The sequence below is a fragment of the Bidens hawaiensis genome, unplaced genomic scaffold (assembly GCF_021521415.1).
Source record: "Bidens hawaiensis isolate Kalapana, Puna unplaced genomic scaffold, B.hawaiensis_p1.1 tig00020699_1, whole genome shotgun sequence".
In the NCBI taxonomy this organism is placed as follows: domain Eukaryota; kingdom Viridiplantae; phylum Streptophyta; class Magnoliopsida; order Asterales; family Asteraceae; genus Bidens; species Bidens hawaiensis.
The window spans coordinates 12,876-73,823 of NW_027493184.1; the positions used below are offsets into that span (position 1 = coordinate 12,876).

General features: G+C 38.1%; 2 protein-coding genes across 2 annotated transcripts; both read left to right on the forward strand.

The window, feature by feature from the left end:
- Positions 1-17,742: 17,742 nt before the first annotated feature.
- On the forward strand, positions 17,743-60,718 carry LOC143561545 (uncharacterized). The gene is made up of 9 exons (XM_077049600.1): positions 17,743-17,816; positions 17,967-18,078; positions 18,204-18,341; positions 18,665-18,727; positions 19,117-19,197; positions 59,560-59,938; positions 60,023-60,093; positions 60,256-60,330; positions 60,425-60,718. Exons 1-9 carry the CDS (start codon positions 17,743-17,745, stop codon positions 60,629-60,631), a joined length of 1,200 nt encoding a protein of 399 aa, XP_076905715.1. The 3' UTR covers positions 60,632-60,718.
- LOC143561554 (mediator of RNA polymerase II transcription subunit 15a-like) lies at positions 19,651-20,714 on the forward strand. The gene is made up of 4 exons (XM_077049607.1): positions 19,651-20,038; positions 20,138-20,199; positions 20,369-20,443; positions 20,532-20,714. Exons 1-4 carry the CDS (start codon positions 19,726-19,728, stop codon positions 20,712-20,714), a joined length of 633 nt encoding a protein of 210 aa, XP_076905722.1. The 5' UTR covers positions 19,651-19,725.
- Positions 60,719-60,948: the final 230 nt, after the last annotated feature.

Genomic DNA, 60,948 nt, shown 5'->3' on the forward strand with positions numbered 1-60,948 from the left:
CATTATTTGATATTTAATGGTCATTATCATTATTAATTATGATTATATGGTTATATAAACGGACCATATCTTGAGTTGAAAAACAACCGAAAATACACCAACATACACACTTCTTCCTCTTCCTCTTTGTTACAACAACATTGTTACGGTTTTCGTTTCGGGCAAGTGATCAAGTCCGGCAGTACTACGATTCTGCTTCGAACCGGAGTACCCTGGGAACAGACCGCGAATATGTTTAAGGGAATTGTGTCAAACACAAGCCCAGTTCACCGTTTATTGATTATTTCTTTTCTTATTTTTGGATTCTTTTATACAAGATTTCCAACAAACTTAAACAGATTCCATGAGATTGTTGCTACAATCTTAAAACCTTATTTATAAGGATTTTGGTTTCACGAAATGATTTGAAATAAAAATATTTAGATATTATAATTTTTATAAATATTTTCTTTTGGGAAATTATGTGCGTAGTACAACTTGGTGCGTTTGGATTTTAGAGATCATGATGCAATCTTAAATCCTATACCGTGTTACAAAATGTAAAATTTGATCAACCGTTGGTAAAATGATTTGTGTAATCGTTTGTATTCTAACTAAAGTGTTCGAACTGATCTTGGAAAACCATTGGGATTTTATTAGTTTTGGTTAACGATTTTTGCACTCGTTTGTGTCTAAAAATTGTGTTAGAAATGGTTTTGAGTAAACCATTCGTTTCTTGTAAACGTTAAATATCTAACATGCGTGTAAGATACGATTTATTTATAACGTTTTGTGTAAACGTTAATTTTCTAATGGATGTGTTAGAAAATTCAAGCTTTGCTACTTAAGTGTAGTAATTGTAACAAGTTGATGTTATTTGAACATATTTGTTCAAGAGTATGGTTTCAAAAGTGAAACGAATATATGAGGATATGTGTGCATGGATTTTTATTTGAGGGAGTACTTGTATACATAATATAAAATGATATCACTGAGATGATTATCCATATGGATTTGATGTGTAAATATCGTATGATTATACATATGGAGTTTTGAATAATATATGTTAATTATGTATTAACTCCATGGAAATTCACTAAGTGTGAATTGTAACATATGAATTAATATATGTTAATTACGTATTAACTCCATGGAAATTCACTAAGTGTGAATTGTAACATATGAATTAATATATGTTAATTACGTATTAACTTCATGGAAATTCACTAAGTGTGAATTGTAACATATAAATTAATATATGTTTATGACGTATTAACTCCTTGGAAATTCACTAAGTGTGAATTGTAACATATGAATTATTATATGTTAATGACGAATTGTAACATATGAATTATATGGTAATGAGATATTTAAATCCTTGGATATTCATCATTGAAAATTCACCATAATATGCTTACAATAGCGATGGGTATATAGATGTTTCTACCATCAAATGTGAGATAGATTCTATCTTAAAAATCATACGTGGGAACTAATGGATCTCCCTCAAGGGTGTAAACCACTAGGATATCGGTGGATCTTCAAGAAGAAGATGAAACCTGATGGCGCCATCGATAAGTATAAGGCAAGGTTGGTGAACAAAGGATATAAACAATGAGAAGGTTTAGATTACTTTGATACATATTCGCCGGTTACGCGAATAACATCTATAAGGTTGGTGCTTGCCATTGCCGCCAATAGAAACTTGGAAGTTCACCAAATGGATGTAAAAACGGCTTTCTTGAATGGAAATCTAGAGGAAGAGATTTACATGGAACAACCCGAAGGCTTCATAGCCGTTAGGCAAGAAAAGAAAGTGTGTAAACTTGTGAATGGATTGAAACAAGCTCCTAAACAATGACACCAAAAGTTTGATCATGTCATGCTTGATGCTGGGTTCAAAATCAATGAATGTGACAAATGTGTATACGTGAAGGACACATCCGATGGATATGTCATTTTGTGTCTATACGTAGATGATATGCTCATTGCTGGAAGTGATGACAAAATCATAACGTCCACTAAGAACATGTTAAAAGCAAGATTTGACATGAAGGACATGGGTTTTGCGGATGTGATTTTGGGAGTTAAAATCACACGAACCCAAAATGGACTTGTTTTAAGTCAATCCCATTACGTGAGCAAAATTCTTGAGAAATTTAATGCGAATGACTCTAATGTAGCTAGAACTCCCATTGACACGAGTCAACATCTAGCTAAGAATAGAGGTGAACCAGTTAACCAGTTGGAATACTCAAGAATTATTGGCAGCTTGATGTATCTTATGAGTTGCACTAGACCCGACTTAGCATATGCTGTGAGCAAGGTAAGTAGATACACAAGCAACCCAAGTTCAAGTAATTGGAACTGTGTGATTCGAATGTTTCGGTACCTAAGATACACTAGAGAATACGGGTTACATTATAACAGATATCCTGTAGTTGTCGAAGGACATTGTGATGCAAATTGGATATGTGACACGAATGATTCCAGAGCAACAAGTGGGTATGTATTCACACTTGGAGGTGCTGCTATAACATGGAAATCGTCTAAACAAACGGTTATAGCTAGATCCATGATGGAATAAGAATTCATCGCCCTAGATAAAGCGGGCGAAGAGGCAGAATGGTTACGTCAATTTGTTGAGGATATACCAAGATGGCCTAAGCCGGCATCGGCCATATGTATACATTGTGATAGCCAATCGGAAATTGGCAGAGCTCATAGCACAATGTATAATGGTAAGAATAGACATATTAGACGTAGACATAATACGGTACGACAACTAATATCTACTGGAATGATCGATGTTGACTACGTGAAGTCAAATGATAATATTGCGGATCAACTAACAAAAGGCCTAAGTAGAGAGTTAGTTCAGAAGTCGTCCATGGGAATGGGACTGAAGCCCTTGAAAAAAATTAAAATTCATGCGAAAGAAACCTAACTCAATAGACTGGAGATCCCAAGAGTTGAGTTCAATAGGAAAACCTACTTGTATGAATTAGTGCGGTCACTGTGGGGGGGATAACCCTACAATTTTAAGAGGGAGTTTACCACGTAGCAAGGTAACCTTCCTAGTCCATTCCTAAAAGTGACAAGTGTGAGGCTAAGCATATGGCTTTTAATGATTCGACCAAGGTAGTCATACATGGTGAATCACCTATGTGAGAGAGAAGTGGGGTCGCTTCGAATGGTGTTGTTGGGCACAATACTTAATAGCTCTTGCAGAACCAGGCGCATGTTCATGACCATAACGAACATAACTATGAGGACTTGACTTTGTCAGGGAGAGTCTTGTGTGAAGTGTATTGTCGTCTACACAAACGGCAGACGAGTTCAAAGACATCACCGTCTACTCAGAGCTAGTGGGCTAAGTATGCTTCATAAGCAAAGGTTCAAAGGATAACACCTACCTATTGTATGCAAGATTCAACTGCTGAAATCTAATCAAAATAATGTTGTTTCGACCTCCATTCATGTGGAGGATTGTTGGCAGTTTTAAGTAAAGTGTGTGAATGAAGTCTCAATTAAAACCCGGGCCCGCATGAGGAAAATTTTGAATTCGTTTGAGATTCGAATTCGTTTGAGATTCATTTCATAAACTGAAATTGTTGGTCAATTTTATTAATAATCATTATGATGATAATGATTATTTTCGGTTTCAACTCTACACTAATGACCATTATTATAATAATAATCATTACGATAATGGTTATTAATTTCGGTTTTGTAATGCACTAATGGCCATTATTTGATATTTAATGGTCATTATCATTATTGATTATGATTCTATGGTTATATAAACGGACCATATCTTGAGTTGAAAAACAACCGAAAATACACCAACATACACACTTCTTCCTCTTCCTCTTTGTTACAACAACATTGTTACGGTTTTCGTTTCGGGCAAGTGATCAAGTCCGACAGTACTACGCTTCTGCTTCGAACCGGAGTACCCTGGGAACAGACCGCGAATCTGTTTAAGGGAATTGTGTCAAACACAAGCCCAGTTCACCGTTTCTTGATTATTTCTTTTCTTATTTTTGGATTCTTTCATACAAGATTTCCAACATGTTATACTCACTGGAATCTTATCAGGATAAAAATAAGCTAGAATCCTCAAAGCCGATTGTAATTCATAAAACTCGTAATCTTCTAATTTAAATTAGGCAAAAAAAAATAATAATTGAATATGTGTTACAACAAAAATGAAATAATTAAAAGTGCTAGAATCAGGGATGGACGGTGGGCTTGATAAGAAGCATTTTCGCCAACCATCTATTGTCGAGATGTTGGTTCAGGCCCCAAGTTAAACACACCTAACACAAGTATGTATGTATGTGTATAATATATACAGAGATAATATATGTTGTAAAACAATAATAAAGAAAGAATAAAGAAAGATGGAAAAGTGCAGTGGAAAGTACTTGCAAACACACACTATTATTCAATAAATTAAGTGGCTATAAATAGCCTTACATGGACTCCAAATCAACTAACGTACACCATAAAAAGTGGAGTCAAAAGAAACACTCAACAACCTAAACTAACCCCACTTTCTCCTAGTTGACCGGTTAAAGCTAACAACCATGTGACCCAACTACTTTAATAATAACTAAACAAATAAATAAAACCAAGACTCTTTCAAAACAGATTCTAAACGTGGGTTAATGAAAACCCTTTATTCTAGCTTGACTCAACTTCACTTGACCACTCTTGACTGACTTGACCAGTACTCGACTAGACCCGAACCGACCCGAAACATCCAGATTATATCCAACAATCACCCCCTTAATCTTGATGTTTCAATTCGTTATTATCTTCACAATAATGCAGACGCATCATCATCATCTTGGGCTAAATTGAGAGCTTCTTCCCTCGGTTCATTCTTCGGACACTCCCACGCATAATGCCTATACTCTTGACAATTGTAACATTTAATATGCTTTTTATCTCGACTCGTACCTTGTTCCTTTCGATCTTCATTAGGTTGGAACCGGCCACCTCGACCTCTACCAACACCTCCCCGACCTCTACCTTGACAGCGACCTCGTCCTTGTCTATCAAAATCACCACGCCTTGTTCTCTCTTCCCATTCCTCTTTTGTCAGCAACAACTTTCCTTGATCATCATTTTCATTATCATGAACTTTAATCCTCTCTTCATAGGCCTTCAACCTACCCACAGCTTCTTCAAGGGACATGTTTTCTAACTCCGAATATTGCTCAATCGAAGCAACAATCTACCAAAAAATTTTAGGAACAGAAGTTAACAACTTTCTTACCACAACCTCATCCTCCAAGTTAGACCCAAGACTCTTAAACTTTGTGGCAATCTCACTTAGTTTGCCCGAAAACTCATCAACTGTCTCATTTTCTTTCATCTTCAACAACTCTAGCTCGGTTCTAAGAGTATGAAGCCTTGCCTTCTAACTCTGTCGGCTCCCAAATACCGAACACGAAGCGCCCCCCCCACACGTCTTTTGCGTTTTTGTGCTTCGAAACTTGGAGTAACACATCTTGGGGTAAAGTTTGAAACACAAACGCTCTTGTCATCAAGTTCTTCTTATCGTCAACGGACGCTCCTGTTACGAGGTCAATCGTTTCCCACAACCCGTATGCTTGTAGGATCGATTCCACCATGATTGACCAACTCGTATAGTTGGTTGCCGATAGCTTCGGACATTGCAACGGAATGCTACTCTGGCTACTCGCAGGAACGATCGCACTTGAACCACCCTTTTCTGTCATCTTGTTCCGAATCTTCAAAAACTTAGTCTTTCTTTATGGCTTCAAAGGACCCACTCTTTAAAACCAATTACACCTTCTTTCACCCGTACCTTCTTTCTCACTTGTTAGTTTTGATTGGATCACACAAATGACAAACCCAAGTCAAAACTTGCTGATCACACAGATCGTGATTTTTTTTCTCGTTGACTTCAAGGAATCACACAGATTCTTTCTTCACTTATGTTCACACGGAACTTTTTTCACTCAACTTCACGCACATACAGCTCTTTCGACTCACACGGGTCGTATTAGTTCGAATCACACAGATTCACTCACCCTTTATCACACAAATTAGGGTAGTGTTCTTGTCTCCTCCAGTTCGCTCGATCACATAGATCGATTCTTTCCCTTATTCGGTTCACAAAGAACAGATCGTCTTCTCCGCAAGTCTCTCCGTCTTCACACGACCCCTAGGCTCTGATACCAAATGTTGGTTCAGGCCCCAAGTTAAACACACCCAACACAAGTATGTATGTATGTGTATAATATATACAGAGAGAATATATGTTGTAAAACAATAATAAAGAAAGAAGAAAGAAAGATGGAAAAGTGCTGTGGAAAGTACTTGCAAACACACACTATTATTCAATAAATTAAGTGGCTATAAATAGCCTTACATGGACTCCAAATCAACTAACGTACACCATAAAAAGTGGAGTTGATGGTCCGTTAATTTGTATATGTTTTAGTTCGTTTATTATTTAGTTTTAACTGTTTATTCTAGAACTATCGATACTTCATACGTGTATTATTGGATTTCAGGTCACAGGCGATAAAGTACTCATTATGGACCTGTTGTGACACGGAATGAAGACCAGGAATGTCCAGCACGCGAAACGATAAACATTTAGTGAAGTTGGCTGTGTCAGAACCCATCGCAGTACGCGATGGGTGTGTTGAGGATCCCATCGCGTACCGCGATGGGAGATAAAATGAGGTTTGACTTTGGGTCAATTGCGGTACGCGATGGGCCCTAGAAGACCCCGTCGCGTACCGCGACGGGTGTGCAGACGGGATTTTGAGTTTATAACTTCTTTTTCATCAATAGAAAACCCTAACTTCATTTTTGACGACCAAGAGGCGATTTCCAGCAGTCCTATAGGCGATTTTCACTATCCTAGCTCGTGTCAAGATCCTACATATGATTTCTATCATCCATATCGAAGAATCGATGATGTCGCGGCTCGGCTAATCTCCTAGAATTGCACCCGGGATGTATAGTTTGTAACCATTTGCAGTTTTTCTCATATGATTAAGAATACTTATGTTTTGTTATTGAAGATTGATATATGATTATTGATGTTTAGTATTTCTGTGTGTTCGGTCGGTTTAGGTTTACGTTGGTCTGAACGATCTGTTACCAGTTACTAGATAATTAGTCATATAACTGTTTGGTTAGATTGAATACGATAAAACGTACAATTACCCTTAACTGAGTCACATTGACAAGGACTGATTGATAACCAGTGCCGTGTGTAAAGTAATTGTTGACGTCTAAGGTTTTGTCTGGTTGATCAGTTTTCAGTTAATCGTTAATACTCAGTCTGTTAGGTTGCATGAGATACTGTTTGGTTGCTTACTTGAATTCCCGGGTGTGGTTTGCTTTGTTAACTGTTTAATACTTGTTTACTTGTTCGTTGCTTAGTTCTCTTAATTTAAACTATTGCTTGTGTGATCAGCACTAAAACCATTTACTTCATAATATTAAATCTGTTACACGAATTGCGTTGACCACATACTCCTAAAATAATTAGGTTTTTGATTGACTCAAACGACGGTCATCAGGAGTCAAAACAAACACTCAACAACCTAAACTAACCCCACTTACTCCTAGTTGATCGGTTAAAGCTAACAACCATGTGACCCAACTACTTTAATAATAACTAAACAAATAAATAAAACCAAGACTCTTTCAAAACAGATTCTAAACGTGGGTTAATGAAAACACTTTATTCTAACTTGACTCAACTTCACTTGACCATGACTCTTGACTGACTTGACCAGTACTCGACCAGACCCGAACCGACCCGAAACATCCATATTATATCCAACACGAGATCCTGCCCCGCTGAGACATACCTTCCATTACTTATGGCACTGTATAGCTTAAAACATATGTCAGTCTCTGCATATAAGCATCAACATATTATTAGGTTTAGCAAAGTGATGATAGTTAAACATGCTTCAAACTAGTGAAATGAGTCTCTGAATTAAACTAAAGTAGTAAATAGGTAACAATATTAACCTACGCTCGGATAATCGGTTTTAGCTTTGTTGCAACTAGTACGAAACCGGTTATCCATAACCGATTTAGCCGCAATATTATTATATTTGTGGTTGGATAATGCACATCTTCATAAATAATCAATACCTTTCTTTGACTAGGATAAAATGGTTTATTTCCAATCAGCCCATTTCACAGCATCTGTGGAAATCTTCCTGTTAGGGCCAGAACTGTTTGGAGAATCATGACACACCATTTCCATCTACCAATCTACCATAAACAAAGATGTCAATCAGCCAAAGTATGTCATGCATGAAAACATTTCCAAAGGGGGTCAAAATGAGTATGTCACTCGAGTCCGGGTCGGATAACAGGTTTGAGTCAAAAACAAGTTGATTGACATACCTCACCAATGATGATTGATGACTGTATCACCTTCCTTCACACCACTTCTAATTAACGGAAATTTTTTCGAAAAATGGCATAAAACATTTGAGTGAAATGGTTTCCGGGAGAAAAAAATTAAAGGTTTTTAGGAGATCCGTCATTTCAAATGGCGGATCCTAGAATGATAGCAAAACGTGTCAGCCTTTTGTGTCGGCTGAGCTGGACGATTATCGGGACTTCCGTCATTTGAAATGGAGTAAGTAGAACAATTTTCTTGTGTTCCGCCATTTCAAATGACGACTCAATAAGAACTAGCATGCCCCTATAATTTTGACGGACTTCCGCCATTTCAAATGGCAATAGTGAACTAATGCCTATCCTGACAAATTTGACGGGTCTTTTCACATTTTTGACCACACTATTCAAGAGTTAAGTTATGAATTTTTTTTAAGTTTTAGTTTCTTTTTTTAATAAAATGTATTAATTTTTTTTTATTTTAGATTGTTAAAAAATACATGTATTTTTTGAAGAAGACTAATCTGAAAAATACATGTTTTATTAATATTTTTCAAATGTGGTACGTGAACCCAAAAACTCCCCCTCTTTTTAAATTGAAGTCTTTGGGGGTTGACACTTCGACTACTTGACTTAGGGATCATTAATTTGTAGTAGCAATTAAAAAACTATGATGTTTTGAAATAAAAATATATTTTATAACTAGCATAATGCAATATGAAAAGTTTTTCCATGAACAACGTGAATTTTAAAAAATTTCATAATTGCTTGTTTTTTTTTCTCTTTACATTTTTCATGTATCCCATCATTTGGATAGACAGCAATAGTCATTGAATAGACTAATGCGAGAGCTATAATAAATGAATAGAGGACTTAGTCAAACGGGTTATTCGAGTTTACCCGAAACCCATTAAAAAGTACTTGGTCCTCGCCTCGTATTAGTTCGGGTTGTACTTAGGTATGTTAGATTTAGATTCCGGTTTCATGAGTACGAGTACGGGTTAATAGTTATTCGGGCCGAGTTTCGGGTTGTGGATAAAAATGACAACCCTAGTTTGTTTAAGTTTGAATAGGGTCTAACTCGAACTATTGACTTAAACATCACATCTGAACCAGATCCCGGTGGAAAAACAAGAGGAGAAGATGAGTGGATCTGAACTGAGATGGTGGCCGATTGGTCAGAAGAAAAACACAAGTGTGTGTAAACATAAGGAGATGGTGGTAGACTGGTGAATGTGAGGAAGGAAGATATGGGTTACGGCCTGCACAAATGAGGGTGTTTGGTTTTATTCTACATGATTGAATAATAACACAGGTGTGTAAGCGTAAGTCCAGAGTAGCACCGAGTTGACGGAGTCTTGACCGAGTTTGACCGTGGCCGAGTACAGTGACCGAGTTGGAAAAATTCATCAAGGTGATGGTCCGTGGAACGAGTAATAGCCAATTCCAAAGCCTTGAAATCCGACTTTTACAACACTGTTTGACACTAACTCAAGAGGACATAACTAACGGAGTTAGTAAATTAGACGTAAATGACTACTTTTAGAAAGTATGAGTATGAAAGTAGCAAAAAAAAAAAATCTTTTCGGACGGAATTAATAAAAGTGACAAAACCACATGAAAGGAAATGACAGTTTACTTAAAAATAAAAAAAGAAATATTTTTGAACGGAAATAACATAAATAACAAAGTTTGAGGTTTTTTTTTTCTAGATAATTTGTTTATTTTTATATATAACACAAATTATAAAAAACTTGAAGTTATTTGAAAATAAAAAACTTTTTGAACGGGAATAGCAAAAAAATGAACAGAAACACAGCATGTATACTTAAAAAATTGTTTTGAAAAAGTTGTTGGTATTAGATGAATAATAATCAAGGTTAAACACAGAATTGAGGAAGGCTATCAATATTGATTTGATTAAAATTGAATTGATTACATAGAATAAAAACAAGACTCCCTTATAAAGAGAGTTTAACAACGTATCTAACCATAAAACTAGGACTTCAACAACTAACCCTGACCAGGATATTTATTTAAAAAACAAAACAGACTTCTAACGATAATATCTTGATAGCCTTCAATTGATCACATGCCATAAATGTGCATGACTCACACTTCAATACCCTCCCTTGATTCATGCTCCATTACACCAAGCCAGTAACGAAAATAAACAAATTTCTCTCTTGAGAGGGCTTTTGTTAACACATCTGCCAGTTGCTCATTAGTATTGCAATGCACTAACTTAACTTGTTCTTGAGAGACCATTTCACGAATAAAGTGATGTTTTAACTCTATGTGCTTGGACCTGCTATGCATAACTGAATTCTTGCTTAAGTTTATAGTGGACTGATTATCACAATACATCAGTGTAGCTCCCTTTTGTGCAAAACCAAGATCAATAAGGATTCTCCTCAGCCATATAGCCTGGCAAGTAGCTGCAGTGGAAGCAATATATTCAGCTTCCGTGCTTGATAGAGCAACAGTCGCCTGCTTCTTTGAGCTCCAGGATACTGCAGCAGTTCCAAGAGTAAACACATTGGCTGAGACACTCTTCCTATCATCCGAACAGCTAGCCCAATCACTGTCTGTGTACCCAATTAACTCCACCTTTGTTCCTTTAGCATACCACAATCCATATTTAGTGGTACCTGAAATGTATTTGAGAATTCTTCTTGCAGCACCATAATGAATCTTTGAAGGTGACTGCATGAATCGTGCAACCATACTCACAGCATAGGCGAGATCAGGCCTAGTGTGAGTTAGATACATCAGACCACCCACAAGACTTCTGTATTTTCGAGCATTAGTCTTGTCAGCTTCATCATTTGACTTTAGTTTATCACATGTATTCATTGGAGTGTCTTCTTTCTTTCCACTCTTCACCCCAAACTTTATAAGCAGGTCCGTGGCATATTTCTCTTGATTTAAGAACAATCCATGTTTACATTGCCTTACCTCTAACCCCAGGAAGAACTTCAACAGCCCCATGTCTGTCATTTCAAACATCCTTTTCATACCATCTTTGAAATCTGCAATAAGACTAAGACAACGGCTGTTGCATATTATGTCATCCACATACAAACACACATACATTACCTGTTGATTATCAAAGTGTTTGACATAAAGAGTAGGTTCACTATCACTTCTTTTGTAACCACTATTGACAAAGTAGCTATCAATCTTAGCATACCATGCTCTCGGGGCCTGCTTAAGGCCATATAGAGCTTTACTAAGTTTGTACAGATATTCTTCTTTCCCTTGCACCACATACCCTTCAGGCTGCTCAACATAGATCTCTTCAGTTAGGTTCCCATTCAAAAAGGCAGATTTGACATCAAGTTGGTGTATCTTCCAACCCATCTGTGCTGCAACACTCATCATGACTCATATGGTTTCAAATCTTGCAACAGGGGCAAATGTTTCCTGATAGTCAATACCATGTTGTTGGGAGTATCCTTAGCCACTAGTCTTGCTTTGTGCTTAAGGATATTCCCATCTGGACCAATCTTAGTTTTAAACAACCATTTCAAACCAACAAGATTCTTACCATGAGGAAGCCTTACCAATTCCCAAGTATGGTTTCTTTCAATAGCATCTAGTTCAGCAGCCATTGCTTCTTGCCATTCTTTCTTGCTAGCAGCTTCTTCAAAGTTTGTTGGGTCTGCAACATTTAATGCAAACTGACATGTGCGGAAATCATATTCTTCATAAGAAACATCAACCTCTCTAGATTGAGCATAAACATCATCAAGATCTTTTAGTTTAGGTGGTGGAGATGGAGAGTAGGTAGTGGATTGGTTTGAGGTTGATGCAATTGGAGTGGTAGGGGTGAGAGTATTGGTTTGGCTTTGAGTTTGAGTATTAGAAGAGGTTTGGCTTGGTGTTTGTGGAGTAGAGTTGTTGTGGTTTGCTGTTTGTTGTGAGCTAGTGTAGCTAGGAGTTTGAATTTCTGGTTCTGGTTCGGGAATAGGAAAAGGATCAATATAGGCTTGTGGTTGTTGTGTTTGATTAGGATACCACTGCCACTTTTCTTTTTCAATGAATGTTACATCTCTTCGTGTGGTAAACTTCTTAGTAACAGGATTGTAAAGTCTGTAGCCTTTGCTTTGTGTGGAGTACCCAATAAACACACATTTCTCGGCCCTGTCATACAACTTTCTTCTAAATTTTGAGGGTATTAGCCCATAAGCCACACACCCAAACACCTTTAAGTGGTGCACAGATGGCCTTTTGTTGAACCAAGCTTGATAAGGCGTTTGATCTCTAACAGCTTTAGTGGTTGCAATGTTGATCAAATAGACTGAGGTGGCAACTGCCTCAGCCCAAAAACAATTCGGCACAACCATTTGTTTTAACATAGATCTGGCCATGCCCATAATTGTTCTATTTTTTCTTTCAACCACCCCATTGTGTTCAGGAGTGTAAGGGACTGTTAGTTCTCTTTTTATGCCATATTCATCACAAAACTTATTAAATTCTGAGGAAGTAAACTCACCACCTTTGTCATATCTCATAACTTTGATTGTGGCATCTCCTTCCTTTTCAACCATCGCTTTAAAGGTCTTGAACTTGGCAAAAACTTCAGATTTATTAGCAACAAAGTATACCCAACACATTCTAGTATAATCATCAATAAACAATAAGTAGTAACGACTACCTCCCAAACTAGGAACCTGCATTGCTCCACACACATCAGTGTGTATAAGTTCAAGCCTTTTGGTTGCTCTCCAGGACTTGTAGGAAAATGGTTCTCTAGCTTTCTTGCCAACTACACATCCTTGAACTTTATCAGCATGTTGTATACTAGGTAGACCATACACCATTCTCTTGTCATGCAATATTTTCAAGCTCAGAAAATGGTAATGGCCATATCTCTTATGCCAGAGAAAAGAGACTTCGTCAACTTGCGTATTAGCGACTTTATTATGGTTGTTACTGGATACACATGTCATTGAGGCATCAAGAAGAAACATGTTGTTGTTTTGAACAGGTACTTTCATTAACATTTGACCCGTGGATTTACTCTTGATAATACACTGATCATCATCGAATAAGAGTGAGTATCCTTTTCTCATTAGTTTTCCCACACTTAACAAATTATAACCTAAATGGGGAGCAAAATACACATCATCAAGGAATCTGATATTACCCGTTGGCGTTACAATCTTGACAGTGCCCTTGCCTTGGACAGCCAATTCCTTTTTATCTCCAAGTCTCACATTCAGTTTGAAGCTTTCGTCAAGTTGTGTAAAGCTCTCCTTACACCCTGTCATATGATTGGAAGCACCAGAATCCAAAAACCATAAATAGGTGGGGTTACCATTTTAAGCAGCTTTGTTGATAAGTAAGAATTGATCATCTGTGATGGCCATAAACAATCGATCCTCTTCTTCTTCATTGACTTCACTCTCTTTTGCTACATTAGCAGAGGATTCATCATTGTACCAGCAATCTCGTTTGAAGTGACCAAACTTGTTACAATGAGTACACTGAGGTATCTTGGACTTCTGTTGTGGTCTGTCATGACCCCTTCCTCTGCCTCTCCCTCTAAACGAGAGACGACCTCTACCTCTTGAGGAATTATTTCTTGAATGGTCTTGCATAGCTTGTAGGGCATGTTCATCATTGGTGATTTGTTTTTCTGGGGTCCTGCTATTAATGCGTTCTTCTTGTGATTGGAGACACCCCATAAGCTTGACTTGACTGGGGTTAGGTTTGATAGATCGTAGGCAACTTCAATAGAGGGCACAACAAAATCGAATTTAGGTGTTAGGCTTCTTAAGATCTTCTCAACTATTGTTTGATCGCCAATAGTTTCGCCATAGGCTCTTTTCTGACTTACAAGAGCCATAACACGACCAAAATACTCACCAATAGGCTCTCCTTCTTTCATTGAGAGATTTCAAAATCTCTCCTTAGACCTTGCAATTTCACAGCCTTAACCTGTGAATCTCCTTCATACTCCATTTTGAGTATCTCCCACGTTTCTTTAGCCGTGGAAGCAGCTGCAATTCTTGAAAATAATTGATCATGCACGGCCTGTTGTATAATGGCCATGGCATGAGCATCCCTCTTTAGAATATTTCTGAGTTTAGACTCATCTTTCTTTGTAGCATCAACACCATCTCAAACGAGGTCCCAGAGATCACGAGATCGTAGGATTGTCTTCATGCGTATGCTCCAATACTCATACCCCTCTCCTTTGAATACAGGAATCGGAGTAGGGGCAGTCGGAAGCGTACTGGTGTAGTCGGCCATAGGTAGGGTTTTGAGGGTTTGGGCATACGGGGGTTGATGAATCAGAGAGTGTTGGCTTCTGATACCAAATCTGTTGGTATTAGATGAATAATAATCAAGGTTAAACACAGAATTGAGGAAGGCTATCAATATTGATTTGATTAAAATTGAATTGATTACATAGAATAAAAACAAGACTCCCTTATAAAGAGAGTTTAACAACGTATCTAACCATAAAACTAGGACTTCAACAACTAACCCTGACCAGGATATTTATTTAAAAAACAAAACAGACTTCTAACGATAATATCTTGATAGCCTTCAATTGATCACATGCCATAAATGTGCATGACTCACACTTCAATAAAAGTCATAGCTCACACATTAAAAAAATGAAGTTTGAAGTTATTTGTGTTGGAAGTAACTTCAAACTCCAAGTCACAAGTCGGTGAACTTGAAGGACCAATATTGACAAGTAGGTCATAGTGGTTATATTTCCTAATTGTATTGTAATTATAATAGGTAATGTCTTGCCTAACAAGTTAGGCTGGTCCTATATAAACCAATATATGGTTTAACATTATAGAGTGGGGTGTGAGATGCAACCGAGTTAGGGTTCATCTAGAGACACACACGAGATGTAACCGAGTTAGGGTTCATCTAGGGTGGAGTTGGTGTAACCGAGGTAGGGTTCATCAAGAGTCAAACCGAGTTAGGGTTTGAGGGTTTGTAATCAGTTTTTAGAGTGATATTTTCTGATTAATATAAACGAGAGTTATTCGTTTAATATTCATGTGTTGATTATCGATACGGTACTTGAATTGGTATCAGAGTCAAGTTCAAGAAATCGATAATCGGTCGGTGTGAGTGGTGGCTTGAGGAGGAGCTATCACCGGCTCGTATCGAAACCAAGTTAGGTTTCCAAATCGGAGTTTCTTTGATCGGAGACGAGGCGGATCAACTGCACAGAAGATCCGCGGTGGGGAAGAAGCACCTATGGTTGGTGGCGATACGATTAATCTAGAAGCTCGGAAGAGTTAGGTACGATTAGTTTTTAGTTGTTTAGTGATAAGTGGTTAAGGGTGGTCACAAAAGTCAGCTTTTTGGACACTGGTTACGGAAAGGAGTAGTAACAAAAAATAACAAAAGAAAAAAACCTACGGAATTACTTTTGGTGACACTATAATTCAAAGAAAACTGAAATTCTAAAAGCATAAGGAAATAAACCAAGGGGTAGTTTATTTTTGTTGCTGACGAGAATTGTTTGATTCAAAGTTCGTATTTTATTGGGTTAAACGAGTTAGGTTTAAATCAAGGGTTGATTTATTTATTTTACGAGCAAACGTGTTTGGTTCTGAAAAGAGGTTCAGGACGGATTGGTTTGTATTTGTTTCAACGAAGTGGAGCAAAGGGGGTTGTGCGAGGCAACTACGGGACATCAATCTGAGCGATTCAGATTGCGTGAAAAATTGATCACCTGTGAGAGGTGTGAAATTTACCTGAGCAATTCGGGGTGGTATAGTGTGATACCGGTGTTTACCTGAGTGACTCGGGTGGTGTGTTGTGATACCGGTGAAGAAAAAATTGTCAATCTGTGACAGATTGATCAGAAATTGAGTCGGTTGCGTGAAGCAATCAAGTTTGTAAGATTTTGATTTGAACAATGTGCTTGTGTTTTGATTCGGGAACAAAATATGACCAAGGAAGATTGTTGTTCGCTCGATTATATGACCGGGATTGCAACCAAAGGAGTGGTTATGTGATTTCATACGACCGAGGGAATGGTTGGGGACAGGGTCATAGAGGTAGTCAAGTTCGGGGGAGCCGAAGAACATATCTATGGATCAAGAAAAGTTCCGGGGAGATCGAGGCCAAGATGGTTGGGAAAGCCGAGAAGGCCAAGATCGTGTGTCGAGTCAGGCATGTCAAAGGAGACAAGTTTAAATCAAAAAGACCACTTATTTCGAGTCAAAAATTAGGGGGTGATTGTTGGAAGTAATTTCAGACTCCAAGTCACAAGTCGGTGAACTTGAAGGACCAATATTAACAAGTAGGTTATAGTGGTTATGTTTCCTAATTGTATTGTAATTATAATAGGTAATGTCTTGCCTAACAAGTTAGGTTGGTCCTATATAAACCAATATATGGTTTGACATTATAGAGTGGGGTGTGAGATGCAACCGAGTTAGGGTTCATCTAGAGACACACACGAGATGTAACCGAGTTAGGGTTCATCTAGGGTGGAGTTGGTGTAACCGAGGTAGGGTTCATCAAGAGTCAAACCGAGTTAGGGTTTGAGGGTTTGTAATCAGTTTTTAGAGTGATATTTTCTGATTAATATAAACGAGAGTTATTCGTTTAATATTCGTGTGTTGATTATCGATACTGGACTTGAATTTGAAAGAGAATGAAACTGATGAATTGTTAAAAAAGCAATAAATATATTTATATACTTTTTGTGGGTTTGTGAGGGACGGAGACTACTACGTTGTATCGCTTCGTGCACCAAAACCCAGCATTTGCATCTGGTATGTATTCATAAAGATACTTGCAATCATACTCATTGTTTTACAAGTACCAATTTACTGTTTTGAATTTTGATCGTCTACTCTTTAATTCATTTCGATGGTGACTTGTTTTTTCAAGCTCTGGTTTGACTTGTTTACTATCCATTAAATATTTCATATACTCTTTTATATTTTTTGAGAAAACATTAAACGAGCCGCTCGAGCTCGGTTGTGTAGTCCAAAAGAGGTAAACCAAAAAATACACAAGGCTCGTTTGCACCCCTATGGGTGAGAATTAGATTAGATGGTAGGAAATGAGGCAGATCAAATATCTATCGAAACACTAATTACTTGGAGCATTAATTACAACACTCTTAAGATGTCCAATGTATTGAAATTTGTATATATTTTTTGGTGTTGGAAGCCTTTGAATACTTGACACTTGAATTCAAACTGATAAAAAGAGTACTTCATATTGATAAATATTAGTACCATGCGAGTAAAGTTTGTCGTTTTAAAGCTATGTTGTAGGAATTTTATGTGTTAAGATCCTGCATTGCTAATATGTTTTAAAATCGATCATCAAACAGGTAATTGAATGCCTACTCAGGGTGCAATGGAATCTGGTGATTGGAGGGCTCAACTGCAACGACAAAGGATCGTGAATGAGATGTATGCGTTTATATGGTTTTTTTTAATAATTTCTTATTTGTTTGTCCTAAAAAAGTTATGGTTATGCTGAACTGCTTCAGTGTCAATTATTTGGTGTGACTTATTCTCTACACTTGCATGTTGTATTTGCTAAATGTTTATTATGTGTAGAATGGATACCTTGAAGAGGCATCTTGCATTCACCGAATATGAGAGACTACAAGAACTCAAGAAAATAGCTGAGAGGGTCGAGGAGGAGATTTATATTGCTGCCACAAGCGAGGTATGTCTTGTTCTTTATATTATTTAATGGTTTTGTAGATTTTGGTTATTGCCTTTTTGGGCAGGTGATATCATGCTTGTCATACACAATGGGGTCTAAAATCATGTAATTGATTTGGTTTGCAGTCTGAATATGCACGGAAGAAATGCTTCATGATGCTGAGTATCGATACCAGATTACATAATTCTATGCCTCCAAACTCTGGTGCTTTATATAATTCGTCAGCAAATGGCGGAGATTGGCAGGTGGAAGTGTATCAAAAGGTGCTGTATATTATCTCACACTTTTCTTAAAGCACCTGGGATTTGCGCATTTCTTTTAACTTGAACAAAACCATCAAAAGGTGGGATGTAAGTTTATTGTGTGTGATCCTGCTTGTGTTGCCACCCTTATTTTTATACATAGATATTTTTTTGCAATTAATACTGCTGCATTTGAATACTATTGAATTTATGAATTCAAATGATAAACAACTAGATGAGAATCACATATTTTACTAATGTTTTTCATGATTTGTGAGTGGGAATATCAATCTTTTTCCAATTATAGGCACTATAACCTTGTTTTTTTTCTCTTTCGATTACAGATAAAAACTATGAAGGACATGTATCTATATGGTGAAGATTGGCAAGAGGGAGTGTACCTAAAGGTGTCGCGTGTTATTGTTATCTTACATTTTTTTTGAAGCAGTGAAAGCACCTAACATCTCTATTTGCTTTTGGTTTGACCAAAATTAAACACCGTTATTCTAAACCAAACATTGCTTTTGTTTCTTCTTTTTCCCGCTCGAATTATTAAAATAATATCTATGTGAGTACCGAAAAATGGTACTGAAAATATCATTCAAATATCAAGAGTTTAGAGTGTATACAAGTTTTTTGGTTGTAATCAATAATCATGCTTGTGTTTCCATGCTCGTGTATACTAGGTTTTTGCAGTCATTGTTGTTCCATTTGAATAGCATTATGCGACTAAAGTGGAAAAATGTATTATTACACATCTTTTGAATGACATGGATTTTTTTTATACTGATTACAGATAAAAGCTATGAAGGACTTGTATCTTCAAGATTTGAACGACATGTGCCAGGAAATTCTTTCCAAATTACATGGTCATGAGGTAATTAAGTTAGTGTCTCATTTAGATATTGGTGCAAACAAGCCAAGCCCAAGCTCGTCTTGTCTCTAGCTCGGCGCATTTCAAGCTCCTTTCCTAATACATATAAACTTTAATTATTTTTATATATATTTTAGAAAAATGAGCCTAAGTTCGGCTCGAGCTTGGTTATGCAAAGTGAAACTAATACATACAAATTCAAAAGAGTTAGAACTTAAAAATACACAAGACTTGTTAAGGCCCTGCGAGCCTAAACCATCTTCCCATATAAGGCTCGGGCTCGGCTCATTTTAAGTCTTTTATCTATCCGATATCGAGTAACTTGCTTACGACTCGGCTCGTTTGCACCCCTAATCAGAATTGGAATTATTTTATGTGTTAAAGTATGTAGAATCATTTAAAGATAATATGGCATACAACAAGGGCCTTTGATGAAATTGTTTTGTTGTCCAGTACGATTCTCTTCCTCAGCGACAAAAACACGAGCAACTTGAGAATTTGAAAGTATATAAACATATCTTGGAGCGTTATATGCAATTCTTACAAATCCCTAAGCATGAAATACTAGTTAACTATAAAGACAGACTACCTGCTTATGAGAGGGAGATTATTAATGTCATCAATTCAAATAAGCGGAAACCAGCGCCACCTCAGCAACAAGCAAAAGCACTTCCTCCACCACATATGCAATCTTTGCAGCAGTCACAACAACTAATTTTTCAATTGACACAAAGGGATATGCAACAAAGGCTTGTAACAGCAGGTGGTTTTCAGAACCAAAATACGATAGATATGCAGAAACCGCTATGTCCACTAAAGAGAGCTAGGCCAGAGGCTTCATCAAGTAGTGATTTTTATATTTATTATATTTGTTATTTTTGAATATTTAACTATGTTGAGTGAGCTAACACATGAAACTTCTACTCTTGTGTAGCATCATTAGATTTGACAGGTCAGACCAGCAATCAAAACAGTGGGGATTGGCAAGAGGAAGCGTACCAAAAGGTGCGGTATATCATTACTGATATAATATCAATCAAATGTCATTGAGTGTATACAAGAATTTTGTTTGTAATCATCCCTATGTTGCTATTCTCTTGTTTATACTTTATACCATGTTCCATTTGCTTATAATTGTCACCAATATCATCTAAATATTTTTTTCTGATTACAGATAAAAGCTATGAAGGAGCTGTATCTACTAGATTTGAATTACATCCACCAGAAAGTTCTTTCCAAATTGCAGCAGGTAAGTTATTGCCAAATCATTTATAGAAAATGCATGCAAGCAAAGGCGATCTTTTATTTCTTTTTAATGAAAATCTCTTGGTGTCTAGCACGATTCTCTTCCACAGCAACCAAAAAACGAGCAAATTGAGAAGATGAAAGTATTTAAAAATATGTTGGAGCGTTTCATGCAATTTTTACAAATCCCTAAGCATGGAATATTAGATAATTTTAAAGACAAGCTGCGTAGTTATGAAAAGCAGATTGTCGATCGATGTCATCAGTTTAAATAGGCGGAATCAAGCGGCCGCTCAGCAGTAACCACAAGCTTGGCCAAGGTACATAGCTGTGTAAACTAATTTCATATTGTATAGATTTCATCTTCCCTGGTTTTACATTGGCATGTTTTAACCAAATCTTATTTCAACCTTCATATTGTATGATGTCTTGGGTTCAAAGCATATTCGGCTCAAAACGTTTATCTGTTAACTTTGATTTGATGCATTTATTTACTAATTGGACAGTTTATCAAATGAATACATGATAATCTAAACCCACTTTTAATGGGCACCGTGAGTTGTGTAGAGTATGTGTACACTAGCTAGATGTTACTTGAGAATTGAGATACGTTGTCATCTAAACGTAACAATATTCTTTTCTTAAAGCTTAGCTCTCCATAGTCTAAACTATAACATAATTTGAACAAGCACTATCAACGACCATAGCAAGTAAGTAAAATATTTTAAGTACTCCAAACTATTATTGATCATGAATAAAATTTCACATTAATAGCCAAAGATGAGTTAACATCCTAGTAGCTTGTTAAAGCTTTGATTACGACCACTAATTGAATTAAATTGTGAAATGGTGACCAATAAGGGGGGACAGGGTGGTCCGTTATGGACAACCCATCACGCGTGATGGGGGTGCGGCCGTGATGGCCATCACGTGGTGAGCCCCGAGATTTTTGACCGTTGGCCTTGTGTGCATGCTCCATTTCTGAAATTTGAAGCAATTGAGTGTATTGAAGAAGTGGGTTTGTGTGTATGTTGCTGGAATCGAAGTAATGTGTGTGAATTTGGTGTGAAAATGGAGGATTTTAGGAGATGGATTTACAGAGTGAGAAAAGGAGAAGATGAAGATGAAGATGGGATCTCGTGATGTATTTATTGTATTATGTAAATTATTATTATTATTTATTAATATTATTGTTAGGCCACGATTTTTATACTGAGGATCCTTTATCCTTGACTGTCTTATGGATAGTTTATCCTTGAAATATATATCAGGATATAAAGGATCGACGATCCTCGGTATTGTTTGTTTACTAATAATTGCGTTTAGTATGGTGATGTGTTAGACAGGTATATCGATTTCAAGACGAACTTGCATCAATTATCCTCATGGGACATTCTGTAGCTGGAACATGGATCTAGGATCCTAAATTCCTAATTCAACATAGCTGATTATGGACGAACTCTCTAGAAGATTGACGTTTAAATAACAACAACGGTATCTAGACCTGGTCTACCGCTTTATTCGCTAGTGAGTGGCTATCAGCACGTGGTCAAAGAGCACGTTGGGGAAGAATGGAAGACTAGCGGATTTATAGGATGAAGTCGTTAAGTTTGTTAATTACTTTTTCCTTATATATTTCAGTATGATCGATAGGAATAGACACATGTACTTACACACACACTAGAGCAGAAGCAATTATTCTCTCTATACACTAGCTTTCATTGTAATCTCGATCATATACTCCACAAATATTTGTAATCACCTTTTGTTCATTAATAAACTCAATGGTGATAGTTTTCACCGTCTGGGGGTTTTTTGTGTCGGAGACCACGATAACCATATACTCATCGACCAAAGGTTACCTTGTTGATCATTGACTAAAGTACTTCGACCAAAGATTATCCTATTAATCTTCGACCGGAGCTATTTTACCAACGATTGCCTCTATAAGTTTTGACCGAAGTAAGACTATCGTGATTAAGGGCTTTTTCCTTCGTGATCAAACCATTGTGTTCACCGATATCACGCTAATAAATTTGTTATTATCGAATTAGCACCTTACCTCACATAACAGATTTGGATACTTGATCCTTAGCTGATTTTTGTCCAAAACAATTTGGCGCCCACCGTGGGGCAATTGGTGCTATAACCCATATTATTCTCAATCCACTTTCAATTGGTGCTATAACCCATATCAACCTTCATTTTTCATACCCATATCACTTTCAATGGCCTCTCAATCCACCTCTGCATCATCAACTATGCCGTCTTCGGTTTCTCTCTCCTCAAGGACCTTGCCGCCGATGCCTCCGCCAATCACGGGAGCACCAAAGGCTGCTACTTCTGGGAGCAAGACGCAAATAACAATCTTCCAGAGCTCGAGAACAACCGCTGCTACTTCGGCAGTAAACTCTAACAATGACGTTTACTCTATGTTTTCGCAGGTAAAAGCATATATGGAGCAGCAGATCAAGACTAACCAGAGGATCCTTCGTGAGATAGAAGATCTCAGGAAGAATAAGAGGCCAGCAGAAGATTTCACTCCCCTGGTGCCCAGGATGCTGGATTTCACCAGTCCAGGATCCATGGCTCAGCTTTAGCAAGGATCTTCACTCTTTCAGTCAGGATCACATATCCTTCAACAAGGGTCCATAGGTCAACCGGTTCAAGGATCCTCAATGTTTCAGCCAGGATCCTCTATCCTGCAACCAGGGTTCATGGGCCAGCAAACTCAAGGATCCTCAGTCTTTCAGCCAGGATCATTCATCCTTCAACAAGGATCCATGGGTCCTCAAGTTCAAGGATACTCGGATATCCAGCAAGGACCATCTAGCTTCAACCATGGGTCAATAGGTCAACCAATGCAGAGTTCCTCGATGTTCCAAAGGGGATCAGGGGTGCTTCCGCCAGGGTCCTCCGGGATTCCTTATCAAGGATCCCTCTTTCAGGATCAGGGATCCTTTGGATCCCAACATCAACGATCTTCCGAAGTCCATGATGGGGACATAATCCCCATGCAAACCATAGCTTTTGGAGGACCCACTCCGATTGCTGACTCCTCTTATCCCAGATACTCGTCTGGAATACCAAACTCAACCCAACAGAGAGGTAACTGGTACGATCCTATATCTTTATATACTAACCATGTTCCCATACAGGATTTAGGTATCAACCAGGCCATGGCCAAAGAGTTACAGAAGCTAAAGGATATGATATCCAGTGTCCCGGGAGTAATACGTCCAATTCCTAAGATACCGGAGGGAAGTCACAAATTATCCAGATTCGCTCCGCCCATATGTGATGCTGAAATCCCGAAGCGGTTCCAGACTCACAACATGAAGACGTATGATGGAACTACCGATCCGGAGGAACATGTTGCACAGTATAGGGAGAGGATGAAAATTAATCCCGTTCCTGAAAGACGCAAGGAGGCTTGCCTTTGTAAAGGATTTGGAGCCACACTAACAGGAGCTGCACTAAAATGGCTGCTAAGTCTCCCTCCTTTCTCGGTTACATCTTTCTCTCATTTAGTTAATTTATTTAACAATCAATTTTCCTGTAGTCGGAAATTTGAGAGGTTAACCAGTGATTTATATCGTGTTGTTCAACCTAGTGATGAATCCCTTAGGGATTTCGTTACCAGGTTCGGCAAGGAAGCTCTAGAAATTCCAAACCTTGATATGACTACTATTGTTGAAGTATTCAAGATGGGAATTCAAAAGAGCTCCCCCTTTTATGATGATTTAGTGATGACTCCATGCAGGACATTAGATGAAGTCAGAAATAGGGCGTTAAGATACATCCGGTTAGAGGAAGATAAGAAGATCCAGGATCGTCTCGGGGGACAAACAAAACAAGAAACTCCCAAAAAGAATAAAGGATCCTGGAATAGGAACAACAACTCAAAGCCATACGCCAAGTTCAACAATCAAAACATACGGGCAGTTGAAGAAGGAGATGACGATGAAGACTATCCTTGCATCTCCAACTATTGTTTCTCTGTGGATACTCATGGCCTGATCTGTGCCATGAAGGATCTGGGAGAAAAAGCAAGGTGGCCCCGAAAGAATGAGAAGGTTGTGGGCTTCAAGGGCAAATCTAAGTGGTGTGCCTTCCACGAAGATTTTGGCCACGCGACAGACGAGTGCATCGGCTTAAGGAAGGAGATTGGATACCTCCTGAGCAAGGGTCACTTTAAAGAACTCTTGGGAAGGAAGAAATCCAAGATCCAAGATCCTGAAGACCTTCCACAAAAAGCAACACCACCACCACCAGATGCTCATGTGATCAACTTTGTCTCTAGAGACTACGAACTGTTTAGAGATTCTTGTACCATAGAAGAAAGTCCCATAGAAGAATTCGAGTTGGATAATGAGAGAAGACCACTCATTCCCACCACTCGAGTAACTGATCAGAGAATCTTTTTCAATTCAAGGATCCCGGATCCTCAACAGGACAAGCTGGGTGTGCAAGCAATCAATTTCATCTCCGGAGGTTCAGACATCTGTGGAACTTCTTTCTCTGCAGCAAAAAGATTCGCCAAGGAGATCAAGATGGATAACGGGGATCATCCGATAGTGTCAACCACATTAACAACATACAAGAGAATCTTCTTCGACGAAGAAGACAAGTTGAACATTCAGGATCCTCATCATGACAGTTTGATTATTACTTTATTTATCTCTAACCATTATGTACGCAGGATCCTAGTGGACGGTGGCAGCTCAGTCAACATTATCCAACATGATGTACTCAAGAAGATGAACATCCCGGATTCAGAAATCATTCCTAGAACATCGGTGCTAGTCGGTTTCAGTGGTGAAAGCAAGAAAACATTGGGGGACATCAACCTCAATTTATATTAAGGGTTAAACTCATATCAAAAATTTTGTGTAATAGATAACCTTTCCTGTTGTAATGTTATTTTAGGTAGGCCTTGGCTCCATGGGATGAAAGCTGTAGCTTCAACTTATCACCAATGCATCAAGTTACCTACTCCTTGGGGAGTTGTGAAGATAGTGGGTGACCAAGCGGAGGACAAGAACTATTATCCATCATCAATGAAGCCAACAACCAAACCAACTATAGCATAGCAACTACAGCAACATCCTAGGGACGTGCTGGAAGCTCGGGAGAAAGACCTTAAAGAAGTATCATTGGACCCCGAAGATCCAGAAATAAAGGTGTTCCTAGGATCCAATATCCCCAGTAAGATCGAGGAGGATATAATATCCTTCTTAGGGCGAAGAAGATCTACTTTTGCCTTCAAACACTCAGACATGACAGGTATTTCAAAAGAGGTAATCACTTATAAGCTCGGCCTTGATTTAACTGTGAAACCCGTCCATCAGAAGAGAAGGAAATTCGCTCCTGAGAGGAACAAGATCATACAAGAAGAAGTTGAAAAACTTCTTAAGGCCGGTATGATCAGAGAGGTTCAATATCCTCGATGGCTAGCTAATGTGGTCGTTGTTTCAAAAAAGAATGGAAAGTGGAGGGTGTGTGTCGATTTTACGGACTTAAACAAGGCATGCCCCAAGGATCCTTTCCCATTACCACATATAGATGCCATGGTGGACGCGACGGCTGGACATGAAATGCTCACCTTCATGGATGCTTCCTCTGGATTTCAACAAATTCAAATGGAACCATCTGATCAGGAGGATACATCATTCATGACTCCAACCGGCATATATTGTTATACTGCCATGCCGTTTGGAGTAAGAAATGCAGGGGCGACGTGCCAAAGACTAGTCAACATGATGTTCAAGGACCAATTGGGAGAGACTATGGAGGTAGGTATACATAGATGATATGGTGGTAAAGTCGAAGAAAGCATAGGATCACCTCAGAGACCTTGAGGAAGCATTCAATATCCTTGATCACTATAACATGAAATTAAATCCATCCAAATGCCACTTTGGCGTTAAGGCTGGAAAGTTTCTGGGATACATGGTCACAAAGAGGGGAATTGAAGCAAGCCCGAAACAGATCGAAGCCATCATCAATCTCAAGTCTCCTACAAATGTAAAAGATGTCCAGAGACTCACCGGAAGAATAGCGGCTTTGAATAGATTCATTTCAAGATCCTCCGAGAAGTGCAAAGACTTCTATGATATCCTAAGAAAGAACAAGAAATTTGAGTGGACTGAGAGACATGAGGCTGCACTCAAGGCTTTGAAGGATTACTTATCCTCGGCACCAGCCTTGATGAAGCCTGTAGATGAAGAACCCTTGTTTCTATATCTCGCAGTATCAGGCAATGCAATAAGTGCTGTCTTGGTAAAGGACCACGATGGTGAACAACACCCTGTGTATTATGTAAGTAAGAGTCTTTTAGATGCAGAATCCAGGTACTCCCATTTAGAGAAATTAATTCTTGCACTTATTATGGCTTCAACTAAACCGAGACATTATTTTGAAACTCACCCTATTATTTTGAGAACTAACTATCCTGTAAAGAATGTTCTTAGAAAACCAGAGTTATCAGGTAGAATGGCTAAGTGGGCTGTAAAGTTAAGTGCATATGATATCCAATACGAGCCGAGAACAACAATCAAGTCTCAAGCACTAGCGGACTTTGTGGCTGATTTCACTAGTGATCTACAAAGAGAAGCTGACTTGGAAGTCCAACAACTGGAAAAGACCAAGGATCCTTGGATACTCTTCACAGATGGAGCGTCCAACGTGAGAGGAACAGGATTGGGGATCCTACTGAAATTGCCACAGGGGGACATATTACCCCAATCTATAGCTTGTGAGTTCCAAGCAAAAAACAATGAAGCAGAGTACGAGGCTTTAATCGCAGGTTTGCAATTAGCCAAAAGCATGAGGATCAGGTATCTTCAAGTTTATGTAGATTCTTTATTGATAACTAACCACTTTAACGGCTCGTATGCTGTTAAAGGTGAGAAACTAATGAAATATTTAGATGTTGTGAAGAAATTGTCGAAATTTTTCGAAGTATTTACTATTACACAGGTACCGAGGGAAGAAAACGCTGGGGCGGATTCCTTAGCAAACTTAGCCTCATCTCTGAAGATTCCTGAAGATTTGAAAATCCCGATAATCCACATTCTCTTGCCAGCAATAGGAGAACAGGAAGTTGGAGACCTAACAAATGATAAGGAAATCGTACTCTGGGATCCTTCATCCTCAAATAACAAAGGATCATGGATCCATCCTATCAAGAACTATATTCAGACTGGAGAAATTCCAGCCACAGAAAATCCCAAGTCCTTCAAACTCAAGGTATCCCAATATATTTTATTAGATAATATGGTATATAGAAAATCTCTTGCAGGTCCATATCTGAGATGCATCGAAGATCCTGAGATCCAAGAAGTACTTAAGGATTTTCACGAAGGAGATTGCGGCAATCACACAAGTGGAAGAGCATTATTTTCCAGGATACTCAGAACTGGATACTTCTGGCCAACAATTAAGAAGGATGCAATGGAGTATTCAAAAAAGTGTGATGCTTGTCAAAGACACGCGAACATCCTTCATCAACCAGCGGAGCCTCTATATCCTATATCCTCCTCATGGCCTTTCATGAAATGGGGTATGGATATTGTAGGCAAACTGCCAAAAGCACCAGGTGGAAAAGTCTTCATGCTTGCTATGACTGACTACTTCTCCAAATGGATTGAGGCAGAAGCATTTGTACAAGTCCAAGAAAGGGAAGTAATATCTTTTATTAAACGAAATATTATAACTAGATTTGGTATTCCAGCTGAAATTATTTGTGACAATGGTTCCCAGTTTATCGGGAAGAGAACCGCTAACTTTTGTGACAGTTGGGGCATCAAAATGATTACTTCAACTCTGGTTCATACTCAAGCCAATGGCCAAGCAGAGTCTAGCAACAAGATCATCATCAACAATCTAAAGTAAAAGCTAGGATCCAAGAAGGGAAAATGGGCTGAAGAACTTCCTTATGTTCTTTGGGCAAACAGAATTACACCCAAAAATGCAACAGGCCAGACACCCTTCTCTTTGGTGTTTGGATTAGAAGCAGTAATTCCCACAGAAATGGTGGTTCCTACTGCGAGAACCAACATCCGTGATCCTGGAGTCAATAAAGAAGTCCTTCTTGAAGACTTGGATACTATAGAAGAACTCAGAGATCTAGCAAAAATCAGAATGGCAGCTTATCAACAAATGGTAGCTGGGACATATAACAAAAATATCATAATCAGAAGATTTCAAGAAGGAGATCTGGTGTTAAGGAAAGCCTTTCAAAACACAACAAATCCGGCTGATGGGAAGCTAGCGCCCAAATGGGAAGGACCTTATCAAATTGAGTCAGATGCAGGAAAGGGGGCATATCATTTGCTCACAATGGAAGGCAACAGGTTACCGAGAGCATGGAATGCCATCCACCTCAAGAAATATTTTTTCTGATCAGGATCCACTATCCTGAGAGTATATATTATCCAAAAAAAAGAACTAGGATCCTTAAATCGGTAACATCTTTCTGATCAGGTATTCTTTTTGAATTATTACTGTTAATTTAAGGATAATGTATTCTTAACACTATATCTTTTCCAAGTTTTGAATAACCATGCAGGATTACAATAATTCAGTTGATGTTCAAGAGGTTGGCCACCTCTCCTTTACGTTTGAGGTACTATCTTATTTCCCTTGGCCTAGCCCACGATTGGATATGACCCCCGATGGTCATATCCCCTACGGTTTAAAGGTTTTCACCTTTCTCACGATCGCCAGTTGCGCACGCTATCCGACGTATAGTTCGGGGTAGCGGGACCAGTACACGCTTAGTAGCTGACAATTTCGTTGTCTCCGGCTATATGGAGGATCCTACGAATTATGGTAGACGTACCATACCTCCGGTTTATAACGTTTTCACGTTATCTCACATTTGGGCTAAATCCCGGTTTGGGCGAGTCCCCAGTTTACATCCGAATCTTTGGCCCAGTCCCTAGTTTGGGCTTGTCCCCAGTTTGTTGGGCTTGTCCCTAGGTTATTTTATGGGCTCGTCCCCAGTTTATTTTATGGGCTTGTCCCCAGTTGCACGGGCTTGTCCCCAGATTACACGGGCTTGTCCCCAGTTGCACGGGCTTGTCCCCATATTACACGGGCTTGTCCCCAGTTGCACGGGCTTGTCCCCAGATTATTTATTGGGCTTGTCCCCAGTTTAATGGGTTCGATCCCAGTTGATAATATGAATTCTTTGCAGCGGATTTTCTAAGTTTTTTCTGAAGATCAAGAAACTAAGGATCCCGGATCCTAATGCTACTCTTGTAAGGATCATTAAGAGTTCGATACTCCTAGTAACTTAGGTCTATCTAGACCTTCTGGTATGTTCTCTATTAGTTAACTTATGTGTATTATTTGTTGCAATTATTTTGGGAATTTCAGTTTGAGAAGCTATTCTCTTAAAGTAATTTGATTACTAAAATCTTTAGCCATTTTAAGGATACGTTATCCTAAAACTTGCTCTGCAAGGAAATTCTCTTTTATAAATGTTATCAACTATTAAAAATGTTTTATCCTAAGATTTACGATTTAAGGATATTCTATTCTAAACGATTTTTAAAGATCTTTTATCCCAGAAATCTTTTACTCAAAATTATTTTCAAACTATTAACAACGCCAAACTTATATTTAACAAGTTTTTGAAAATAAATGACAAGTAAATAGTCAAAAGATTTATATATTGATTAAAATAAGCCCCAAGGACTTATCCAAAATCCTTAACCCGGACTTCACCATACGAAAAGATGGACCATCCATCCGGGTTAAGTGAAAGTTACTAATAGTTCATAAAGTGCAGGGAAATTAAAAATAGGGGCAACAAAGGCTTCATCCCCACAAACAGAGGATCCCTCCACCTTTGTCACCCCCACAGATTGTCTTAAGGATCATGGATCCTTTACCCTAAATAACTATTGTTTATTACAGACCATAGAAATTGTTCATAAAAACATCAACACCAAATAAAAAAGTGGGCTCGGGCCTTGTCTTTAATATCCTTCATCGCCCACTTAAGCTGCATCTTCAACCGCAGCATCACCTTCCCCCTTGCCAGCTTCAACCGCCTCCTTAACGCCACTGGTCCCAGCCTCGGTGTTCTCAACCATCTCTTCATCATCCTCACCACCAAGGTCATCAAGAGCAGCCTTCCATTTCTCCACTTCCCAGGCCGACTTGTCAAAAGCAGGATCACCGGCTTCCTGCGCCATCTTGATCCGCGCCTGGAATACCGACCTGGCAGCCCACACCTTGGCTTCATTAGTCGCCTGCTCCACTGCCTCTTGACGTTGGGTTTCGGCTGAGGATATCTGATCCTCCAATTGTTTCTTGAGTTGGATCATAGCTTTATCCTTAGCAACCGCAGTTTTCCCTAACCCGGACATTTTCTCGCTCATCTGGAGGATAGTCTTTTCATAATGGTCCCTCATAGAAATCACAGCCTACCGATAAATTTCGTATCAAAATTGGGACAATACTGGATCCTAAATCACTAAAGGGAAAAATACGGTACACTTACAGAGCAGACAATGTCACAGTGAGTCTCGAGATCAGAGGATTTTTTCCTCTTGGAAGCTGCGGATTTAGCCCTGGTAGTGGCGGTCTTGGGCTCGGAGCTTATGCCAGCCTTTGAAGCCTCCTTCTTGACAGCAGGAGAAGTAACCATACAGTCGATGTCGTCAAGGGAGAACTTAAGAGCGGACTTTCCAGATTTCTTGGTGCCTGTAGAGGAGAAATCAACAGATAACTATTCTATTCTATTTTATTTTATTTTATTTACTTTAAAATGATTAACTTACTTGACATGTTTGAACTTGAGGAGATGTCACAAAAACCTTCAACAAACCGAGCTTGAAAGGTCCTAACTTCGGTATCCAGTGCTAGGAACCGTTTTGCCTTTTTCTTCTGTTCTAGGTAGCTTGCTCAATGAAGCAAAGTTCTCAACTGTAGACAATAGAAAAGAATAAGTCTTAAAACCAAAGAATAAAGGATCCTGCTATTCCTTAAGGATCCAGGCTCCTACCCTTCGTGACCCACGTTAAAGGAAGATCAGTCCCCCCTGGTATCGAGTTGCGTTTAACAAAGAAAAATTGATTCCTCCACACGGAATCATTTAGCGTGGCTTTGGAGATCGGATGGGGCTGTCGGGGCTTGGATTTGAAGATAAAACGGGCAGAACCGAAAGTAGTAAGGGTATACAGATATGACAACTCCGGAAGGCCAAAATTGATTTTTTCCTCCTTGATGATTCTTTCGATAGTGCTAAGAACCCTCCAGATCATCGGCATGGCTTGTATGTAAGATATGCCGGTAGAATCGAAAAAACTTTGGGTAAAAGGCGGAAAGAGGTATTTATAGCCGATAAGAAAGGGAGTTGCCGGAAAGCAGACCCAAACCTTGAAGTAAATATCGTATCTAATGCTGGATTCGTAGGGTCAGAACAGGGTTTCTAGAGGAAATAATGTATGAAAACTGTTGACCTCGGGATCCGTGAGCTTACAAATTTCGGAAGATGGGTTGGAAAGCAGACCTTGAGGTTCCATTTCGACTAGTTCGGAACCACCGGATGAATGTTCAGAAGGTTTAGAAGGGGCCGGAGAAGAAGAAGAAGAAGCGCCAACATGATTAAAGAAAATAAGATACAGAGGCTAGAAGAATACCTGATGCGTCGGATGAAGGTGTATATAATCCAAGATATAGGGCGGCATATATCGAAGGTTATAATTAACCTTGGGGGCTAAATGGTAAATTTTCTGGCAAAACCGTCCCATCATTCAGTTTTTGCAGGATTTTGAATTTCAAAATGACAGTTGTGCTCCACTGTCACCCGCCATTTTGGGGGCAATTGTTAGGTCACGATTTTTATACTAAGGATCCTTTATCCTTGACAGTCTTATGGATAGTTTATCCTTGAAATATATATCAGGATGTAAAGGATCGACGATCCTCGGTATTGTTTGTTTACTAATAATTGCGTTTAGTATGGTGATGTGTTAGACAGGTATATCGACTTCAAGACGAACTTGCATCAATTATCCTCATGGGACATCCTGTAGCTGGAACATGGATCTAGGATCCTAAATTCCTAATTCAACATAGCTGATTATGGACGAACTCTCTAGAAGATTGACGTTTAAATAACAACAACGGTATCTTAGACCTGGTCTACCGCTTTATTCGCTAGTGAGTGGCTATCAGCACGTGGTCAAAGAGCACGTTGGTGAAGAATGGAAGACTAGCGGATTTATAGGATGAAGTCGTTAAGTTTGTTAATTACTTTTTCCTTATATATTTCAGTATGATCGATAGGAATAGACACATGTACTTACACACACACTAGAGCAGAAGCAATTATTCTCTCTATACACTAGCTTTCATTGTAATCTCGATCATATACTCACAAATATTTGTAATCACCTTTTGTTCATTAATAAACTCAATGGTGATAGTTTTCACCGTCCGGGGGTTTTTTGTGTCGGAGATCACGATAACCATATACTCATCGACCAAAGGTTACCTTGTTGATCATTGACTAAAGTACTTCGACCAAAGATTATCCTATTAATCTTCGACCGGAGCTATTTTACCAACGATTGCCTCGATAAGTTTTGACCGAAGTAAGACTATCGTGATTAAGGGCTTTTTCCCTCGTGATCAAACCATTGTGTTCACCGATATCACGCTAATAAATTTGTTATTATCGAATTAGCACCTTACCTCACATAACAGATTTGGATACTTGATCCTTAGCTGATTTTTGTTCAAAACAATTATCATTGTTGTTATTATTATTAGGGGACTCGGGTGGTTCGTGATGTATTTTTTTGTTGGTTTTTTTATTTTATTTATCTTTGTAACATTTATTTAGTCTTGTTTTATTTTTTTATTTAATTTAACCTTGTTTTAGTATTTATTTAACATTGTTTTATTTTTTATTAAAATTTAAAAAAAAAGCCATCACACCACCACCCCACTAAAATTCCATAACTAGTGATGGGATGAGGTGGCACACCACCATTGTGTGTCGTAAGTTATGGGGTGGAACCACACCCAGTTCTATTTCAGCTTAGACCAAGTCTATTTTCTTATTTAAATACCCTTTCCAATATAAATTACATAAACAGCCCCTTAACTATTAGACTATATTATTAGATTATTCAAATAATTTCAATGTGTAAAATGACTAAAATGCCCCCTCTAGTCAACATAATTATTTAACCAATTAAAAACCTGCAGTTATGTGAAAAGGGTATTGTTTTGGATAAAAATCAGCTAAGGATCAAGTATCCAAATCTGTAAAGTGAGGTATAGTGCTATGTTGATAATAACGAATATGTAATCAAAATCTTGATGTACACAATGATTTGATCACGAGGGAAAAAGCCCTTAAACAAGATAGTCTTACTTCGATCAAAACTTATCAAGGTAATCGTTGGTAAAATAACTCCGGTAAAGGATTAATAAGATAATCTTTGGTCGAAGCACTTTAGTCAATGATCAACAAGGTAACCTTTGGTCGATGAGTATATGGTTATCGTGGTCTCCGGCACAAAAAACCCTCGGACGGTGAAAACTATCACCGTCGATTATATTGATAAATAAAAGGTGATTACAAGTGTTTGTGGAGTATATGATCGAGATTACAAAGAAAGCTAGTGTGTAGAGAGAGTATTTGCTTCTGCTCTAGTGTGTGTGTAAGTACATGTGTTTTAACTAGCTGATCATATCTTCATTATATACAAGAAAAGAATAACAAATATCCCTAATTTAAGCCGCCAATCAAGCCATTCCTTAATTGTGATTGTTTCCTTCATTATCCACGCGGTATATTAATTAGATTGCGAGATTATAGCTTTGACTTGGTCATTAGCCGTTATACCTGCCAAAAATATCAACATAATAAAGGAAAATCGTTAATAAGCAATAAGTAATGAGGATCACTGATCCTGACGTAGCTCTGGAACTCTTCAGAAGGATAATTGATCCAGACACGTCAATATCTTCTTGACTGCAAGTTAGTGGATAGACTGAGTCTTCTAACCGTTATACCTACTAAATATAAGACAACACATGAGAACAACCGTTAATAAATAATAAGTATTGTGGATCCTTGATCCTGACGGGATCTGGAACACACGCTAAGGAAAACTGATCAAAAACATATGACAGGATAACATATCCACAGTGTCAAATTTCGGTGCACTAATAATTGCCCCCAAAATGGCGGTTGTGATAAGATCACAGCTGTCATTTTGCCTTTGAATTCAAACTTTCTGCAAAAACATATGAGATTTGAAAAGCTGGATATAATTGTCACATATCAATAGAGTTTCCATGGAAACTTCACTTCCGGCTGTATATCCTTCTCCCATAAGTAATGATCCTTTTGCAATCCTTATAAAACTGAATTAAAGGATTTTGAATCCATAAGTATTGATCCTTCGGTGATCCTCATAATCTAATTTATGATACCTGATGCAAATAATTTATGATATTTTCTGGGATTAAACCCAATAAACCGGGGACAAGCCCATAAAATAAACTGGGGGCAAGCCCGTGCAACTGGGGACAAGCCCGTGTAATCTGGGGACAAGCCCGTGAACGAGTGTTAAACTGAGGACAAGCTCAAAAACTGGGGACAAGCCCAAACTGGGGACTGGCCCAAGGATACAGATGTTAAATGGGGACTCGCCCAAACCGGGATTTAGCCCAAACGTGAGATAACGTGAAAACGTTATAAACCTTAGCTAACATGAAAATGTTAGAAACCTTTGTCTTGAGATAACGTGAAAACGTTATAACCCGGTGGTATGGTACGTCTACCATAAATCGTAGGATCCTCCATATAGCCGAACACAACGAATTTGTTAGCCACTAAGCGTGTACTGGTTCCGCTGCCCCGGACTATACGTTGGATAGCGTGCGCTCCAGGCGAGAGTGTAGAAACTCTAATTTATAAGAAAGGTGAAAACCTTTAAACCTTGGGAGATATGACCGTCGGGGGTCATATCCAATCATGGGCTAGGCCAAGGAAAATAGTAAAGTACCTTAAATGTAAAGGAGAGGTGACCAACTTCTTAGACATTGAACCTCTTGTTTGAAATCTGCATTGTTATTTAAAACTTGGAAAAAGACAAACGTTAAAAATATATTATCCTTAAATTAATAAGAATCTGAAATGAATAAGTGATCGGATAGATATTACCAATTTCAGGATCCCTGATCCTTCTGAGGATACTTGATCATGATTAGAAAAAGTATTTCTTGAGATGAATAGCATTCCATGCTCTAGGTAACCTGTTGTCTTCCATAGTCAACAGGTGATATGCCCCCTTTCCGGCTTCTGATTTGATCAAGTAGGGACCTTCCCACTTAGGCGCTCGCTTTCCATCTACTGGATTAGTTGTGTGTTGGAAGGCTTTCCTCAAAACTAGATCTCATTCTTGAAATCTTTGAATCCTGATATTTTTGTTGTATGCCCCAGCTACCCTTTGTTGATATGCTGCCATTCTGATTTTAGATAGGTCTCTGATGACCGTCGTTTAAGTCATTCAAAAACCCAATTAAACTAAATAGTTAGAGTAAGTAGGGTATCGTATCCACCAGGAGTATGTGGTCAATGCAATTCGTGTAAACACTTTTAATATTATTAAGTAACAAGTTTTAGTGTTGATCACACAAGCAATGGTTTAAATTAAGAGAACTAAGCAACGAACAAGTAAACGAGTATTAAGCAGTTAACAAAGCAAATCACACCCGGGAATTCAAGTAAGCAACCAAACAGTATCTCATGCAACCTAACAGATTTATTATTAATGATTAACTGAAAACTGATCAACCAGACAAAACCTTAGACGTCAACAATTACTTTACACACGGCACTGGTTATCAAACGGTCCTTGCCAGTGTGAATCAGTTAAGGGTAATTGTACGTTTTATCGTATTAATTCTAACCAAAAAGTTATATGACTAATTATCTAGCAACTGGTAACAGATCGTTCAGACCAACGTAAACCTAAACCGACCGAACACACAGAAATACTAAACATCAATAATCATATATCAATCATAAATAACAATATACAAGTGTTCTTAATCACATGAGAAAAACTGTAAAGATTACAAACTATACATCCCGGGTGCGATTCTAGGAGACTAGCCGAGCCGAGACATCATCATATCTTCAATACGGGTGATATAGATCATGCGGGGGATATTGACACGAGCTAGGATAGTGGAAATCGCCTTCTTGGACTGCTGGAATCGCCTATGGTTCGTCAAAACCGAGTTAGGGTTTTCCATGATGAAAAAGATGATATTAAACATAATTTCCCGTCTGCACTCCCGTCGCGGTACGCGACGGGTTCTTCTATGGCCCATCGCGTACCGCGAATGACCAAAAGTCAACGTCTCATTTAAGTCCCATCGCGGTACGCGATGGGACCCTAAGCATACCCATCGCGTACCGCGATGGGTTCTGCTACAGCCAATCTTCATTCTCTTCCTCGTTTTGCGTGCTGGACATCCCGGGTCTTCATTCCGTGTCACAACAGGTCCATAATGAGTACTTTAATGCCTGTGACCTGAAATCCAATAATATACGTATGAAGTATCGATAGTTCTAGAATAAACAGTTAAAACTAAATAATAAACGAACTAAGACAAATATAAATTAACCAACCATCAGTCTCTGAGCTCATCAATAGTATCCAGGTCTTAGAGAAGGATTTAATTGTTGGCTTGAGGATCACGGATGCTTGTTCTGGCAGTAGGAACCACCATCTCCGTAGGGATTACAGCTTCTGAGCCAAACACCAATGACAAGGGTGTTTGACCTGTTGCATTCTTTGGTGTTGTTCTATCAGCCCAAAGAACATATGGTAGCTCTTCGGCCCACTTGCCTTTCTTGGATCCTAGTTTCTTCTTCAAGTTATTGATAATAATCTTGTTACTTGATTCTGCTTGACCATTAGCTTGAGGATGAATTGGTGTGGAGGTAATCATCTTAATGCCCCAACTGTCACAAAAGTTAGTGGTTCTTTTCCCGATAAACTGGGAACCATTGTCACAAATAATTTCTGAAGGGATACCAAATCTAGTAATAATATTTCTTTTAATGAAGGATATCACCTCTTTTTCACGGACTTGAACGAAAGCTTCTGCTTCTATCCACTTTGAAAAGTAATCAGTCATTGCAAGCGTGAATACTTTTCCTCCTGGCGCTTTAGGTAGCTTACCCATGATATCCATGCCCCACTTCATGAAAGGCCATGATGAGGATATAGGATACATAGGCTCTGCTGGCTGATGCAGAATATTGCCATGTCTTTGACATGAATCACACTTCTTTGAGTACTCCATGGCGTCTCTCTTCATGGTAGGCCAGAAGTATCCTGTTCTCAGAATTCTTGAGAATAGGGCTCTTCCTCCAGTGTGATTACCGCAATCTCCTTCGTGAAAGTCTTTGAGCACCTCTTGAATTTCAGGATCTTCGATACATCTCAAGTATGGGCCTGCAAGAGATTTCCTATACAGAATATTATTCAATAAAATGTATTGTGATACCTTAAGTTTGAAGGACTTAGGATTTTCTGTGGCTGGAATCTCTCCATTTTGAATGAACTTCTTGATCGGGATGATCCAAGATCCTTGATTACTTGAGGATAATAGATCCAAAGACACAATATTTTTGTTAGTTGTTATCTCCACAACTTCTTATTCTCCTATTGCTGGTGAGAGTACATGGATGATTGGGATCTTCATATCTTCTAGAATCTTCAATGATGAAGCTAAATTTGCTAAAGCATCTACCCCAGCATTCTCTTCTCTTGGTACCTGTATAATACTAAAAGAATCGAAGAACTTTGATAGTTCCTTGACAACATCTAGATACTTGATTAGTCTTTTACCTTTAACAGCATATGAGCCATTAAAGTGGTTAGTCATCAATAATGAATCTACATATACTTGAAGATACCTGATCCTCATGTGTTTAGCTAATTTCAAACCTGCGATTAGAGCTTCGTATTCCGCTTCATTATTGGTGGCTTAGAATGCACATGAAATGGGCTGGGGTATTATATCCCCCTGTGGCGATTTTAGTAGTATGCCCAAACTTGTTCCTCTTACATTGGACGCTCCATCTGTGAAGAGGATCCAAGGATCCTTGGTTTTTTCAAGTTGTTGGACCTCTAGATTAGCTTCATTTTGCATGTCACTACTGAAATCAGCCACAAAGTCTGCAAGCGCTTGTGATTTAATGGTTGTTCTAGGCTCATACTGAATATCATATGCACTCAGCTTCACAGCCCACTTGGCCATTCGACCTGATAATTCTGGCTTTCTAAGAACATTCTTAACAGGATAGTTAGTTCTCAAAATAATAGTATGTGTTTCAAAGTAATGTCTCAATTTAGTAGAAGTCATAATAAGTGCTAGAATTAATTTTTCTAAATGAGAATACCTGGCTTCTGCATTTAAAAGACTTTTACTTACATAATAAACGGGATGTTGTTCACCTTCATGATCCTTTACAAGGATAGCACTTACAGCGTTTCTTGAGACAGCTAGGTACAGGTATAAGGATTCTCCATCCACAGGCTTCATCAGAGCTGGAGCTGAGGATAAGTAATCCTTCAAGGCTTTGAGTGCAGCCTCATGCTTTTCCGTCCACTAGAACTTCTTATTCTTTCTCAGAATGTCATAGAAGTCTTTGCACTTCTCGCAGGATCTTGAGATGAACCTGTTGAGAGCGGCTATTCTTCCCGTGAGCCTTTGGACATCCTTGGCATTTGCAGGAGATTTCAAGTTGATGATGGCTTCAATCTGCTCGGGGCTTGCTTCAATTCCTCTTTTAGTCACCATATATCCCAGAAACTTTCCAGCCTTAACACCAAAGTGGCATTTTGACGGATTCAATTTCATGTTATATTGGTCGAGGATATTGAATTCTTCTTCTAGTCTTTAAGGTGATCCTCAGCTTTCTTTGACTTTACCACCATATCATCGATGTATACTTCCATAGTCTTGCCCAACTGATCCTTGAACATCATGTTGACTAGTCTTTGGTATGTTGCCCCTGCATTTCTTAGTCCAAAAGGCATAGCAGTATAACAGTATATGCCGGTAGGAGTCATGAATGTTGTATCCTCTTGATCAGATGGTTCCATCTGAATTTGTTGAAATCTAGAGGAAGCATCCATAAAGGTAAGCATTTCATGTCCTGCCGTTGCATCCACCATGGAATCTATATGTGGTAACGGGAAAGGATCCTTGGGGCATGCCTTGTTTAAATCAATAAAATCGACACACACCCTCCACTTTCCATTCTTTTTAGAAACAACAACCACATTAGCTAACCATCGAGGATACTTAACCTTTCTGATCATACCGGCCTTAAGAAGTTTTTCAACTTCTTCTTGTATGATCTTGTTCCTTTCAAGAGAGAAATTCCTTCGCTTCTGATGGACAGGTTTAATAGAATAATCAAGGCCCAACTTATGAGTAATTACCTCCTTAGAAATACCTGTCATGTCTGAATGTCTGAAGGCAAATGTGGATTTTTGTCGCTCTAGGAAGGATACTATATCCTCCTCGATCTCGTCAGGGATACAGGATCCTAGGAACACCTTCATGTCTGGATCTTCAGGATCTAAAGATACTTCTTTTACATCTCGCTCCTGAGCTTCCAGTACGTCCCTAGGATGTTGCTGTAAATGCTATGCTATCGTTTGTTTAGTTGTAGGCTTCATGGATGAAGAATAATAATTCTTGGCTTCCACTTGGTCACCATCTATCCTTACTACTCCCCAAGGAGTTGGTAATTTAATGCACTGATGGTAAGTAGAGGCTACAGCCTTCATTCCATGTATCCAAGGCCTGCCAAGAATAACGTTGCAACAAGAAAGATTGTCAATAACACAAAATTTTTTGTAAGAGTTTAACCCTTTGATGTATATTGAGAGTTTGATGCCCCCCAATGTTTTCATGGTTTCACCACTGAAACCCACTAGCACCGACGTTCTTAGGATGATTTCCGAGTCAGGGATGTTCATTTTCTGTAGTACGTCATGTTGGATGATGTTGACCGAGCTTCCACCATCGACTAGGATCCTGCGCACATAATGGTTAGCAATAAATAAAGTTACAATCAAACCGTCGTGGTGAGGATCCTGGATGCTTGTCTTATTTTCTTCATCAAAGAAGATTCTTTTGTCAGTCGTCAAAGTAGTGGATATGACTGGTCGTTCCCCGTTCTCCAACTTTGTTTCTTTGGCGTGTCTTTTTGCTGAGGAAAAAGAAGTACCACATATATCTGAGCCACCGGAGATGAAGTTGATTACTTATGCGTCTGGTGGGGGCGGAGTTGCTTTCTGTGGTACATCTTCAGGATCCTGGATCCTAGACTTTTTTCTTCCCAAGAGCTCTTTGAAATGACCCTTGCTTAGGAGGTATCCAATTTCTCTCCTTAAACCAGTACAACTTTCTGTCTGATGGCCAGAGTCTTCATGGAATGCACACTACTTGGACTTGTCTTTGAAGGATATTGTTTTCTCATTTTTTCGAGGCCACCTTGCTTTCTCTCCAAGATCCTTCATGGCACAAATCAAACCATGGGTATCAACAGAGAAGCAATACTTGGAAATACTTGGGTAGTCCTCATCATCTTCTCCTTCTTCAACTGCCCATACATTTTGATTGTTGGATTTTGAGTACGACTTTGAGTCGTTATTCTTGAATGAGGATCCTTGTTTCTGGTTAGGTGACTCTTGTTTCGTTGGAGCTCCTAACCGTTCTTGGATCTTCTTGTCATCTTCTAGTCTTATAAATTTGAGTGCCCTGTTTCTGACTTCATCTAAAGTCCTGCATGGAGTCATCACAAGATCATCATAAAATGGGGAGCCCCTTTGAAGTCCCATCTTGAATGCTTCAACAGCCGTAGCCATATCAAAACAAGGGATCTCTAGGGCCTCCCTGCCAAACCTTGTAAGAAAATCCCTAAGGGATTCATTATAAGGTTGGAAAACTCTATATAAATCACTAGTTAACTTCTCAAATTTCCTACTACAAGAAAATTGGCTGTTGAACAAGTTAACTAAATGCGAAAAAGAAGTAACAAAATAGGGAGGAAGACTTAGCAGCCATTTAAGTGCAGATCATGTTATTGCGGATCTGAAACCCTTGCATAGACATGCTTCCTTGAGTCTTTCAGGAATTGGATTGATCTCCATCCTATCCATATATTGAGCCACGTGTTCTTCCGGATCAGTGGTCCCATCATACACCTTCATGTTTGGGGTTTGAAAGCGTTTTGGGACTTTAGCATCACAAATAGGTGGAGCAAATCTGGACAACTTATGGCTCCCTTCTGGTATTTCAGGAATTGGACAGACCACTCCTGGCACGCTGGATATCATATCCTTAAGCTTCTGAAGTTCCTTAGCCATAGCCAGGTTGATACCTGTATCCTGCATAGAGCCAAGGTTAGTGTCTAAGGATATGTGATTATACATGTTACCTCTCGGTTGATTGAACGTTGGTATCCCAGAAGTGTAGCCAAGATAAGAAGCATCTGCTATAGGAGTTGGTCCACCATAGGCAATGGTTTTCATGGGGATTATGTCTCCTTCATGAACCTCTGAGGATATTTGATGGTGAATTCCTGACAATCCTTGATTCTGCCAGAAGGATCCTTGAGGTTGAGAGCTGAAGGATCATTGAGGATACAACCCAAAGGATCCTGGTTGAAGGATGGATGATCCTTGTTGAAGGAACCAGGATCCTTGAGTTTGCTGACCCATGGACCCTTGTTGAAGGATAGATGATCCTGGCTGAACGAACGAGGATCCTTGAGTTTGTTGACCCACGGACCCTGGTTGAAAGATGGATGATCCTTGCTGAAGGTCATGGATCCTTGAGTATGTTAAGCCACGGATCATGGAGTAGTGAAATCCAGCACCCTAGGCATTAAAGGAGTCTGATCCTCCGCTGGCCTCTTTCTTTTCTTGAGATATTCAATTTCTTATAGGATCCTCTGGTTGGTTTTGTTCTGCTGCTCCATGTATGCCTTAACCTGTGAAAATATTGCAAAAACATCATTGTTATATTTGACCACCGAAGTGGCAGCAATGGTTTTTGAGCTCTAGAAGACTGGAATTTGTGTCTTGTTTCCAGCCGCGGTGGTCCTTGGTGCTCCCGTAACTGGATGAGGCATCGGCGGCAAAGTTCTTGATGAGAGAGAAACCAAGGATGGCATGGTTGATGAAGCAGAGGTTGATTGAGAGGCCATTGATAGTGATGTGGGTAATAAGGTTGAAAATTGATAGGAAATAATCTGGATTATAGCACCAATTGCCCCACGGTGGACGCCAAATTGTTTTGGATAAAAATCAGCTAAGGATCAAGTATCCAAATCTGTAAAGTGAGGTATAGTGCTATGTTGATAATAACGAATATGTAATCAAAATCTTGATGTACACAATGATTTGATCACGAGGGAAAAAGCCCTTAACCAAGATAGTCTTACTTTGGTCAAAACTTATCAAGGTAATCGTTGGTAAAATAACTCCGGTCAAGGATTAATAAGATAATCTTTGGTCGAAGCACTTTAGTCAATGATCAACAAGGTAACCTTTGGTCGATGAGTATATGGTTTTCGTGGTCTCCGGCACAAAAAACCCTTGGACGGTGAAAACTATCACCGCCGATTATATTGATAAATAAAAGGTGATTACAAGTGTTTGTGGAGTATATGATCGAGATTACAAAGAAAGCTAGTGTGTAGAGAGAATATTTGCTTCTGCTCTAGTGTGTGTGTAAGTACATGTGTTTTACCTAGCTGATCATATCTTCATTATATACAAGAAAAGAATAACAAATATCCCTAATTTAAGCCGCCAATCAAGCCATTCCTTAATTGTGATTGTTTCCTTCGTTATCCACGTGGTATATTAATTAGATTGCGAGATTATAGCTTTGACTTGGTCATTAGCCGTTATACCTGCCAAAAATATCAACATAATAAAGGAAAATCGTTAATAAGCAATAAGTACTGAGGATCACTGATCCTGACGTAGCTCTGGAACTCTTCAGAAAGATAATTGATCCAGACACGTCAATATCTTCTTGACTGCAAGTTAGTGGATATACTGAGTCTTCTAGCCGTTATACCTGCTAAATATAAGACTACACATGAGAAAAACCGTTAATAAATAATAAGTACTGTGGATCCTTAATCCTTACGGGATCTGGAACACACGCTAAGGATAACTGATCCAAAACATATGCCAGGATAACATATCCACAGTGTCAAATTTCTGTGTACTAACAGGTATGTAATTACTAAATTAAAAAGGGTATTACTTTTTTTTTTTATTAAAAGTGTTATTTTGTTTGTTTACAAATTACAGAATTGAAATATTAGTTTATGAGTTTCTCTTAACCTTAATTTCATTATTATTCATTAAAAGGGGTGTTTACACTTAAATGAAAGGCAAACGAACAAGTCACGTCAATAACCTTTTTTTATTAGTCAAACTAAGCCTTTTAATGTTACATTCATAGATCTTATAATATTACTATTACTTGCCCGTTGGATATGGCTAAATAGCTCTATAGCCTTAGGCACAAAAAAACCGAAAGTATCAAACGCAAAGTGTTTGGTCACTTTGCATAAAGCATATATTAACTAGAGTTGTCCAAATTGTTCGCCGCTTGCACGAAAAATGCTCGTTTGATTTCAGCTCGGTTCGGTTTGAAAATGAGCCAAGCACGTGCAAAGGTACACTCGGTTCGGATTCTTTTTTCTTACTATATATCGTACAAGGATAAAATGGTCATTGACTTAATGACAATTGACATGTATCGATCGTATGCAATCAAATCCCCTCTATGAAAAAAGAGCCAAATAAAAAAGACCATGCAAGTCATATTAGTTGACAATTAACTATCAAGAAAGAAAGTGATTGAAAAAGAAACACTCGAGTCAAAACAATAGCAGTTTTTACCCCATACAACACTAATCCACAAAATATTCAACTCTTATTGCAATCGGGACGAGCAAATAACAAGTTATCATTATAAAGTTTCACCGAAAGAAGTGTTTAAATTTATTAGGTGCATTTTGAGTTATATTCCAACAAGTCAATTTAATGGACAAGCTTTCTATAGTTAAAACTTTTGATATTATTGGGGAAATAAAGTCGAAGGGGTTTCTTTGGTATAAGTATAGAACAAACAATAGGCATATAGATTGGATGAATTGATGTAAATTTTCATTAATGTAATTTTCCTTGTTGTTGGTAGCTTCCCTCCGTGTGTGGAGGAAGTGGTTTTCGGTGTTTGTTGGTTGTTTATAAAAGTTTACCGTTCGAAAAAAAGCAAGAAGTTCCTCATGTTGTCTATAATATCTATACCTAGTTGTATTTTCCAAAGATCCTTCGTTATGGGTTTTATGTTCATTTATGTTACACAATTGTTGGATCAAGAAATCACCCTTTTCGGTTGTCACACCCCCATCTTAGGCCTGGGCGTGCGACCAACAGTTGGTACCCTTTTTGTAATTAAATCAGAGTTACGGGTTTAATACGGAAATATTTGTGTGGATTAAAATATTAATATTTACATAACAAAAGACGGGATTATAAAAATACTTGTTTAATGTTTACAAAATATTCATTGTTTATATAAACCACCATTTACATATTTAATGTTTTAACAAAATGATCTGAGCCATCAGATCGACTAGATGTCAACTTCGATTCTTCAAGCGGCTATCTTTCATCACCTGTAAAACAGTTTGAAAATACGTCAGCAACACTGAATAAGCTGACGCATAAAATATTTTACTTACTTAATTACCCCTCGAGACATAACTTATGTTCGGGCCATCGTGGCTTAGGGATAATCAAGTTAAAAACAAAACACAATTATAAACTTAAACTCTACTCGAAACCGCTCAGCAAACACCGCAGCGTTTGAGATTACTTAGCTACCATCAGTATACACATGATTACCCTCTCTCGGACATAACTTAGGTCCGGCCCGTCAGGACGGAGGCTTATAACCAGGTGTGGCGCGATGTGCCCACCGTCTTCCACATATGTAAGGATCCAAACAAACGTACACGACAGCCTGAGGGCCAGTGATTACTTTTGTTTATAATGTTTTAGAGATACGTAATCTCATGTAATTAATTTACTTTGACTCGATTAAACAAGTTATAAAAGTTGGGCGTATTCACCTTTTCAAAGAGCAGCTTCACTTCACTGATCGAGTTTGTCTTTCCTTGTTATCTCGGACCTATAGTACGAGTATAACCTTTTATTATTACCAGATCTTTAATCCAACTTAAGTCCTCTAGTCTCTTTTGTATAATCTTTACCTCGATTATATTTTCTTTATGAACTATTAGTTCAAAATAATTTTCTTTCTTTTACAAGTTTATAACCTTTAGTTTACTTGTTTACTTTTCTAATACTACGTTTCTTCTTCTTGAAGAAATGTATACTTTAATCATTTACTTATTATTTAAGAAACTCAAATAACAATATTATCAATAACAAAGATATAATTTTCGTCATATTTCTTATATATATTTTCTTTGTTATATTTTCTTTATTTATTTTCTCGAGGTATCGAGTATATCCTCGACTGTGGTTTAAAGCCTTTTTAATATTTTATAATATTTTATTCGGGCATTATCCCTACCTTGATTGGCTTATAGTTCCCTAGACACTTGAGAAGCACTTTGACGCCTTTATGTTTCTCAAGCTTCTCTTGATCAACACCTTTTAGGCACGCGAATCGAGGCACACCGATCTTCAACTCTTGTCGGCACGTACTTCAAGGCGAAGTGTTGGGTCGCCTCGGGATGGCTCGTACTTTAATGTAACATCGTCGGGTTATGGCACAGAAATCGAGGAAACGTCGATTTTATGGCACAGATTACGAGGATGGTCGACACGTTTATCGAGGTAGAGAGAGAATTTGTTTTCTAGAGAGAGAAATATGTATTTGAGTTGTGTGTGTTGAATGAGAGGGTTGGTTGCCCTTAATTATAGGCTGAGTTTGAAGGGGCATCACGATACGCGATGGGCTAAGAGATAGTCGTCGTGTATCGCGGCGTAGCTATGATGAGTCACCAGTAGCTTTGCCACGTGACTGACGCAGTGCCACGTGGTGACACGCGGCGGGTCACAATGCCACGTGGTGACATGTGGCGGGACGCGTGTCTCGCTGTCAGACCACGTCATCACGATACGCGATGACGTTATGGTTTGGGCGTCGCGTATCGCGATCAGGCAAGAAATCGGAAAAAAAAAATTAGTCCTTGGACTTAGGAAACTTGGTATTTTAGATCCGATATTTTCGTGATGTTACATCGGTACCTTAAAACACCCTTTAATGGCTAAAAATGACTTAAAACGAACTTCATGGACCTAAATTGTTTTTTTGTTTGTTTTGCACTTTGTTTGACCATTTAAGCCAATCAAATGCATGCATGGATATTATGGGTAACCCCCAAGTCCAATGCACCCATTTTGGTTTGCTCTTTCTCCTCAAAACTCTCTCAATCTAGATCTAAGTATTCATCTTTCAAACTCTTGATAATTGACTTCTCAAGGTCAAACTAATGTTAATCTTTGTTTATAACTAATTCTTGTTAATTAAAGTTTGTTTAAAACATACTTCCCTTGTTTCATTGGCTTAACCTTCTCCGGCCATGGTCGGTTTAGGTGTATTGCTAGGCAATGCTTCATGGAGGACTATTATAGTCCTTGATAACACTCTAAATTACGTTTAAGCTTACTATTTTGTTCCCAGTTATTTTAGTTTTCAAATCATTTTTATAGTTCAATGGTATTTGGATATGTGGAAACCATCCTCGGTTTCATTCCGAGTCAAGAACCGAACCAAAACCAAACTTTTGTTTAAATACTTTACTATTAACATGTTGTATGTAAAACTTGAGTATTATTATTTCTAAGTTTATTTTTATGATTTCTATGGTATTGGGTATGTGGTAACCATCCTCGGTCTTATTCCGAGTCAAGGACCGAACCAAGACCAAACTAAACCGAGTTCACTCGCTAAAGACACACTAGTTGTGTTTTCGGCCACCGAATCTCATATTTTCTTTAAAACTATATTATAAACTAATTTTAATTGTTTTCTCAAAATACTTGGTATGTAGGATCCAACTTGATCTTATAACAAGTTTGGACCGACAAAGCCAAACACCCGCTTAATGGACGTCGAGGTTCTTCTTAATAGAACTACGCACTTGGTTAGGTTTCTTTTGATTTCATTGAGTTATCTCGTAACATTTATCACTTTGGAATCTCGGCTTCGGGATTGACCAATTATCAAGACTCGAACCGACAAATCCGAACACTCGTAAAATATCGTCTTAGTATCTATTTAATAAAGGGTTTTGCAATATCATAATTATACCCAAATATTTACTTAACAAAGGTTAAGTAAAACTAATGAATAGAATACCGAGACCCGATTTCGAGTAAACTTACTTTTCAAAAACCATTATTTTAATTTCTTATGTATTTACACTTCTAACTCCCGAACTTTAATTATTTATCTTACTTGTCATGTTATTTTACTTTAAGGCTCTTAAGACCATCTACTAACTCAATACCCTCTTTAATATAGGTCTTGCTCGTTGAACTTACCTTTCCATTTATTCGCAAACTAATCCTTCAAGTTACTTTTTTCATGTGAGTACATTTCATCCCCTGTTTTCCTTTTTATACTTTGGGGGTAACATGCATACTTATTTGAAACAAGAATGATTTATAATACTCGATCCTCAAACCACAAACTCTAGGGTGTATGATACTTGGAATACTTGCTCTATTGTGTGTTATATGTTTCATATGCTTTACGTGCACGAGTGTTTATTTTGATGTTGTTGTTGAGCCTCAATAAGTATGATCATACGCACCCCTAACTATCTTAGCCTTGTGCTAGTAGAATAGGGCCTCATTATCTGAGTATGTCGGTTGTTACCGATTAGAAAGGATCCTCATTTATTTATGATTTATATACCGCATTTGTTGCTTTTATTTATAGTTTCATATACAAGTTGTGTATTTTGTCTCATGTTATATATACTCAAAACTATGAAATTCCTCACCAACATTTGTGTTGACAAATTATATTGTATGCATTGTTACATGTTTGATTATTGATTGATTGGAGTTTGAAGACGCTATTTTATTTGAGACTATTCAGGTTATTAGAAGAATGAACAATTAAAATTCTTGCGTTGGTGTTATTCTGTATGAACGATGTTGTGTTACTTTTGATGATTAAATGAAGTGAATGAGTTGTTTAAATATTGTCACTTAAATAGTGTCTTGTGTTCTTGGGCAATCCGTTGCACCCCGGTATATTTCGCCGCCTTTGGTCGGGGTGTAACAACAACTCTCTACTCTCCATCCAACCCGTTGATTGATCTCTAAAATCTAATGGATAAACTCCACCTAGAAGAGTCAGTATTGGATTTAGTGACGATTTTACCCATTCATTTAGCAGCGGGTCCGATGAGTTTTCAAAGATGCCAAATTTTACACTTGGTGTGAACTGCCATCAAAACCTATGTATATGATTATGTGTTCACCGGTTGAAAGAATTGTGGTGGCACCAGATTGTTGACTTTGTGGACAACATTAAAGGGTCATTGTTTTGGACAAAAATCACTCAAGGATAATGTATCCAAATTCGTAATTGTGAGGTCTAGTGCTGTGATGATAATATTGAATGTGTAATCGAAATCTTGGTGAACACAATGATTTGATCACGAGAGAAAAAGCCCTTAACCAAAATAGTCTTACTTCGGTCAAAACTTATCAAGGTAATCTTTGGTAAAATAACTTCGATCAAGGATTAATAAGATAATCTTTGGTCGAATTACTTTATTCAATGATCAACAAGATAACCTTTGGTCGATAAGTATATGATTATCGTGGTCTCCGGCATAAAAAACCCTCGGACGGTGAAAACTATCACCGTCGATTATATTAATAATAAAATGTGGTTAAAAGTTTTGTGGAGTATATGATCGAGATTACAAAGTAAGCTAGTGTGTAGAGAGAATGCTTGCTTCTGCTCTAGTGTGTGTGTTTATACATGTGTTTAACCTAGCTGATCATATCTTCATTATATACAAGAAAAGAATAACAAAGATCCCTAATTTAAGCCGCCAATCAAGCCATTCCTTAATTGTGATTGTTTCCTTCATTATCCACACGGTATATTAATTAGATTGCGAGATTATAGCTTTGACTTGGTCATTAGCCGTTATACCTGCCAAAAATATCAACATAACAAAGGAAAATCGTTAATAAGCAATAAGTACTGAGGATCACTGATCCTGACGTAGCTCTGGAACTCTTCAGAAGGATAATTGATCCAGACACGTCAATATCTTCTTGACTGCAAGTTAGTGGATAGACTGAGTCTTCTAACCGTTATACCTGCTAAATATAAGACTATACATGAGAACAACCGTTAATAAATAATAAGTACTGTGGATCCTTGATCCTGACGGGATCTTGAACACACGCTAATGATAACTGATCCAAAACATATGTCAGGATAACATATCCACAGTGTCAAATTTCTGTGCACTAACAACTGCCCCCAAAATGGCGGTTGTGATAAGATCACAGCTGTCATTTTGCCTTTGAAATCAAACTTCCTGCAAAACATATGAGATTTGACAAGCTGGATATAATTGTCATCATGGAGTTTCCTTGGGAACTTCCCTTCCGGTTGTATATCCTTTTACCATAAATATTGATCCTTTTGTGATCCTCGTAATTGAATTTAGGATACCTGATGCAAATAACTTATGATATTAACTAGGATTAAACCAAACAAACTAGGGACAAGCCCAAATAAACTGGGGACAAGCCCGTGCAACTGGGGACAAGCCCGTGTAACTGGGGAAAAGCCCGTGAACTGGGGACAAGTCCAAAAAACTGGGGACAAACCCAAACTGGGGACTGGCCCAAAGATACGGATGTTAACTGGGGACTCGCCCAAACCGGGATTTAGCCCAAACGTGAGATGACGTGAAAACATTATAAACCGGTGGTATGGTACGTCTACCATAAATCGTAGGATCCTCCATATAGCCGAAGACAATGAAATTGTCAGCCACTAAACGTGTACTGGTCCCGCTGCCTCGGACTATACGTCGGATAGCGTGCACTCCAGGCGAGAGTGTAGAAACTCTAATTTATAAGAAAGGTGAAAACCTTTAAACCTTAGGGGATATGACCATCGAGGGTCATATCCAATCTTGGGCTAGGCCAAGGAAATAGTAAAGTACCTTAAGTGTGAGGGAGAGGTGGCCAACCTCTTAGACATTGAACCTCTTATTGAAATTTGCATTGTTATTTAAAACTTGGAAAAAGACAAACGTTAAAAATATATTATCCTTAAATTAATAAGAATCTGAAATGAATAACTGATCGGATAGATATTACCAATTTCAGGATCCTTGATCCTTCTGAGGATACTTGATCCTGACTAGAAAAAGTATTTCTTGAGATGAATAGCATTCCATGCTCTAGGTAACATGTTGCCTTCCATAGTCAGCAGGTGATATGCCCCATTTCCGGCTTCTGACTCGATCAAGTAGGGGCCTTCCCACATGGGTGCTAGCTTTCCATCTGCTGGATTAGTTGTGTTCTGGAAAGCTTTCCTCAAAACTAGATCTCCTTCTTGAAATCTTCGAATCCTGATATTCTTGTTGTATGCCCCAGCTACCCTTTGTTGATATGCTGCCATTCTGATTTTAGCTAGGTCTCTGAGCTCATTAACAGTATCCAGATCTTGGAGAAGGATTTCGTTGTTGGCTTGAGGATCACGGATGCTTGTTCTGGCAGTAGGAACCACCATCTCCGTAGGGATTACAGCTTCTGAGCCAAACACCAATAAGAAGGGTGTTTGACCTGTTGCATTCTTTGGTGTTGTTCTATCATCCCAAAGAACATATGGTAGCTCTTCGGCCCACATGCCTTTCTTGGATCCTAGTTTCTTCTTCAAGTTGTTGATAATAATCTTGTTACTTGATTCTGCTTGACCATTAGCTTGAGGATGAATTGGTGTGGAGGTAATCATCTTAATGGCCCAACTGTCATAAAAGTTAGTGGTTCTTTTCCCGATAAACTGAGAACCATTGTCACAAATAATTTTTGAAGGGACACCAAATCTAGTAATAATATTTCTTTTAATGAAGGATATCACCTCTTTTTCACGGACTTGAACAAAAGCTTCTGCTTCTATCCACTTTGAAAAGTAGTCAGTCATTGCAAGCATGAATACTTTTCCCCCTGGCGTTTTAGATAGCTTACCCACGATATCCATGCCCCACTTCATGAAAGGCCATGATGAGGATATAGGATACATAGGCTCTGTTGGCTGATGCAGAATATTGCCATGTCTTTGACATGAATCACACTTCTTTGAGTACTCCATGGCGTCTCTCTTCATGGTAGGCCAGAAGTATCCTGTTCTCAGAATTCTTGAGAATAGGGCTCTACCTCCAGTGTGACTACCGCAATCTCCTTCGTGAAAGTCTTTGAGCGCCTCTTGAATTTCAGGATCTTCGATACATCTCAAGTATGGACCTGCAAGAGATTTCCATAAGTTTGAAGGACTTAGGATTCTCTGTGGCTGGAATTTCTCCTTTTTGAATGAACTTCTTGATTGGGAAGATCCAAGATCGTTGATTACTTGAGGATAATGGATCCAAAGGCTCAATATCTTTGTCAGTTGTTATCTCCCCCAACTTCTTGTTCTCCTATTGCTTGTGAGAGTACATGGATGATTGGGATCTTCGTATCTTCTGGAATCTTCAATGATGAAGCTAAATTTGCTAAAGCATCTGCCCCGGCATTCTCTTCTCTTGGTACCTGTATAATACTAAAAGAATCGAAGGACTTTGATAGTTCCTTTACAACATCTAGATATTTGATTAGTTTTTCACCTTTAACAGCATATGAGCCATTAAAGTGGTTAGCCATCAATAAAGAATCTGCATATACTTGAAGATACCTGATCCTCATGTGTTTAGCTAATTGCAAACCTGCGATCAGAGCTTCGTATTCCGCTTCATTATTGGTGGCTTGGAATGCACATGCAATGGACTGGGGTATTATGTCCCAAAGTCACAAAGTCTGTGAGTGCTTGTGACTTGATGGTTGTTCTAGGCTCATACTGAATATCATTTGCACTCAGCTTCACAGCCTACTTGGTCATTCTTCCATCTGTTGCTGAGGATAAGTAATCCTTAAGAGCCTTCAGAGATAAAATTGATGACCCGAGCATTAGGTGGTGGTGGAGCTACTTTCTGTGGAATTTCTTCGGGATCCTGGATCCTTGCTTTCTTGTCAGGTGACTCCTGCTTTGTTGAAGTTCCTAATCGTTCCTGGATTCTTTTATCATCCTCCAATATTATAAACCTGAGTGCCTTGTTCCTTACTTCATCTAATGTTCTGCATGGGGTCATAACAATATCATCATAAAATAGGGAGTCCTTTTGATGTCCCATCTTGAATGCTTCAACAGCCGTAGCCATATCAAGACTAGGGATCTCTAGGGCCTCCATGCCAAACCTTGTAACAAAATCCCTAAGGGATTCATTATAAGGTTGGACAACTCTATACAAATCACTAGTTAACTTCTCAAATTTCCTACTACAAGAAAATTGGCTGTTGAACAAGTTAACTAAATGTGAAAAAGAAGTAACGGAAAAGAGAGGAAGACTTAGCAGCCATTTTAATGCAGATCCTGTTAGTGTGGATCCGAAACCCTTGCATAGACAAGCTTCCTTGAGTTTTTCAGGAATTGGATTGATTTCCATTCTCTCCCTGTATTGAGCCACATGCTCTTCGGGATCAGTTGTCCCATCATACACATTCATATTGGGGGTCTGAAATCGTTTTGGGACTTCAACATCACAAATAGGTGGAGCAAATCTGGACAACTTTTGGCTTCCTTCTGGGATTTCAGGGATCGGACTGACCACTCCTGGCACGCTGGATATCATATCCTTAAGCTTCTGAAGTTCCTTAGCCATAGCCTGGTTGATACTTGTATCATGCATAGAGCCAAGGTTAGTGTCTAAGGACATATGATTATATATGTTACCTCTCGGTTGATTGAACGTTGGCATCCCAGAAGTGTAGCCAAGGTAAGAAGCATCTGCCATGTTAGCTGGTCCACCAGAGGCAATGGTTTGCATGGGGATGATGTCTCCTTCATGGACCTCCAAAGACCTCTGATGTTGAAGTCCTGAGGATCCTTGATTCTGGAAGAAGGATCATTGAAGTTGAGAGTTGAATGATCCTTAGTGATAAATCCCAGAGGATCCTGACTGAAGGAACGAGGATCCTTGTTGAGGGAACAAGGATCCTTGAGTTTGCTGACCCATGGACCCCTGTTGAAGGATAGATGATCCTTGCTGGAAAATCGAGGATCCTTGAACGTGCTAACCCATAGATCCTGGCTGAAGGATAGATGATCCTTGCTGGAAGATGGAGGATCCTTGAGTCTGTTGAGCCACAGATCCTGGAGTAGTGAAATCCAGAATCCTTGGCATTAAAGGAGTCTGATCCTCCAGTGGCCTCTTATTCTTCTTGAGATCTTCAATTTCACGTAGGATCTTCTGGTTGGTTTTGTTTTGCTGCCCCATGTATGCCTTAACCTGTGAAAACATAGCAGAAACATCATTGTTAGAGTTAACCACCGAAGTGGCAGTAGTGTTCTTTGAGCTCTGGAAGACTGGAATTTGTGTCTTGTTTCCAACATCAGTAGCCCTCGGTGCTCCCGTGATTGGAGGAGACATCGGCGGCAAAGTTCTTGATGAGAGAGGAACCGAAGATGGCATGGTTGATGAAGCAGAGGTTGATTGAGAGGCCATTGATAGTAATATGGGTAAGAAAGGTTGAATATTGATAAGGTATTTTCTGGATTATAGCACCAATCGCCCCACGGTGGGCGCCAAATTGTTTTGGATAAAAATCACTCAAGGATAATGTATCCAAATTCGTAATTGTGAGGCCTAGTGCTGTGATGATAATATTGAATGTGTAATCGAAATCTTGGTGAACACAATGATTTGATCACGAGGGAAAAAGCCCTTAACCAAAATAGTCTTACTTCGGTCAAAACTTATCAAGGTAATCTTTGGTAAAATAACTTCGGTCAAGGATTAATAAGATAATCTTTGGTCGAATTACTTTAGTCAATGATCAACAAGGTAACCTTTGGTCGATAAGTATATGATTACCGTGGTCTCCGGCACAAAAAACCCTCGAATGGTGAAAACTATCACCGTCGATTATATTGATAATAAAATGTGGTTACAAGTGTTGTGGAGTATATGATCGAGATTACAAAATAAGCTAGTGTGTAGAGAGAATGCTTGCTTCTGCTCTAGTGTGTGTGTTCGTACATGTGTTTAACCTAGCTGATCATATCTTCATTATATACAAGAAAAGAATAACAAATATCCCTAATTTAAGCCGCCAATCAAGCCATTCCTTAATTGTGATTGTTTCCTTCATTATCCACGCGGTATATTAATTAGATTGCGAGATTATAGCTTTGACTTGGTCATTAGCCGTTATACCTGCCAAAAATATCAATATAACAAAGGAAAATCGTTAATAAGCAATAACTACTGAGGATCACTGATCCTGACGTAGCTCTGGAACTCTTCAGAAGGATAATTGATCCAGACACGTCAATATCTTCTTGACTGCAAGTTAGTGGATAGACTGAGTCTTCTAACCGTTATACCTACTAAATATAAGACTACACATGAGAACAACCGTTAATAAATAATAAGTACTGTGGATCCTTGATCCTGACGGGATCTTGAACACACGTTAAGGATAACTGATCCAAAACATATGCCAGGATAACATATCCACAGTGTCAAATTTCTATGCACTAACAATTGCCCCCAAAATGGCGGTTGTGATAAGATCACAGCTGTTATTTTGCCTTTGAAATCAAACTTCCTGCAAAACAGATGAGATTTGACAAGCTGGATATAATTGTCATCATGGAGTTTCCTTGGGAACTTCCCTTCCGGTTGTATATCCTTTTACCATAAGTATTGATCCTTTTGTGATCCTCGTAATTGAATTTAGATACCTGATGCAAATAACTTATGATATTAACTAGGATTAAACACAACAAAGGAGTTAAGTTATTGTACAATAATCCTTAACGTACAAAAACGTACGTGAATTACGCTCAAAGCAAAAACAAAACGCTCAAGGACAAAAAAATAAATACACTCAAAAGCCAAAATACAAAAAAAGCTCAAGAATCCGTAATATGTTCAAAACGGGTTTCGTGAAGAAAAGTAAAAAATCGGTCGATTAACAATCCAAATCTGTTTTTTCTTTTTTTTTTGTGAATTGGGTATGCATTGAGATTTCGATATCTTGTGTGATTTCATGGATCAAATTTTCTCATGTACTTCGTTTATCTTCATAAGTGTATAAAATTATTCTTCATCCTTTTGTTTGATGCTTAAAGTTAGAATGTCCATTTTTTTGTATTATAAATTCCCTGCCAAAAGAAATTTATTTTAATATTGTTGTAGTTGTTTATGTTTGGTTCGTAGTCCTTGTTGGCCCGATTTATTATTTGAAGTCTAAATGGCAGGCAGGTGTAGGGTGGTCAGACCGAAGTCCGGCCCGGTTTGAATTTCTTGTTCACTAATTTACAAATCCTAGACTAGTCTCTATTAAAAACAACGCTGTGTGCTTGTAACAATTTGTCACCCAATAAAGAAATACTTAGTTGTCACCCGTGGACGTAGGTCAGTTTAGACCAAACCAGTGACGTTAAATCCTCGTGTTCGTTTATTGCTTTCGCGTGTTGTGTTCGGTTCGTGTATGCGTTTAATCCTAACAGTTTGTCAACGTATGTTATTGTATTCATAAGCATTTGGGAGTAATACATAGTTTGCATATACCATGTTCATTTCAAATGATACCATCGATCCGTTGCTGCAAAACTATAGTTTAAGTCAACCGGTAAAAAAAAAAATAGCCTCGGGGCATCTACTAGTATTTTTAAACGGAAGTAGCAAAAGTGAACACTTTAAAAGAAAAAAGTTTATTTGAAATGAGAATGAAATTAATGAATTGTAAAAAAGCAATACATATATTTATTTGATCGTTTGCTTTGGTAATTGATTTGGGGGTTTGTATCGGTTCGTGCACCAAAAACCTAACTCCCAGCATTTGCATCTGGTATGTATGTATGTGTGTGTATGTATGTACATACGTACCTGCTGTTGACTCATTCTTAAGAATGAATCATAAAGATACTTGCAATAATACTCATTGTTTTACAAGTACCAATTTACTGTTTTGAATTTTGATCGTCTACTCTTTAATTCATTTCAATCGTGAGTTGTTTTTTCAAGCTCTGGTTTGACTCGTTTACTATCCATTAAATATTTCATATACTCTTTTATATATTTTGAGAAAAACATTAAATGAGTCAAAGCTCTGCTCGGGCTCGGTTGTGTAGTCCAAAAGAGGTAAACTTAAAAACACACAAGGCTCGAGCGATTCGGGACCCTTTGCACCCCTATGGGTGAGAATTAGATCAAATATCTATTGAAACACTAATTAGTTGGAGCATTAATTACATTACTCTTAAGATGCCCAGGCCCCAGTGTATTGATATTTGTATATTTTTTTGGCGTTGGAAGCCTTTGAATACTTGACACTTGAATTCAAACTGATAAAATGAGTACTTCATATTGGTAAATATTAGTACCATGCGAGTAAAGTGTGTCGTTTTTATGCTAATTTGTTTTAAGATGGATCATAAAACAAGTAATTGGATGTCTGCACAGGGTGCAATGGAATCTGGTGATTGGAGGGCTCAACTGCAACGACAAAGGGTCGTGAACAAGATGTATGCGCTTATATGTTTTTTTTTATAATTTCTTATTTGTTTTTTGTCCTAAAAAAGCTATGGTTATGCTGAACTGCTTGAGTGTCAATTACTTGGTGTGACTGATTCTCTACACTTGTATGTTGTATAATAATGTCATTTGCTAAATGTTTATTATGTTTAGAATGGATACCTTGAAGAGGCATCTTCCATTCACCGAATATGAGAGACTACAAGAACTTAAGAAAATAGCTGAGAGGGTCGAGGAGGAGATTTATATTGCTGCCACAAGCGAGGTATGGGTATGCCTTGTTCTTTATATTATTAACTGGTTTTGTAGATTTTGGTTATTGCCTTTTTGATTATGTGGAATAAAGATTTTGTAATTCTTTAGGACAGGTGATATCATGTTTGTCATAGATAATGGGGTCTAAAATCATGTAATTGATTTGGTTTGCAGTCTGAATATACACGGAAGATATGCTTCATGATGCTGAGTATCGATACCAGATTACATAAATCCATGCCTCCAAACTCTGGTGCTTTATATAATTCGTCAGCAAATGGCGGAGATTGGCAAGAGGAAGTGTATCAAAAGGTGCTGTATATTATCTTACACTTTTCTTAAAGCACCTGAGATTTGTACATTGCTTTTAACTTGAACAAAATCATCAAATGGTGAATCGTTACCGATACATAATGTCATTAGCAGATGTAAGTTTTTTGTGTGTGATCCTGCTTGTGTTGCCATTCTATTATTTATACAGTCATTTCTTTTAATTAATACTAATATGATACGATATTATTTATTTTATATATGTTTGGTTATTATTTTTAAGTTTGGGTATGTGTTAGGTCTTTTATGGTTAGTAGAAGGGGGTGTTTAGTATTTTGTTTGATTATATAATAATTATCGTATCATGAATAAAAGATAGCACATTGTTTTTGAGTTAATTCTTCTCCTAAATCTTATTATTCTTCTTCTTCAAGTCTCTAACCCTATCATAATACTACTCCATTTGAATACCATTGAATTTATGTATTCAAATGATAAATAACTAGATGAGAATTACATATTTTACTAATGTTTTTCATGATTTGTGAGTGGGAATATCAATCTTTTTCCAATTATAGGCACTATAACCATGTTTTTTTTCTCTTTCGATTACAAATAAAAACTATGAAGGACCTGTATCTATATGGTGAAGATTGGCAAGAGGGAGTGTATCTAAAGGTGTCGCGTGTTATTGTTATCTTACATTGTTTTTGAAGCAGTGAAATCACCTAACATCTCTATTTGCTTTTGGTTGACAAAATTAAACACCGTTATTCTAAACCAAACTTCGCTTTTGTTTCTTATTTTTCCCGCTCGGATTATTAATATAAAATCTATGTGAGTACCAAAAAATGGTACTGAAAATATTTTTCAAATATCAAGACTTTAGAGTGTTTACAAGTTTTTTGCTTGTAATCAATAATCATGCTTGGGTTTCCATTCTCTTGTGTATACTAGGTTTTTGCAGTCATTGCTGTTCCATTTGAATAGCATTATGCGACTAAAGTGGAATAATGTATCATTACACACGTTTTGGATAACATGGATTTTTTTTATTCTGATTACAGATAAAAGCTATGGACTTGTATCTTCAAGATTTCAACTACATGCACCAGAAAATTCTTTCCAAATTACATGTTCAATAGGTAAGTTAGTGTCTTATATTTGATATTAGATATTGGTGTAAACGAGCCAAGCCCAAGCTCGACTTGTCTTAAGCTTGGCACATTTCGAGCTCTTTTCCTAATACATATAAACTTTTAACTATTTTTATATAATTTGAGATTGAGAAAAATCAAACGAGCCCAAGCTCGGCTCGAGCTTGATTATGTAGAGTGAAACTAATACATTCAAATTCAAAAGGGTCAGAACTTAAAAATACACAAGGCTTGTTAAGGCCCGGAGAGCCTAAACGATCTTCCCATACAAGGCTCGGCCTCGGCTCATTTCTAGCCTTTTATCTATTCTATCTCGAGTAGCTTGCGAACGACTCGGCTCGTTTGCACCCCTAATCAGAATTGGAAATATTTTCAGTGTTAAAGCATGTAGAATCATTTAAAGATAATATGGCATACAACAAGGGCCTCTGATGAAAATTTTTTGTTGTCCAGCACAATTATCTTCAGCAACAAAAATATGAGCAACTTAAGAAGTTGAAAGTATTTAATAATATGTTGGAGCGTTTTATGCAATTCTTACAAATCCCTAAGCAAGAAATACTAGTTAATATCAAAGACAGACTACCCACTTATGAGATGCAGATTATTAATGTCCTCAATTCAAATAAGCGGAAACCAGCGCCACCTCAGCAACAAGCAACAGCACTTCCTGCACTACATATGCAATCTTTACAGCAATCACAACTAATGTCTCAATTGACACATAGGGATATGCAACAAAGGCTTGCCACAGCAGGTGATTTTCAGAACCAAAATGTGATAGATATGCAGAAACCGCTATGTCCACAAAAGAGAGGTATGCCAGATTCAAGTAGCGATTTTTTTTATCATATATATTTTGATATTCAACTATATTTTGAGTGAGCTAACACATGAAACTTCTACTCTTGTGTAGCATCTTTAGATTCGACAGCTCACACTAGCAATCAAAACAGTGGGGATTGGCAAGAGGCAGTGTATCAAAAGGTGTTGTATATCATTACTGATAAAATATCAATCAAATGTAGTGCATACAAGAATTTTGTTTGTAATCATCCCTATGTTGCTATTCTCTTGTTTATACTTTATACCATGTTCCATTTGTATAGCATTGTCATCTAAATATATGTTTTTTTTTTCTGATTACAGATAAAAGCTATGAAGGAGCAGTATCTACCAGATTTGGATTACATGCACCAGAAAATTCTTTCCAAATTGCAGAACGTAAGTTATATCAAAACTGGAAATCTTTTTAGTTTCAAATCATTTATAGAAAATGCATGTAATCTTAATTTAATGAAAATCTCTTGGCGTCTAGCATGATTCTCTTGCACAGCAACCAAAAAACGAGCAAATTGAGAAGATGAAAGTATATAAAAATATGTTGGAGCGTTTCATGCAATTTTTACAAATCCCTAAGCATGGAATACTAGATAATTATAAAGACAAGCTGGGTACTTATGAAAAGCAGATTATTAATGTCATCAATTCAAACAGGCGGAATCCAGCAGCTGCACAGCAGTAACCATAAGCTTGGCCAAGGTCACAATAGCTATTAATTTAACTAATTTCATATTGTATAAATGTCATATTCCCTGCTTTTACATTGGCATGTTTTAACTAAATATATGTCTTGGGTTCAAAGCATATATGGCTTTACAATTATATAACTATTGCTCAAAACGTTTATCTGTTAACTTTGATTTGATGCATTTATTTACTAATTGGACAGTTTATCAAATGAATACATGATAATCTAAACCCACTTTTAATGGACACCATGAGTTCTTCCAATCCAGACCGGTCAATTTAATGGACAAGCTTTCTCAAAAGCCTTCTGCT

Excerpts from the sequence above, each read along its gene's own strand:
- LOC143561545 (XM_077049600.1), top strand. The coding sequence starts at position 17,743 with ATGCCTACTCAGGGTGCAATGGAATCTGGTGATTGGAGGGCTCAACTG. Across the intron at positions 17,817-17,966 it reads CAAAGGATCGTGAATGAGAT|AATGGATACCTTGAAGAGGC; the intron begins GTATGCGTTTAT and ends TATTATGTGTAG. Across the intron at positions 19,198-59,559 it reads CCAAATTACATGGTCATGAG|CACAATTATCTTCAGCAACA; the intron begins GTAATTAAGTTA and ends TTTGTTGTCCAG.
- LOC143561554 (XM_077049607.1), top strand. The coding sequence starts at position 19,726 with ATGCAATTCTTACAAATCCCTAAGCATGAAATACTAGTTAACTATAAA. Across the intron at positions 20,200-20,368 it reads AAGAGGAAGCGTACCAAAAG|ATAAAAGCTATGAAGGAGCT; the intron begins GTGCGGTATATC and ends TTCTGATTACAG. Across the intron at positions 20,444-20,531 it reads TTCTTTCCAAATTGCAGCAG|CACGATTCTCTTCCACAGCA; the intron begins GTAAGTTATTGC and ends CTTGGTGTCTAG.